This window comes from Cupressus sempervirens, chromosome 11 (assembly GCF_028749045.1).
Source record: "Cupressus sempervirens isolate cs-2001-9-10 chromosome 11, ASM2874904v1, whole genome shotgun sequence".
Classification (NCBI taxonomy): Eukaryota; Viridiplantae; Streptophyta; class Pinopsida; order Cupressales; family Cupressaceae; genus Cupressus; species Cupressus sempervirens.
The window spans coordinates 455,099,130-455,171,218 of record NC_143128.1 but is presented as its reverse complement, the minus strand read 5'-3'; the positions used below and the strand labels follow the sequence as shown (position 1 = coordinate 455,171,218).

The following is a 72,089-nucleotide window of genomic DNA, read 5'->3' as shown; positions in this document are numbered from 1 at the left end:
GTCATATGCTTCCCTAATCTCCATATCCCCAATGCTTCCTATCTTATAGTTATAGCATTTTCTTACATATTGCACCATTAAATTGTTCAAAGGTATCGTAGATAACGCTCCAAAAGGGTCTTGCTTGTAAGAAATGTCAGGAATAGCTTTGAAAATGGGTTGCTTGACCTCATTACTCACTAAGTGGACATTCAAAACTTCCTTCCCTTCTACATTCTTTGAACTCGATGCCATAATGTGAAACTAGGGTTTACAAAAATTTAAACTACGTAGCTCGACTCTTGATAAATACCTTATAAGATTTGATGAACTGGTGTGAAATTTCTGCTAGAATCTTCTGCAACTACTTCAAATGGATTTCTAGATCACCTTCTGCTCTGCTTGCTCTTTCTCAAATTTGAAATGATGTGAAATGAGCTAAAATCGATCAAATACCCTTTGAAAACCTTGCAATAAATTTTGAGTACTTACAAAGTTGTAAGCTCAACATCAACCAATTTTAGGCTCACTTGACATCAATTTCCATTCCACTTACTCGACAACCACTATGAGCTCAACATCAACTAGCTAGTCTATTAGCTCGAAAATATTTCATGCTTGGCAGTAAAATGAAAAACTTAAAGATTTTATCTTCGATTCCTAATAACATCTTGCATCTTTGTTCATGCTAATGTATTCTTTTTAGTACTAACTCCCTTTTGGAACTGATGTATGATATAACCTTTAATTATCAGTCCCACATAACTCTTGATTGCCTAGTTTGATGAGGTGTGATCACCTGGCCCATTAGGTGAAGTGATCCCTTCTCCATTTGATGTGTTGCAATCATCTTTCTTCTTCTATGTCTTGTTCATTTCATTTTTGACATTTTCAACATCTGCCTTGCCTTTGCCTTTATCAAATTCACAACTTGGTGCCTTTGACCTCGTTGGACAATATGTACTGATGTGACCACTCTTCAAACAACTAAAACATGTGGTTTGACTCAACCACAACTGAAGTGTGTCCTAATACAATTCTCAGGAACATGTCCATATTCTTGACAATAATGATAGCTATACCTTGTATTATAATCCCAGTTATAAGAGTTGCCATTGTTCCTTACCTTTTTTTTCTTGTTTGATGACCACATGGGTTTGGATCTGCACTCAAAAGCTCTATGTCTCTACTTATGATAGTTGTAGCAATATCCTTCAAATCTTTGTATGTGCATGGTCTTGGTTCTGTATTCATGTGCCTGATGACCTTGCTTGTTGCACTTATGGCTGTGAACCATGCTCTTATTATTGACATTCTAATTTGTAGCCTTGCTCCTACACACATTAGCAGTATGTCCTTTCTTACCACAATTATGACAAGTAGCTTTGGAATTCGTACCTTTGTTGTTCCTTTCTTTAGCACTATTGGATGACTCTCCTCCTTCAATACTTGTGTATCCCAGTCCTGATGTGTCATTATTTGATCTAGGGGATCTCAATAATTGCTCAAAGTATTTGATGGCTTCACTTGGTTTTTTGAAACTTTCAAAAAATTCCTTTTCACTCTTTAGGTCATTTTGCAATTGTTCATTCTGCAATGCCAATGTGTTTATCTCAGTGTCCTTGACATTCAATTCATAATTGGCATTCATCATTTGAGTTAGTGTATCCAATTGCATGTTGGAAATCTTTGTTAGTTTTGATGAATTCTCATCCAATCTATTGGCCAAAATTCTTTTGTCTTCTTCAATCATTGCTTTGTCTTCCATGGCTTTCTTCTTCTATTCAGTCACCTCACATAACAATATAGCTTGTGATTTTTGCTCTAACTTGAGTTTTCTGATTTCCTTAGCTTGGGCTCTATTATTTTCCATTAGATCTACAACTACTGCATTGAATTCATTAGAGGTTCCATATGCAAATACCTTAGTAGTGTCTATCTCTCTGTATTGTGTGTCATTCTCTGCAATAGCAATTTCCTTCCTTCTCTTCAAGAATTTCTTTAGTTATTCTCTTGCTTCATTCAGTTGATTTAGAATGAGATGTATTTCAATCTCCTGATTCTCAATAGTCTTTCCCAACTTGTAGACTTCCATTTCGAGATCTTTCCTCAAAGTTGCAAAGCTTCTCTTTTAGAGAACTAGGCTCTGATACCAATTGTTGGAATTAAAATAGGAAAGGTAAACTTCTGAGAGAGGGGGGGGGGGGGGTGTGAATCAATAGTTTAAACTTGGACCCATAAAAATTTCAGCACACATCCATCTCATGCATTCAATTTATAAATTGAAATAACATGTAAGTACATACATTTAAAGCATGTAAGCAAGTAAACATTCACACACACATAAAACCAAATATGATTACCCATAAACCCTCCAAGTGAGAAGGTAAAACTGGGGTGGGGATGACACCCACAAATCTTTGCTACTATAGTAATAAAGTGTATCCAATGAAGGTTACAATATTTTGATCATGAGACATGATCTACCCTATGAAAGATCTACCCTATTAAAGGCTTACAAAGACTGTTAGGTCTTACCTTGTTAGAGGATTTCAACACCCTGTTAGAAATGTGCCTTGCTAAAGGACTTTAACTTACAACTAAGTAAGCACCCTATTAAAGGATTTCAACACAACTTGTTAGGACTACTCTGTTAAGAGATTTTGACTGAAATCACCTGTTAAAATGTCTCAGCTTTGATCCTGTGGTTAACACTTGATTGCTTGATAATAGATCACCTCTAAACACTTTTCTACTTGATCCTTCTTGATCAAATGGCTCTTTGTTGTATCATTTTCCTTTCCTTTGTTTTGCTCTAACCGATTCTACAATGTTGTCTCACTTCATAACTTTTAAGCCACCATAACTGCTCTATTTGTGAACTTCTCTCTTCGCTCCTTCAAGACCTTACACACTCATATAGAGTTCAGAGTTTGTCCTCCTTAAGAAGATTTTGGTGACTTAGGGTTAGGTATGAATCTATGACAAAGATTCATCCATTTTGTCGCTTAGTCCTTCCCATTTTCTGATTGGTTGCATGTAATTGCATAGGGAATCCAACTAGAGATTCGTCCTTATCTCCAAAATATTGTAATTCATCCTTAAGTTGGCTCAAATATGGCTTACATAGTTGTTTGTGCCATTACAAACAAATATGTCAAAACTGTCTTACTCAGCATTTGAAGTCTCTGATGCTCAGCATACACTAATCTTTATATTGTGACTCGACATTTGTATCACTTGGTATCCACTATTCACTTGGCTCTTGAATCACTTGGCATACACTATCTACTTGGCACTTGAGTGACTCTGCACATGAGTGACTCGACACTCACTATGAACTCGACATGGTCTATGTTTTTCTTGGCATGTACTACTTGTTTGACCTGAACTAAGTAAATAGCTTAAGTGTGTTGACACTCACTTGTTGAGACCAATCTAAGATCAACATGTTGAACATAGTTGTCATGGAATAGATTACTATTCAATAATTCATTCAGAAGAGTAAAAGCACACCTGAGTTTTTTCTTTTCTAATATGTGATCAAAGCATTGGCTCAAAATTAGTTGATCGATGTGGATATGGTGAACCATGTTCTAGTGCTTGTAACGTAGACCACCCATAATTTTACTAGTTCTTTACAATGCAAGTGCCTTCTCATAATTTGATATTACCCTATTGTGTTAATTTCAATGACTTCACTATGGATTTGTATTTCAAGAATATGTTAGATACATATTACAAAGACAAATCTAGTATACAATACATTGAGTATCCAACCTCACATATTATGATTGCTTGAAAATAAAGTCATGTTTACATGCTTGATTTCTGTTTAGAATATATAGAGCTTTGTGGTTTATCTGAGCAATTGTGATACTTGTAGTCTTCATTAGCATGACCAAATATGCACTAAAAAGGGTGTAAAAATAATATGAAGTATCTTAAGGTAAGTAAATTTCATGTTATCTTAATGTGGGTTATTTGTAGCCCTTTGAGAAACTTGAAGGCCTCTAAGGTTGTGTTGGCATTGTAGGAAGGTGTTGTGGATTTATTTTTTATGTCTTATATATTTGTGGTTTTAATGAGAATTTAACATTGTTTAGTGTCAAGGTTAATGAAATCAAAGATATTATTTTAATAAAATTACTATGTGACAATAATTCATTTATTCATGTGCTAATCTATTAATTCACAAAATATTATTAGTTATACTATTTTTCGTTAGTATTCTTATGGATATCAAACTCTCACATTGTGAAGTTTGAAGCGTGATGAAAGTTGCTAGGTATTGAGTGCCAAGCTTTAGGGTGTTGAGTGCCTGAGGGTAGAGTGTGGAGTGTGAGGTGTATAATAGTGCTAACAAGACGTGTGGTATGTGGAGTGCATGTAGGTGGCCAACATATGACAATACTATCCAGTATAGTGATAATATGGACTAGAATGGTAGTAGTGTATTGTTAAGTACTATGGAAGTGTATGTATTGTTGAGGTGTTCCATTCAAAACATTAAATTACATTGGTGTATGAAGGCAATACAAGAGATTGGTAAATAAATCAATGATTGTATTGAGCTTCCACTAGATTTCATATTAGAAGCATGCCTGTCTAAGGTAGATCAACCACCTTCCCTCCAATTTTTATACAAAAAAACCTTGCTCTGATTATGACTAGTTTCAAAGAACCAAGGTTGTTGAGACACCATGACAAGGAAACCAAGTTAGTAGTTACAACATATATAAGTGAGATTTTGAGTCTTGGCTTCTCCTCAAGTACCATATGATGATTATACCATGATTAAGATATTGCACTTGATTATTGATTACTTTAAGAGCCTTTGATGACATCAATAATGATTATTGATAACTTTAAGAGCCTTTGGTGATATCAATATTGACCTTTTTTCTAGGAGATTTACAATATTGGAGATCTATGCTAAACTTGAAGTGAGTGACCTCTTAGATTTGGAATTGCAAGATTTCATGGTGGATTCTCACCATTGCAACTCTTTTTTACATATTGTGGAATCCAATTTGTAAGGATACATGGACCGAATTCTCATGGATTTGGTATTTAGAATGCAAAGTAATGCCTAAAGATAAATATCCAGACTAATCACCAACCAGGATGTCATTGGCGATTACTCTAGATATTTATCTTTAGGTGTTATTTTTAAAAAAAATTCTATATTCGTCAAACTTTCAACCAAACTTGGTCGAAACCCAACCAAGCCTTGTCAAACTTTCGACCAACTCACCAATAAGGGCACTGTCGTGGGTTTGGCATCTTCATAAGATGGGCCAAGCTTTTCAATCAACATTGGTCGAAGTTTTGACGACCACAATTCTTAAATGTAAATGCCAATTTCTAAACCTTAATCAAGGCTGGTCGAACTTTTGATCAAACTTTGTCAAAATTTTGACCAAATGACTGACCAAGATACCGTTGTGGGTTTAGCATCCTGGTCAGATGGGCCACACTTTTCGACCAACAATGGTCAAATTTTTGATGACCACAATGGCCAAATGTAGATGCTGATTTTGACCAATACTTGTGTGGAAAGTTTGACTTAAACAAGGATTCATCAAAATTTTGATGGGAAAATACCGAGAAGGCCATTTGTGGGCCATTCAACCAATTTGGGTAGAGAATTCGACCAACTTTTGTTAAAAAAAGAGGCCAATTCTACTAGTGCAAATTCACATACAAATGCACACATCAAGTGACATGGTGATTTTGTATGTGGAAACCTTCAACGAGAGGAAAAAAACCATGGTGGGAGTAATATAGCCACTAGCCTTTATATTGCATGCAAATGGTTTCTTGGTTAAGAGATACATTTGTTCCTTCTAGGAACACATCTGGTTAGGAGTGCTTATAATCTTTTAGGATTACAAAAGCTTGTGAAAGCTACCTAGTTAGAGGATTTGCAAAATCTCTTTCTACGAGACACCTTGTTAGAGGATTTACAAAAGATTATTACTGAAGTTTCTCTTGTTAAGTGCTAACAAATAGATTCAATGGTGAGAAAGAAATTTGAGTGAAATGATTTATTGACATCATTACATTGCCTTGTAGATCTCCATTGCATATTCTTGAAGACATGTTAATCTTCTTCCTCACTCTTCTTTCCCCATGATCCCTTCAGTCTCACATCAGTCTCGTTGTTCTGAACAACCTATTTTCCATTACACTATCTTCTGCAACTGTGTTCTTCACTAGCTTGTACTTTGAACAACAATGCCAATACTATTTTGGCAACAACAACAACAAAAAATTCAAAAATGATGTCTAAGTATCTTTATATACTTCTACAATGTATGGGCGTAGTTAACTAAACCAAAATTCTTCTTATTTTCAATTTTTAAATTCGAAATCAAGCTTGTTCAGAAAAAAACTTGTGACACCTACTAGTAGGGTCTAGACTGGCAGCCCTTCGAATCCATCTATGAGCCTATATGTAGCTTCTATCCTTGTTTCCTTTCACCTCTTTGACCTGTGTCCCAAACACATCAACTTTGACTGACCTTGTGTCTTGTTACATCCATGACGACTCTTCTTTGATGATCCACGATCAATTAATCTTTATGCATGTCTCCCAGTTATGGCTTAGTCTGTATCACCAGACATATGTATATCAATTTACTCTTCTATCAATTACATAAATTCCTTGTAACATATACATCTCTTTTGATCAATTTCCAATAAATGACAACACATTGGTGTTATAAGTGTTAGCTTCATCAATTTACATGCTTCGTGCCAATGAGACTTGTAAGTCCAACAAAAAAACCATATGAAAGAAGTATCCTGCAAGTTGAGCAAAAGGCATTCCTTGCATGGTGAAGTAATCTTCAAGATAACTTCAGGATCATCAAAGTAAGTTGCACCTTAGGTTGAATAAAAAAAAAATGCACTAAAATGTTTATATGGGCTTCCAAAACTAGTTCTCCTAGGTAATTATTTTCTATTATAGATGTGCATTGTAGGATTTTATGAACAAAAGTTTTTCAAGCCTTTAATATAGGTGGTTGTATTGTGACAAAATAATCAATGTCCATTATGCTCACCAAGGGAGGCACAATTGCAGTCAAAGCTCAAAAATTGATTCAATTTGTACAAGAAGCATACTAGCTACAATAAGTTTGAGCATTAGCAGAGGTACATCAAAAAATTTCTTGAATATTTTTATATTAATATTGAAATAAGTAAAATTGTCCAACCATTTCTATTTTAAATGTAATGGTGTTCAAGAGGTGCAAATCTTGAAGTTATGCTATTATTTTGAGTTGTATGCACAATATATTAAAGTTTCTTGAATCATTTAATTTGATGACAAAGTTTTGCACTTTTCCATTATCTAAATTGCTATAGCTATTGGTGTTGATTAATAATATATCTTTCATCACAATTGATCTTAGCTAATGATTTCAACATGTTCCATTTTCTATCTTTACATTACATGACAAACAAAGGGTACATTGATTGTTTCACTCGATCATTGGTCACTCAATGATTATACTAATTACTTCCTCAATTATAAATGCTTCTTCTAAACAACATCTTTTCAAATTTCTCATTAAGTACTACAAGTAGTTTTGTACTATTTAGCTCTTTTCAGTGTAGTAGCCAAATGAATTATGTCTCTTTTTAAGGGCATTGCTTCACCTAGATTTGTTGTTGTTGTTTTTGTTGTTGTTGTTGTAGGATTAAACCTCTCCAATCTTGTTCCTTTCTCCAAGTTCTTTCTATTCACATATCTCTTTCTTCTTATCCTCGAACTAAACTTTCCTTGATTATTTCCATATGCATTGGCAAACTCAAAATCAAGGATTTTCTAAGTTTCTTTTTCTTCAATTAAACTTGATCACAATTAATAATGGAACAAAATCAGTGTCATATAGATCCCATTCTATAATTACAGATGAGACGTGTAATTATTTCCTAGATTTTATATTAGCACCAGTAAACTCGGAATCAAGGTTTTGCTTCTTCTTCGACTAAACTCCAACGCAATTAATATTGGAGAAAATTCAATAGTTAGACAGATCCCTTGCCCTTATTCTGTCTATGGTACATAGTTATTTTTAATTCAAAAAATGAACACAAAGAATTGGTTCTCATTAGATAACGAAGAATGAACTCATGGATGTTATTGTACAAAATGCTATATGTAGAGTAGATAATGAATATACCTTTATTTATTATTTACCTAGAAATATGGTTGTGCTATTATAATCATGAAACACCTTTCTTGCATAGGAGTCCATGGAAAAAAGTATTCAAGCAAAAAAAAATCACCTCTTTAGGGTCTAAGAAGGAATACCAAACTAAATTGTTCACAAAAAATAGTTGTCGGTTTCATTGGAGTTGTCAATGGAAACCACAATCCAACTGAGCACATTTTTTGAGATATTCTAAAAATAGTTTACATGCTTTCACACTTTGAATTGGAGCCCCTAAATTGTAAGAATTTACCTTAGGGAAAAATCACTTAAGACCAAGAAGGACAATGACTAGCACAAAATAGACCAAGAAAGTATGATCGGAATAACAATATGATATTCAATTGATTGTAATTGATATACAAGTACACTAGAAGTGCCTGTATATAAAGGCCTCTAGAGTGCTTCTAGAATGTCTAGGAGTTAGCAGTATGACAAGCCTCACAACTAAGCACATGTCCACCAAGAGTGGATTATCCTCCATTGAGCACAGAAGTTAGTGTGATGATGAGAGGATAGGCCTACAAAGGTGTGTCACATAAAATTATGTTGTAGACACCATGTGCTTAATTAAGAGTGTGATGATGAGAGGATAGGCCTACAAAGGTGTGTCACATAAAATTATGTTGTAGACACCATGTGCTTAATTAAGAGTGTGAACAATTGTGTTGTCAACATGACAACTCAGTTGATTATGCAAACTCCAGTGTTGTAAACACCATGTGGTAAAATAGAGTTGCTAATTCTTGTGTTGTCAACAAGACAACTCATATGAGTACGCAAAATCCTAGGTGTCTAACCTAAGAAATAATAAAATAATGCATTTATCCTAAGTAAACTTAAGTAAAGTGTAAATAATAATTATTTACACTAACACCCCCCCATAAGTGCAACTTAGGGGAATGCACTTAAGCTCACAAAAGCTATGATGAAATGCATAATGGGTTCCGGCTACTAGGCTATGTTAGGTACCCAAGTACAAATGCAATGTTGAAATGCAATGGAATCTCTCTACAAATGGAGAAAAAGGGAAAAACTCATGGGAAAAAGCCTCCCCCAAAAAGAGAGATAAGTACACTAAAGAAGATGCATGTACGAATAGAGTAATCAAGACCCCCCCGTTATGACATACATCATGCATATACAATAGAGAATCCCTCCATGAAATCCCCCCCTTAGTGAAGGATCTCCTTTGATAAGTGTCTGAAGATAAAAGAAAATCCAATGTCGACAAACAACATTTCTCCCTCTAGGAAGAAGATACACCAAGTATAGGTGCAAGTATGCTTCCCACTAGTGGATAAGAAGATGGAAGAGGAATCCATATGTAGTATGCTATGGATGCTGCCTCTGAAGTCTACTCATATGTCAACAAGTACTTGAGGAATAAAGATGCCACAAACCAATCTAGTGGATTCCTAAAATAAGGTGGCAAACAAGGTAGCATGTCCATGGATGAAACTGAATCAAATTCCAAAGATGATGAAACATCCGGATAGGAAAATGTAGGAAGAGAAGCAATGTCACCTCCCTTCAATAATGAATGCACACCCATAAAAGAAGCTCCTTGATGATTGAAGAAGCTACACCAAGAAAGATGAATGATGGTCCTCCTTGTAGGAAGATATGGTGCCATAGGCGTAGTAGAGAACACTCCCCAACTGGTAGGGAGAATCCTCAGAAAAATATGATGTCTGGGGAAACTGGAATACAATCTCCACAGATTGATATGTATCCTCATAAGTGAAAGAATCCTTCTCCAATTGCTATAAAGAAGCCACCATCAAGTCAATCTTGAAAGAAAGCTCAAGTTGTTGAGGGTTAGAGTGTGCCCTCGCAATGAGTGAAGAAGTCTCCTCAAAAAAGAGAAGATTGATGTCATCGATGATGTCTCCCACATCTTCAACATGAGACTCCATCAACAACCTTGCAATGTTTGGAAGGAAGTCATCCCATGAAGTTGAAGTTAGAAGACATGGTAATTCTTGTTGTACTGAATTAGGAGCATCTGTGGCTAGAACTGGATCGATAGAAGCAAAAAGAGTATCAAAATGTGTGATCTCATCTGGAGTTGGAGGTACCATAACTGGAGTGACTAAAGATAGAATGTCTTCTAGAAAGGGAGGAATTGTTGGATCTCCATATGCTTTCCAAAGAGCCATCCAAATATCATAAGGATAAGTGATCTTGTCAATGACATCAAAGCAATAATGATTGACACTGAAATAAATGATATCTAAAATTGTTTTAACATGTGGTATATCAATGGTAGCGAGTAGTTTGTTGGAACATAGATAAGGAAATACTTCCTTATGCTCTCTTCTTAGATTATCAATGATTAAAGCACTCTATTTCTGATAGTTCCTCTTTGTCAATCTCGGTCTAACTCCACGCCGACATGTGAAACAAAACTCCATGAGATATATATATATATATATATATATATATATATATATATATATATATATATATATATATATATATATATATATATATATATATATATATATATATATATATATATATATATATATATATGCACCCCCCAAAATGCAAAAATAATTAATCAACCGCCCAATGTATGATTTGGCACTTTATAGGTAGTACGTTTACAATAGGCCGCTTGCCAATTTAGGCCTTAGAGGACTTTTTATTTTTTTGTTTACAACCTCCTTTTGGAGTTCAAATCTGAAACTTTACAATGTAGCTTAGAAATACAACAATTTTGAAGCAAGACAAAGCAAAGAAAGGACTTGTTTCTGAAAGTGGTATTTTTGTCCACACAAGCCTATAATCTAATTGCATATCTAGAAAGTAGATGAAAAATTATTCACTTTTAAAAAAATTGGATTGATATGTCTCCTCATAAGTGAAAGAGTCCTCCTCCAATTGCTGTAAAGAAGCCACAATCAAGTCAATCTCGAAAGAAAGCTCAAGTTGTTGAGGGTCAGAGTGTGCCCTCGCAACAAAGAGAAGATTGATGTCATCGATGATGTCTCCCACATCTTCAATGTGAGACTCCATCAACAACCCTGCAATGTCTAGAAGGAAGTCATCCCATGAAGTTGAAGTAGGAAGACATGGTAATTCCTGCTGTACTAAATTAGGAGCATCTGTGGTTGGAATTGGATCGATAGAAGCAAAAAGAGTATCAGAATGTGTGATCTCATCTAGAATTGGAGGTACCATAACTGGAGTGACTAAAGATAGAATGTCTTCTAGAAAGGGAGGAATTGTTGGATCTCCATATGCTTCCCAAAGAGCCATCCAAATATCATAAGGATAAGTGATCTTGCCAATGACATCAAAGAAATAATGATTGACACGGAAATAAATGATATCTAAAATTGTTTTAACATGTGGTATATCAATGTTAGAGAGTAGTTCGTTGGAACATAGATAAGAAAATACTTCCTTATGCTCTCTTCTTAGATTATCAATGATTAAAGCACTCTATTTTTGATAGTTCCTCTTTGTCAATCTCGGTCTAACTCCACACTGACATGTGAAACAAAACTCCATGAGATCAATATATATATAATTAATCAACCCCCAAAATGAAAAAATAATTAATCAACCCCCCAATGTATGATTTGGCACTTTATAGGTAGTGCATTTACAATAGGCCACTTGCCAATTTAGGCCTTAGTGGACTTTTGATTTTATTGTTTACAACCTCCTTTTGGAGTTCAAATCTGGAACTTTACAATGTAGCTTAGAAATACAACAATTTTGAAGCAAGATAAAGCAAAGAAAGGACCTGTTTATGAAATTGGCATTTTTGTCCACACAAGCCTATAATCTAATTGCATATTTAGAAAGTAGATGAAAAATTATTCACTTAAAAAAAAAATAGAACTTGATTTAGAGTCTAGATGAGCCCGTACGGAGCAATTGAAGTTGCAAAATGCAGGATTGGACAAGTACAATCACCAAAAACTACAATTTTTGACAAATTCATGCACTAAAACTAGAAAATAATAGCACCACTAAAAAGTTAGGAAATTCTAGCCAAAATTTAAAAAAATTGCACTTGATTTGGAGCCCGGCTGACTGAGATGTGGCCTTCCAAATTCAAATTGTCAAATCAAAATTGAAGTTGGAGAGGGGTCTAATTAGTAAACTGCAAGGTTAAATTTGACATACAAATGACTGTCGCAATAGTGTAAATTGACTTGTGGATGACAGTCAAATGACCATCAAATTTAATGACAAGGTTTGTTGATGTCAACAAAAATCGGGTTCCCTAATGACGTGGCAGTGATGTCACTACTGATGTTAGCTATACAGAATCGTACAGATGGGTATCATGTCATGTATGGACATGTTGACTTAGCTCTACATGGTTGTGTGCGGGTCTGACGTAGCATTTGACTATGCTGACGCGTGGTTATCATAGTACTGGAAAGTTTTCGGTGGCTTGCATTTTTGCAATCGTTGGCGATATAGAAGATCCATCACCAAGTTTGAATGCCAAGGAGTGTAGGACACTGTTGGCAGGGGAAAATAGATAGGTTGGCGAAAAGCCTTGTTGGCGGGGATGTTTTTAGTCCCACATTCATTGCACAACACCCTTGTGTGTTGCATAAAATAAGAAGCCTGTGAGAGTTTCAAATGGCTTAAAAGCCATAGTGCCTGGTTTGTTAAAGGAACTGCCAAAATATTGAAGGCCGATGCTAGTTGTGATAGATGCTAGAATGTGTTCTTCGATAGTTGAGGAATATTTGCTGATTGAGGATTGAATATTCTGCGCAGGGCCAAGATTTCACCACCGGGTGCCTACAAATTTTTTTTCTTTGCAGGCCTAATGGCCTAAAAAAAATTTCAAACAAAATGCTCAGAAAAATACAGAGAAAATAAAATTAATAGATCCGAAAATAAATTAAGCAGATCTGAAAATGATCATACCAGATTTGCAAATTGGGCCTTCGAGTCAGGTTTACAAAAAAAATTTGCCTCAAATTTGACTATGGCCCAATATAGGCAAATTTATAGTCAATTTTCACCGAATCAATGCTCCGAATGCAATGGTGAGGTCCGCTTTAGCTCTACATGCTCCCAATAGCTGCGGATACTCTGAATCTGAATAGAGGTGTCCTTAGAGAGGTGAAGCAAGAATGGTCTCCAATGGTTATAAAATGACACCTGTATGGCTTTGATACAATGTAAGAATTTGGTATAGCTCTGATACCATATAAGAATTTTCGTTAGGGAAAAATCACCCAAGACCAAGAAGCACAATAACTAGCACAAAATAGTCCAACAGAGTATGATCAGAATAACAATATGATATTTAATTGATTGTAATTGATATACAAGTACACTAGAAGTGCCTGTATATAAAGGCCTCTAGAATGCTTCTAGAATGTCTAGGAGTTAGCAATATGATAAGCCTCACAACTAAGCATGTCCACCAAGAGTGGTTTATCCTCCATTGAGCACATAAGTTAGTGCGATGATGAGAGGATAAGCCTACTAAGGTGTATCACATAAAATTATGTTGTAGACACCATGTGCTTAATTAAGAGCATGAACAACTATGTTGTCAACATGACAACACAGTTAATTATGCAAAGTCTAGTGTTGTAGACACCATGTGCTAAAATAGAGTTGCTAACTCTTGTGTTGTCAATAAGACAACTCATATGAGTATGCAAACTCCTAGGTGTCTGACCTAAGAAATAATAAAATAATGCATTTATCCTAAGTAAACTTAAGTAAAGTGTAAATAATAATTATTTACACTAACATAAATAATGATTTATAGAAAAAAATCATTATGTGTAATGACAGTCTAGAAACCATCATAAAAATAGGCCAAAAAATGCTTCAATTCCATTACAAAACAAATCAATTGTACACAAAATAATTTATAGTTTGAATGATGGTTCAAAGCATAATTGTGCAAATACACAGTTGTGCCTTCTATGACAAGTTCCAACTAAGCTAATGTTAAAACCTAGAAAATTTTAATCAAAAGACATGACTAAGTTGAAACCCATAATACCTTTTTGATGAAGAAATAAAAGGAGTGAACCTGAAAGCTACAATGATATCAATAATTTTTTTGAATTTTCTGATATGCATGGATATCATATGTTGCCTAAAGGTAACAAAGTGACATGAAAACTAAAATTGAATGGTGTAAATTCCCAAAATTGACATTTATGATGCTTACTAATAGTTTCATTAGGAATGCAAAGAAATACAAGGACGACCTACATGGTTCTTGTCTAGCATCACTAGATATTCCTTACCATCATACTTAAATATGGAAATAGAAGATTACAGACTCTAAGATCACACTTTAATCTAGGAAATTGAGATAGAGATTTATTTTTCTTATCAAGTGCAATTAGTTTTTTTTTAGTGTATAAATAGATCTGCAATTCACTTTTGTGAACTTAATTTGTATTTATAGCTTCTGGAGACAAAAGGAAGATAATATTAGAGGCCGTGGATAAGAAACCCTACATATTTCCTAAAAAAATCTTTCGTGCCCTCTAACAATTATATGTTTTATGCAATGAACGTAAGTTGAAGTGTATTTTGGGCAAATCATAACTGCAAAATGTAGGCATAATCCTTTTCCAAATTGTGGGGAGAATGTGTTGTAATAGCACAATAAAACATTTTTAAGGTTATTCTTTACAAATCACACAAGAGGAAATATGTTATATTGTTTGCTATGCATATTTGTAGGTAAAATCTATACATAGCATTTCTACATAGTCCCTTCAAAACTTATGTGAATTCAAGTAGCATATAGTCTTAATGAAAACATATTCCTAATAGCATGCAAGATATTGGTGCATTTGTGGTTCCCAACTAAAGTATTGTAGCATCTTGACCATTTCAGTAAACCTGAATCAGAGGAAAAAATAGGATTGGAGAAAAATAATGTTGTTAAAAAGAAATATTAAAAAAAAACCTATTCTGCATATTGATTAAATATAGAGTGTGAAAAGCAATTAGAGCCCAAATCCAAGACATGTGACTCAAGCTAATCAAACAATGGACTATCAAAAAAGTGTGATGAAACATATATAGCTTGTATTTGCAACTGCCTTATGAGCTCGTATTTGCAACCTCCTTAATGGTAAAACCATAGAAATTGAGTATTATGGTAGAAGCCCAACTAGAGATGTTGATAAAATATCAAGGGATTTGACATGTGCTACAGTGGGGATAAGTCAAATGTGAGAATGAATAAATCCATGTGAATTAATCTCTAATTCAATGTTATTGTTCTTGTTCTTGGAAAATGGCATTCCCAACATAGAAGGGTTCGACAATAATGATCCAAGAAAATTAGAGATGTCTTGGAAAGTAAATGGATAAATCATACATGTCGATGCCATTATCCTTCGGTATATGCAGATATGTTGATGTTGTTAAAAAATGGTCTTTCATCCTTGCTATACATCCACTTATTTTATTTTTTCTAATTTTCTTAGAGATAAATTGAAAATACTATCAAACAATACTAACACATCCAATCAAACATTAAAAATAAAAATTTAAAATTTCATTTTAATAGGAATATTCATACAAACTAGAGGATAAGTGGGCAACAATGTTGTCATTTGATGCATTTAGTTTGCTTCATGGTCTCTTGGGTGCATAATGACCCAAATAACTTGTCCTTGTTGATGCAATTAAAGATTTCTGCAACTATATCAAATAACCTACTTTTTTTGCATTGACATAATATTAGAGAAGTTGTGGATATCACTAGATAAAGGCCCAAGCATTCCATATCCCCTAATTGACAAATCCACATAAAGAGTTGGCATGTAACATTTTGGTATGGATATTGAAATTGAAGCTTCTCTTAACCAATCATTTCCTTTGCCCTTGTTGATCTTTAAATCTAGAGGTTTTTGCAAAAAGTACAAATGTGTATAAATCTACAATTTCTTGGACTCAAAACATCCACAAGGAGGCATGTTCAATGACATCTGTCATCTCAAACCTAAGCCATAATACACTCACATGCAAAAGACACACTATATATGCATCTATCCAATGAAAAATTTCTCAACAACCTTATTTTCTGATTTTTTTTGATGCAAGAAATAAAAAAGACTATGGAAAAATTTACTAGAGGCAATCAAAAAATATATATTAAAATTTAGAAATTCAAATTAATAGAGAATATTGTGCAAACGATAGTATAAATAAATAGTATAAATGAATTGTGTTGTGAGTTTCACGATCTTGTTAAAAGGAACTAAAAGAAAAAAATCAGCATTAGATGTTTAGTTCTTGCCTTTGACAGGAAACTAATGGAATCACCAAGTTCCATATTAGTTCTATAATCTAAAAATTTCATTGATATACCAATGTTTGCAAAAGGTTTATTAATTTGTATTTTTTTTGAAATTGAAAAATACAATTTTTAGAAAACTTTATTAGTTCATGATGAAAAAAGTAATGAAAAAATTCAATTTTCTTCATAAAAAATACAACTATTTTTTTCAACAGCTCTATTAATGCAAGCATTAATTTCAACCTTATCTTTTCTTGTGACAAGTGGATAAACTTTTTTTTTAAATAATCATTTTTCTAACACCTCTATTAATGAATGCATTAATTTCAATTTTATATTTTTCACATTTGTGACAAGTGGATAAACTTAAAAAAAAAAAGACAATTAGTTTTAATTGATGTTTATCTTTGTAATTTCTAAAATGTTATTCAAATATATATATTTTAATCAAATATAGACATTTTAACTCTTTTAAATTGTCAATTTTCAAAAATTATTTTTTATATAGTTTAATTTCATATTAATTTTAATTTTAATTTGTATATAAGTTTAAATTATAATTTAATTATTTTTATTTTTACATATCTAAACCAATGCTTTTAATACATTTTCTTTTATTTTTTATTTATATATATAATTTTATTAGATTATACATTTATTTAACATATATAATTTTTACTATATTGATATTTTTAATTTATACTTTAAAATACATAATATTAATTTTGTATCAATTTTAATAAAGTTCAAATTATTTAGCTTGGTATATTATCAACTTTATTTATTATAAGTGTGTTTGATTTTTTTAAAGCATAAATGTTATTTTTAAATTAATTTATATATTTTTTTAATGCATTATATTTAACCTTAAGAATATTGTCCAGCTTCTGCAATTGGATAAATTTATCACTAGAACAAGATATATCAAACAATTTAATAATTGAAATTAATCAATTTAACTCTTTTAAAAAAAAATTATACAATTTTATCTATATCTCATGTATAATTAGTTGATAAATATCTTTGATATGATAAATTTTTTTAAAGATATCATCTAATTTTAATTTAGCATGATACTATAATGTTTATTTATATATTCTTTTACTATTTTAATTAATATACATCATTGCAGTTATATAATTTAATAATATACTAATTATACTCGTAATTTAATTTAGTTTAACACTATAATGTTATATTTTTTATTACTATTTATTTGTTATAACCAAAATCTACTTCAATCAACTATAAAATCATGAAGGCAAGAACTTTGACCCATGCACCCTTGTTTCATATTGTCTACTAAAAGATCAGCATTACATGCTCCCGTATTATCCTAATAAGATGAAGGGCATAAACATATGGGACCCTTACTCTGTTCAAAACAAGGGTGCATGAGGCATATAAGACGAAGGGCATAAACATATGGGACCCTTACTCTGTTCAAAACAAGGGTGCATGAGGCATATGGTTCAATTTATCTAGAATTTCTTGACAATAAGAATCGAGAGATTCGGCAGAAAGGAAGATGCGGAACGGAATTCCATAATAATAATAATAATAATAATAATAACAACAAGAAATATCGCCAAGCAAATCCGACAGCGCCCACAATTTTCCAATTCGCATTTGGGTGGATATCGACGCAATTGACCTTCCGTCTTCTGCGGGGTTGTGAATCTCTGATTTGTTTGGGAGGAAGGGAGGAGTTTGTGGAGTGGGTATCTTAATTTTGGAGAAACGAGATTAAATCTGCTGGTTTGTGTCGCGAAGGGATCGAGAATGGAGAGCATTGGAGCCACAGTAACTTTGAGGGGCGGTTGTGGATTATCCGCTCTTTATGATTGCAATAGGAGCGTTCCTTCTCCCCCGTCTCTAAAGACCAGAAGGCTTTCAGTATCCGCTCTTCACAAAAAGTCAGGTATGCATGTATGTGAGCACTTCTTAGGGGAATTAATTACCTTTTATTTCCCCATGCCAATCTGCTCTGCAGTATGTTCTAATTGATGTAATGGTGTAAATTACATATTTCATTCCCATTTATCAGTGTTCTCAATTCTGCTGATTGAATTTTTTGTCTAATATTATCGTAGACGATGAAAAGAACATAGAGGCGTCCGAAGGGACAACTGGGTTTCCCCTGATAAAATTTCAGGGGAAGGATACCACTTCCTTGCAGCGTCTATCAAAGGTAATTTATTTTTATGTTTACTTTTCGCTGTTCTGTTTTTCATTTTCTCCTGGGTGAATTGCAACACTTACTAAGCTGATGGAAGCTCAAACTTGAATCACCATAGCCTTAGAACCCATGTTCTTGGTGTTTCTAAGCTTCTTCACTTGGGGTATATTGCATCTTGCTGTGGATGCTATTAGTTTACTCAACTCCAACACTTTCGGGTTTATCAGTTTACAAAAAACAAATTAATCAACTAAAAAACCCGAGTTTTATAATATATAAACATTTAAGTAGATCCTCAAAAGATATAAACATATATCCATGTAAAGTATAAGTCTTGAAAACTCCGTTTGCAATTGAAAGAAAGCAAACACACAGGTGTTTGAGCAAATGCCTCTCTGAAAGGAATGAACTTTTGAATACTACCAGTAAGATGAAATCACGAGTTTGCTTTCCATTTAACAGGTTTCCAATTTTATTAGTGGTTGCGTGTTTTTAATTATATTTTTTGCTTCTAACCATTGGTGACCTCCTGCCCGCATTTTTGCTTTTGTAAAGTAAAAACTGTAAAATAAATGCTAAAGAGTTGATTTCTAACATTTTATTTGTGAATGCATTTTGGCTAACTAGGTGTTGTTTACAAAAGATTACCAGAATTTGCTAACTTAGTGGACTTCTCATTGCCAGTGAAAATGTACTGGACTGGAATTACGAGACAAATTACAGCAGGGGAAAGCTTTCAATTTCGCTTTGCTCCATGTGAAAGTCTACCTAGATTCCTCATTCTCCTCTAGGAGAACGCTTTATCTTAGTCACATCAAGCTTGCGAGATGCTTTCTACTTTTTTTAATTGAATTCCCGTTTGTGGTATAAATTTGCATGTGTGGACACCTTGACATCCCAGGAATGCAAAGTTGTTCCTAATTTCAGCAGAAAAGAAAGAGTCATCACCTTTTTAAGGAACGTTCCAACTTCGTAAGAAAAGTGGAGTGGGTTTGGATATCCCTTCCCCACTCCTCTCCAGCCAGAACATTCTGGACGTCTAGAATGGGTGTCTAGTCCCTAGGGATACGTTCCTGAGGAAATCTGGTTATGTAATGTGTTTGCTCCCACAGTCGGACCTATGGAACAGCCCAAAAGTATGTGTGTAGATATATATTCCAAAATTCACTCATTTCGTACTGTCTCAAATAGGTGCTATGCTTTTTGAACATCTATTGCAGTGTACCTAGGCTCTTGAGAACTTTATCATTTATACTGGAATCCTCAGGAACCTACAAAAAACAATATGGAGTCCCTTAAAGTAGCTGGTAGATGAGATATCTACAACCTGCTCAAAAACTGAAACCTTGAAATGTTTGTTCAAAAAAGTTTGACAGGCCACTTTTGCAGCTATAAATCTTTTTAATTACTTTGCTGAAGCAATGCAATTATGGGCCGTTATGCTTCTAGATTGTCAGTTAAGAAGCCCATTTTTTGATTCTGAATTAAATATTTTAATGCCATGTGAATCACACTTCAGAGAGCTTAAAAGCTCACTTTTGAGCAAGCTGTGAACTGTAAACCATTCTCACAAAAAGCTGCAAACTTCTGCGAATATGAGTGGATAGTGGTCAAGGTTTCAATGGGTATAATTACTTTGCCTACTTGACATTCCTGCTGTTTTTTTCCCATTCAAAGTTTTCTAGAACTGATGATTAATTTTCCTTTTTTTCCAAGAACATTACAGATGGATGTGTGGTTTGAAGACATAACTTTCTTCTATGTATATATAACACTTCTACAAAAATTCAAGCTGCTACTTAGTATTTAATTTTAAAAAAAGTCATGTTTTTTTGTCAACTTTTACCATTCTTACCAGAATGATGAGTTGTATTTGAAAGAGAATGGGGCTAAGACAGCCAGTGGTTTGAGAGGACACCTGAAAGAATTAGAAAACTTTTATCAAGAAGTGGGAATGGAAGTGAACACCAGCAAAACCAAAGTGGGAATGCAAGTGAACACCAACAAAACCAAAGTGATGATCTTTTTTTTGAATAGAAATAGGAAGCCCTCAAGCATGTTTCTCTTTGAAGGTAATCCTTTAGAGATAGTGAATGACTACAAATTTTTGGGAATCGATTTTGAAAACAAGCCCAGCTGGGAAACACACAGAACAAAAAGAATTTGGGGGGCTGCAAAGCGCTGTATTATCTACAGAACAAGTGTAGGAATGCAGAATTATGGGATTGGAAGACCAAGAAAATGCTGTTTGGACTGTTGGTCACTCCGGTGGTCTTGTACGGGTGTAAAATTTGGGGCAGCTGTGTGTCAGATCAGAAGTGGAGAGAGTTTGAGAGAATACAGAAACACTTATCATCAGCAACCTCAGAATCAAGATAATAGTGCCTTATGAGATCTTATTGGCGGAAGTTGGCTCCTTCCCTGTAGAAGCCATTGCAATTGTTCGGCTTCTAAGTTACCTAAAGAAAACTCGTGGTATGGAATGCCACTGTTGGCCTAAGTTAGTCACACAGGAAAGGCTAGATAGGAGAAAAGGCATGTGGATGAAGCAAAACGACAAGTGAATGACAAAATGGGATGTTAACATTCAAGGGTGCCCGGTTAGTAATGAAGAAATAAAAAAGTTTGTTTGTGAAAAATTCGAAGTATCATATGAATAAGGCACAATGGGCAAAAAAAAAACTTATTATATCAAGGAATTTAATCCCAAAACAAATCATGAGGAAAAAGTGTATATAGGAGCAAATGTTAAATGGAGGCCAAAATTGTTTGTAGCCCAACTTAGAACTGACTCTCATCAGTTAAAATGTGAAACTAGTAGATGGAGGGTTCCCCAAGAGGAATGGGAAAACAAGACATGCCTATTATGTGACATGGGTGTTGTTGAGACGAAGCACCACTTTATCATGGAGTGCTCGGCATACAAAGACATTAGATCTGGGTATGTAGGGATTTTAGAGGAAGGCAGTTTGAACTACATATTTGATGAGAAACAGTTAGGCAACACCGCAAATCTGATTATCAAAATCCACCAGCGAAGAGACAAGTTAGTCAACAGGTCACAACTTGCTTAGGTTCTCTTCCTCCTTTATGGGTGTGTGTGCTGGCTTGTAGGTCTCATATGCTGCTTTGGCCTCATAGTTGCTATTAAAATCTTTCATTCGTTCATTCACTGAAGAAAGTTTCACCCAACTCAAGAATTATTGATTTTCTTGCTTTTCCTACACAATTGGTCTATTGTGCAACACAGATGAGGGTGTTTTCTCTACTTCTAACTACCCAAGGGTTCACTACTATAGAGTTCGAAACACAACTTTTGTGAGATAAGTAGGCTTCTAATGTCCCTATCATTTCACTCATTCCTTCATGGTTGAGTTTCGTTTGTAATAAATGTTTTTGCAGATTAAATCTAAGGCCTCCTAAATTTGTATATATCCTGGCGATGTATATATTAAACTCTTAAATATATCCCATGGTACTTTAATTGGTCAAAATGAGCACACATATCTCATATAGCAGAAATAAAGAAACATCATCATTTCAGAATTTTGATTTGTTAATCCCATGGATATTTTATTGGATGTATACCATATGAATCATTTCATCGTAGCTACCCAAAGATACACAATTACTCTGTTTTGATTAAGTAAAAACAAGTTTTGAAAGGACTCGAAACCTTTTACAAAGAATGAAGCAAAGTCCAAGAGAAACTGTGCATCAGCACCAAAAAGATAAACAAGCCAGAACAGAATGCTTTACAACAGAACGTAGATAATAAAGACAACAAAAAAACAGCAGAAAGACAGCAATAGGACAACTATAAAGTCTTCAGCAGGTCAGCAGCCTGATCAACTAAATGGTCATGTTCACTGCAAAAGCCCTCAGCTTATTGATCTCTTTATCATCCATGACCTCTGTCTTCTTCGAGTTTGCCGTTGTGTGCTTGCTGGGGCCATGATCATCCTTCATCTCCTTTGTACCTTGGTTCTTTCTCCCCTGCTCTAGCTTATCCAACAGAACCTTGAAATTTTCAGCAATAGCTTTCAGAATGGAACAACTCTAATCAACAATCTTTTACAAAACATTCTCAGTGCCCTCAACTCTGCTGTCCAAAATATTAGCTCTGGTTTTAACTTCAAGAGGTGGGACTCTCTTCATCATGTTAGTGACATCTTCAGCATTCCCAATCACATCCAAGAACCTATCCAGATGATGGTCTAAAGTCTTCTCACCCCTATTGGTTTTGCTTAGATGATCAAACTCCCTTCTGAGATCCTGCATTTGCTCCTTCATAGTGTTAATGCCCCTCTTCATCGCACTAGGGTTGCCAAAGACACCCTTCATATACCCATGTTCATTCGAGACAAATCTCTGATTCAAATTATCCTTATCCAGGTCCAGTTTATCTTTCTCTGCATTAACATTGTTATTATCGTTGTCCTCAACATCCCCTTGAGGCATAATCTTCTTATCTCTCATATCCTTTTCTTTCTTTTGAGTCAGGGGATCATCATTCGAGGGAATGCTCATGCATCTCTCAGTTTTCTGCATTTTATTTCTGGTTTTAATTCTGCTACCAATTGTTCCCGTGATAGTTCTTTTGCCCTTACTCTTGTTCCCTTTTCCTCTGCAGTCTCCTCATCGGTTCCAGTCTCCTTCTCATAGTTTCCCTCATTTCTTTTCCTGCTCTTAGAGGACGAGCCCCAAGGGGTTAGATTCTTTCTCTTTTTCTCTACCGGCTCAACTTCTTCCTCCTCAATTTCCTCTTCATAGGCCTCTTCCGATTCGCTCTCCATAGTGTCACATTCCAAGGTCCTTTTACCTAAACAGGGTCTATCCACTTTCTTTGATTTTAACAAACTCATAATTAGAACCATGAGTCCTTCATGACAAGCATGATCCCCTTTTGGGTCATTCGGAAGGGTTAAAATGGTACTATCTAGAGATTGCCGAAGATAGGGGGAAGTTTATCCCAACCCCGTGCCTAAAGTGATTAACCAACATGAAATGGTGGCAATAAATCTTGGTAAAGCGGCCATCCAGGGTAATATACTCAATCAAAACAAATAGAATGAACTTGCAAGGTCTAGAAATAGAAGTAGGGCAAAAGTAGGAATTGCTAATTTTAACCAACCTATTTCTCTCATTGGCTGACTCTGCAAATTCATCCACAGCTCTATCAAACATCTTCCTGTCCCTGTAGAAGTTAATTCCTTCCATGTCTAGCCTGTGGCTTCGACAATGATTTCCTCCGTGACCTCCATTCTTTGCTTTCCAACTAGAACACTACCGTTCTTCCAAGTTTTGAGAAACTGCCTGGTGATGGACGAGTTACTTCCCTTTAGTTTCTCCAGATAGCCTGTAAACTTGCCTTGATCCAAGATGTCCCATATCTCTGGTTTTTGCTTCCATTCTTGACGATTCCTAGGGTCACACGTCTTTCTCCTGCCTCTCTTGTTCCTGGTTCTGCAAAAATTTCTGATCTTCCCATAGATCTCGAGTAGGTTCAAATTCTCGACTTCGAAGTCACAACAGGCTTTTCTTTAAACACCCACAATCCATGTGGCAATAAGTGAGTAGTCGTGTCATACTTAATCATCATCCATAAACCCCCTCTCCACTGCATCTCATAATTACTCATTGGTGTTACCTTATTATTAAAACAAATTTGTCTACTTCCAATCCTATTGTACTCAATCAAAGATAACCCGTCAATTGGGATGTTATTGCCATTATTCCATGTCATCTTCGTGTGACTTTTACAAGCCACGTTTGTTGCCCAGTCAACCGCTTTATTAATTCTCTATAATTATGAGTAACAACACATTCAGTGAAGGCATTGGTCAAATTTATAGCTTTTCATATAATATTATGTATAGTCCATGAGGGGGTAGTGACCTTGTTAAGACGATGATATTTAAATATTCCCCTTCTAGCCATATTTTCTCCATATTCATTCTCTTAGCATGTAAAAGTCCATAAAGGGCAGCACTAGCTTCCGCTATGTGATTAGTTTACTTTCAAATAGCGATTGCCATTGCACCGATACTAACCCTATTTTCATTTCTGATAGTAATACCACAACCCACAATCCCTGGGATGCCCTTTGAGGCCCCATCAAAATTTACCTTATACTCGGCCTTGGGTGGGTAGTCCCATCTAGCATAGCTTCAGAGACTTCTCTCAATTTTAGGATAACTAGCCTCAATTTGAGGATAACTAGCCCCTTCCACATTCCAATTCTTAATGACTTTGGTTTCCCACTCATTTTTAGGCTCTTGGAATTTACCACTTAGCCTGACATTCTTAGTCACCATCCTCTTGATCTTATGAAAGATCTAATTGGAATTTGACTCCTTACCCCTGAAGACCGTATCATCCCTTTCCTTCTAGACACCCCAACATAAATAAGGTAAAATATAATTTCACAAGTTGTTAATAAAGGCATTATGGGATGACTACTTCCATATTAAGAACAAATCTTGAATATTGTAAGGGAGACCCCACTCCATTTCTAGTGGTTTAAAGATCCTTTCCCATATGTTTCTAGTGTAGGAACAATGTATTTTCAAATGATTGACCAACGACTCCTCGTCCTTGCAGAGATAACATCTGCTAACAAGACAAAGTCCTTTTTTTATTAAATTGTCAGTAGTGAAAATTTTATTGTGCAATGAGATCCAAAAAAAGATGTTAACTTTAGGGGTCATGCCCTTGAACCAGGCTTTAGCCCAGCAAGCTTCATGGCAATCATCAAAGATATTACCATACAAAGAGGAGACAAAAAACAATCCATTAGGATTAAACGTCCAAATGAGAGAGTCCTCCTCAGTGACTAAAAAGGCAACATTCAACATTTTGTTGAGGTCATTTAGAGAGTCATCCACTCTAGTAAGATCCACCCATTTTTCTCCTTCCTAGTAGTCAGCAATAAATGACCCAAAGGTTGTCATGACCCAAAGGTAGTCTTGCATTGCATCATATAGCCATTCCACTGCTGATCATAACTAAGGGCATGATCAAGAATCCAGATATCATCCTAGAATTGAATAGTCCTACCATTACCCACCTTCCATCTCACCCCTTTATTCATTATGTGCTTATTTTTTTGGGCCTGTTTCCAAATAGCTGAACCACCTTGAACATCATCATTGCTAAGGAAATAGTGGAAGCTTTTGTTATGCATATTATATTTGTTATTCCAGAGGTCTTTCCATTCTCCAACATCATTATAGAGTCTCTAAATGAGCTTAGCAATTAATTATTCATTCATATTATTCATCTTTCTTAACCCTAGACTACCTTTTTTAATGGGCTTGCAGATCTTGTCCCAGGCAATACGGGCCATTTTTTTTATACCAGTCCATAAGAAGTTTCTTTGGATTCTTTCTATAGCAGGGTATCTTAAAAACACTCAAAGCATACAGTGGAATGTTTTGAATAGTAGATTTTAGCACAATTTTCTTACTAACCTTCCTAAGGGGGGAGCCTTTCCATCCAACCAACTTGGTATGGATTTTATCAATCAAAGAACTCCAAAAAGGCTCAGGAGGGTCAAGGCAGAGAGGTAAGCCAAGATAAGGCCCTAGAAGGCTACCCACCTCACACCCCATAATTCTTTGGATTTTAGCTTGTCTTTTCACACATTAATGAAATTTATAGAGCTTTTATTCCAATTTATAATCTGTCCCGTGGCCTACCCATAATCTTCAAGTGACTTTTTGAGATTCCTAGCATTTTTAACTGAGGCTTCTCCCATCACAATCGAGTCATCCATAAATTTTTGGTGTGAGCAAGTTTGTTCCTTTGATGAAGGTCTCAACCCCACAAAATCCCCCTTTTGAACCATTTCTCCACATATCTTCCCAAACATTCAGCCATTAAAACAAATAAGATAGGGGATAAAGGGTCCCCTTGTCTTAAGCCTCGGGAAGCACGAAAAAAAGGAGTCGGTGACCCATTAACCAAAATAGAAAAAGTGGTAGAGGAGACCAGCATGTGTACCGTATCCAAGAATCTGTTATTGAAACCAAAGGCTTCCAGTCCACACCTCAAAAATTCCCAATCCACCCTGTCATAGGCTTTAGACAAATCAAGCTTCAATAAAAACCCTTCTTTGTTTGATTTGGTAAGGGAGTGAATATTTTCATGGACTAAGATAATAGAGTCTAGAATTTGCCTTCCTAGAACGAAACCATTCTGCTGTCTCGAAATCAAAGAAGGTAAAAGAGTCAAAATCCTAAGAGTGAGAACCTTGGAAATGATCTTATAAAAAGAGTTACATAAACTAATGGGTCTAAACTAATCCATACTATCTGCCTTTGGCTTTTTGGGAATCAACACAATAAAAGTACCATTTAGTTCTTTTAGAAGTTCTCTATAACCAAAGAACTCTTTAACCCCTTTGATAATGTCCTCCTAAATGATGTGCCAATAAGATTGGAAAAAAAGAAAGGGGAAACCATCTAGGCTAGGTGCCTTGTCTCCATCAAAGGAAAAGACAACCTTTGTAATTTCCTTTTTAGAAGGAATAGCAGTGAGGCCTTTGTTCTGATCTTTAGTAATGCTCTTGGGAATACAGTGTAGGAACTCCTTCTATTTCTCCTTATCAAGTTGAGGTTCTCTACCCAGAAGTCCACTAAAAAACCTAATAGCTTCTCTTTTGATATCCTCATCATCCTTAGTAATAACAACATTTACTTTTAATCTAGAAATTTTGTTAACCATTCTATGTTTCATAGTGGTCATATAAAAATACTTTGTGTTCTTGTCCTTTTCTTTGAGAAAATCTTTCCTAGATCGCTACCTCTAGTAAATCTCCTCCTTGGTGATAATATCGTGTAAATCAATCAACTTGGAATCCTTCTCCTCTCTAGAAACTTTCTCATATCCCTCAACTTGAATGTTGTCCTGTATCACTTGCAATTCCTTAAGAACCTTTCTTTTGATTTCAAAGATATTCCTGAAAGTTTCTCTATTCCATCTTTTAATGTTATCCTTGACATTTCTTAGCTTCTTTGCAACTTTAAAGATTGTAGTTCTCTCAACCTTAACCCTCCACCAATCTTTTATAAGATTTTCCAGCCTAGGGTGTAAAATCCACATTTCTAATCCACATTTCTTCAAAACGGAAAGGACAGTTCTTTTTAATGGAGACAGGGTCAGCCAAAAGAAAAATGGGATAATGATCATATCGTGCTCTGACATGAGCCGTTAAGGAGCAATTATAACTTTGAAACCAATTATTACTAATAAATGCTCTATCAAGTCTAACTTGTATAAGATCCTTACCCATTCTTTAGTTCGTCCAAGTATAGTCTATACCTTGCAGGTCGATGTCATGAAGCATATGATTGTCAATGAACTTCATCAAGTCCATTTTGCTATCCAAATTAGGCCGACTTCCCCCATCTTCTCATTTTCCTCCAAAGATGTGTTGAAATCCCCCATATTTACCAGTCCTCATTCGCAAAGCCCCTCCTATGGTTAGCAATTTCCATCCAACAAGCTTTTCTTCCCCATTGGTATTGTGTGTGCATAGACATTAGTTTGCACCCAAGAGGTGCTGTCCTTAGTATTCAACAATCTGACATTGATCATATTCCTGTTCTGAGATATAAGTTCCCTATGTATATTTTTACCATTCCATATAATTGCCATACCACTAGAGACCCCATCTGCATCACCACCTAAGATCTTACCACTCCTAAAGAAAAACAGTCTCTCTACTTTATCCTTTGGCATCTTAGTTTCTTGAAGAAGCATAATATTTGGTTTATTATCTCTTATCATATCCCCTACCATGTCTTGCTTATGAGGATTATTTAATCCTCTGATATTCTATGAGATGATCTTCATTGCTTATGGAATGCTTCTAAGTCCAAGATAGTCCTTTGACTACCATCTACTATGCTTCTGCTTGCCTTCATAATTCTTTTTTTTTTCCTGGTTTGAAGGCCTTCCTATTGGTGTATGAGCATAACCAACATCCCCTATTTTGTTGCTCCTTGTGCTTCTAATAACCATTTGATTTTTTTTGTTATTTTTTTGGTTATTCTCCTTTTTCTTATTCTTCACTTTTTTCTCGCTCTCCACATCTATCCATTTTTCTCCATTTCCTTCTTCACCACCCTGCAGGGCCCTATCAATATCTTCTGCATCCCCCCATTTGGGTGTTCTATCTTCCTTTGGGGTTAAGATTCTAGCCTTGGGTGGTGCGCTCCTATTATCCTTGATGTTCAATTGAGAGCATTCAGATAAACCCGGTCCTAGAATAATACAATCTTGGGCATCTTGATAATTCGTTTCCTTTCTATTAATAGCACTCTTGCTACTAACTCCTGACATTTCTCTTTCGAGAATATTCACATTATATATCTCCTTTGCCTTTCCTATTTCTATCCTTCTACTCTGGCCTTCCCCATCATAGGTATCCATTATCACTATCTGCATAGGTAAATTAGTTGGGTCCTTTTCTAGAATCGGGATTTGATTCATTAAGCTTCCGTTCTCAATCTCCTCACTATTTGGCTCAACAGGCTTAGCCTAGGGGCTAATATTATCCTCTTTCACCTCGTCTATTTGAGTTTGCTCCAGAGCCTCATATTCCTTGGTACCTTTTTGAACCCATTCTTTTTTATATTTCTTCGGGATACTGACTTTATTAGGGCATTTCTTTGCCCAGTGCCCCGACTTTTTACAATGGAAACAAGCAAATGAGATGGATTCATATTCGATCTTTTGCTGCCAGGCTCCCAATTTAGATTGAAGTGTAATGGAATTCGGCATATCAACCCCCTGAATGACTCCCACACAAATTATGGCATAAGTCAATCTCCTTCTTGACACTGTCACTGGATCCATTAATAGAAGCTCTCTAAAGGTATTGGCTATTCCTTGGAAAACATCTTCTGCCCAGAAGTCAAGTGGCATTCCTAGTAGTTTAACCCAAACAGGGGCTTGAACATTTGATTCATTCTGAATACTTAGGTCAGGACTCCACTTTTGTAAGATCATAGTATGCTTACCCACTAACCATGGTCCACTAGACAAGATATTTTTATGATCTTCATTGCAATAAAAGTAGAAGCAAAGGCTACCTTTTGACATAGCAGCAACATCAACATGTCCCTTCAAAACCCATTTCCTTTTAACAAAGGCTCTGACTATCTCAATATTCGGTTTGGCTCCCAAGATTCTCCGCACAAGGGTATGATCGATTCTAGATATATTAATCTCAATGATTTGATCCGGAATTTCTAGAATAAACAAGCCTTGCTCGGTAATAGAGATATTCTTAATTGGAGGGAATGAAGACTTACTGGCCGACTTGATGCCGAACAAACCTGACTATTTTTGGCAGGAATCGGGATAAAAACAACAAACTTGGGTCCCCCTCGGGTCCCCAGGTACCCAACCACCATCAGGTTCCTTCCCTTGCTGACCTGCCTCCATAGTCGCCTCATGTTGACCTCTCTCTCGTGACGGGCCTGCATCAATCCCGTTTGAAATTCGAATTCCACTTTTCCTGCTCACCGCTCCAACTCTGCCCGCTCCAGCTCCAGCCATCCTGTGTATTTGTAAATCTTTCCTCCAATTGTAGTTTGTTGATAATCTGCTAAATTCTATTTTCCTAGGATCCCAAATGATGCCAATACACAATTACCCTGTTACTCATCTCCCATATCGTAAATGTGTCCCCATTTTGGAGATTGATTTGGGGATGTTTATAGATATTTAAAGACTTCATGTGAAGCTTTTTTGTCTTTATGTCTCCTAGAAGCATCTCTTGAAAATTGGGTACAATAGTATTCCATCATGCTATGCACTTTTGTGTGAAAAAAACACTTCTTATTGTTTGTGATTACATTTCTTTTAGTGACTTCTAATTTTCGGAAGCTTTTATAGGCGTAATGTCCTCTTTTGCACTGCCTTGGTTTTGGCCCTAAAATTACAACTCCAACATAGTCCATAAAATGTATCTTTCCCATTGGGATTAGGAACATTAACTCAATCATATGATATAACGATTCTCATTAATGGATATCTATTGTAATGCCCAAATTGGAGTTTACCATCTCATAACAAACATAGCTTAGTCTTGTAGGAACCTCAAAAGCGTGCTAGTAATCTACTTAGTCAAACTAAGCCCAAGAGCAGGTCATATTCATATTATGCTACACTTGCCCATATCCCACAAGTGGTAGGAATATCCAACTATGGATAGATTTCCCCTCTTGGGTCGGACATCCCACAAGCAGAAAGAATATCTAACAGTGGACCAATCACCCCTTGGAATATATACTGTCCCCAATTAATTAAAGTGACAATTAGTTAAATTGATTTTTATTAAGCTGTCAAAAATAAATGAAATATTTAAATGATAACTTAATATTATCTAATTTAATTGAATTAAAGTATTATTAGATGCCAGTTTATAACTATTAGTCTATTTCCCTTAGAGTTCAATTTAAAAATTAAAAGAGGGAATTGTGAAGACAAGCAGAGGGAACATGTAAAGGCAAAGACATGGAATGCCAAGAGACAGGCTGATGGAAGGCCAAGAGTTTTCTGGAGAATGCTATTAAAATACAATGGGAATATTTTTCAGATTATGTTCAGATTATTATTGAAATAGAATAATCTGTTTGGTGCATTTGCATTAGTTGAATTTATGGAGACAAAAACCTTCAGGAGTTGATGAAATAGCTGAACAAAAACCTAGTTCTTTTTAGGAGTAGATTCATGACAGTTCACACTTGTGCGGAATTTGCACAGACATCATTTGTAGACAAAATTTGTAAGAACCCGTGCTTGGTTCAGAAATATCTACTAAGGGGTTTAATATTGTTTATTGTCTGAGACATATTAAATTCTGAGAATTGTACTCAAAATGTTAAAGGGGAAATATAAATATTGAATTTTGTGACAAAGACATTCATGGGACCACATACTTGCATTCCATGGGAAAAATAATATTTCCTTAGTACCACTGAGAGGAAATTAATAATTCAGAGGAAATTAATAATCCAGTGAGCTTTGGTTATTATTTGTGAATAGCATTTGAGTGGGGATGGTTTATATTTGAGATTTTTAAATGATTAAAGTCTGCCAGTATAATTATTTGAGGTAGCTGCTTCAAATAAAGTGTAATATCATGTCACTGGAGACTACTAAGGGCCACAGACGATGAATTTTAAAAAAAATGTAAATGCAGTGAATACAAGACTGAGTGATTAAAGTTGGCATTTAATATTTCATACATAATATTGGGCTTTGGCCTTAATGTCACCTGGAAGCTGTAAACATTCACCTTCTTGAGCATCCAGTCAAGAACAACATCTTATATCCATAGCTTGAAACGAAACCATCATTACTACAGTAGACTGTAAGGGGTGCTTGAAGCCTCTGTTGAAGTCTATATACTTTTGGGCAACTACACTTGTGCAGACTTCATCGGCAGACAAAATTTGTAAGGGCATGTGCTTGGTTTAGAAATATTTACTAAGGGGTTAAATATTGTTTATTTTCTGAAATATTATTTTAAATTCAGAAAATTACTTGAAATATTAAAGGGGAAATATAAATATTGAATTTTGTGACAAAACCTTTCGTGAGACCCCATACTTGCATTCTGTGGTAAATTTCAATATTTCCTGAGTATTGCCATGAGGAAATTAATAATCCAGTGAGCTTTGGTTATTTTTTGTGAATAGTATTTGAGGGGGTCAGTTTATATTTGGGATTTCCAAATGATTGAAGTTTGCCAGTTTAATTATCTGAGGTAGCCGCTTTAAATTAAAATGTAATATTTTGTCTCTGGAGGCTATTAAGAGCCAGAAATGATGAGTTTATTTCAAAATGTAAATGCTGTGAATACAAGAATGGATGGTTAAAGTTGGAGTTAAATATTTCATACGTAATATTGGAGTTTGCTGTTAATGTCATCTGGAAGCCATAAACATTTGGCTTCTTGGGTGCCCAGTCAAGAAGAACATCTTACATCCATATCTTGAAACAGAACCATCATTAGTACAGTAGATTGTTAGGGGTGCTTAAGCCTCCGCTGAAGTCTATAAACATTTTTTGCTGACTATATGTGCAGCTCATTATAGAGCCGTGAGAGTTCACAGGGCTGGGACTCTTCTTGACACCGTACATGGCTAGCACAACACATGGCAGCCATTGAGTATGGCCCAATCTTCATTGGTGAAGTATTGGTTTGAACACCGCCAGCTATCTTCTGAAAGTGACAGGAATACACAGCTGCGGGTGTGGGAATATATTTGGGAGAATATATTTCATTCATAATGCTCTTCTGAGTTTGAAGCTTCCATAAGTTATATTCCACAGGAGAGGAAGACCATGCTTAGTATCGTGGAACTCTTATGCATGCTGTAACTGTTTTGCATTCAGAGTTGACTGCTGCGTTGTATAGAACTTCAGACAGACAAGGAGAAGAGTTCAGAATAAATTGTTTGTGCTCTGTATTATCTGCCACTATATATTATCTGGTTATTTCTGTGCCATTCAATGAATATGCTGTCATTGGATAAGTGAATGTTTCGACATGACTATTAGATTCTAGTGCCATCCTTGTATAAACAATCGTCTACTGTTTACAGTTCATGAATAGATTGACTCATTTCAGGTTGTATACATTTAGTCTACAGTCTGAAAGCCATGTTTTTATGAAATTGTAACATATATAGATTTTCCCATAGACTCTCAGCTTAAACTATAACAGCAAGCTTCTCAATACAAGTTTATAACAGTGAATTTATTAGTGTTTGAGAGGGCTTCCCAAATGTTTGATGAAATGCCTCTGCAAATAAGTGCATATGCTAGAACATCGTGATCATACAAAAGTTTGCTAGAATGCTTATGCTATATGTGAATGATATTTGTGGTGTAATTTTGGGTTAGAACTAGCCAGGGTCCTTACAGAGTATCCCGCAAGTGAGAGGAATATCCAATGATGGACCATTTCTCCCTTTGGGCCAACAAAATTGCCTCTTGGTCCATAAGAGGCAGGAATGTCCAACTATGGATCAATTTCATCTCTTGGGGTGGCATACTTAGTTTGGAAGAGCTGGTAAACTACATCTCCTTATCTTACTCCAACTCATGGAATAATTACATGCATATATGTAAACACATGATCTAAGTATTAATGCACTTGTACTCAGTAATTAGTCATGCATATAACACAATTGATTGTATATAGGCTGGTCAAATGCATTATTATCCATAATGGCATGTAGGTAGATGAATGCATTTTTATCTATAATTGCACATAGGCAGATTGAATACATAAGTTCCATACTTATTTAAGGATGCAACGTCAACAGCTGTATATATATTTGAAGTCTGGTTTGTTATACCAGATTAATCTCTAAGATTGTCTCCTCCCTCAAATGAAATTCTTCTATTTTATTTCCTTAATGCCTGCACTTATTCATCTTCATAATCTGCTCTTAGAATTTGAATATTATTCTTTTATTGCTACCCCTTCCTTTTTTTACTTCCCTCACTTATCTCCAATTTTCTTTACATTAATACCTCATCACACCTTTTCATAAAGAGACATGATTCTCCCAAGATAGTTGGCCTTTTCATGTCATGGTCACACACACACACACACACACACAGAGACAAACATGGGCACACAGACACATCCACACACAGATGGCCTTTTCATGTCATGGTCATACACACATGCACACACACAGACACACAGACGCAGACACACACAGACACACACATAGACATAGACGCAAACATAGACACACACACACACAGTTGGCCTTTTCATGTCATGGTCACACACACAGAAACACAGTTGGCCTTTTCATGTCATAGTCATACACACACACACACAGAGACACAGTTGGCCTTTTCATGTCATAGTCATACACACACACACACACAGAGACACAGTTGGCCTTTTCATGTCATAGTCACACAGACACACACACACACACATAGTTGGCCTTTTCATGTCATGGTCACACACAGACACAAACACACAGACACAAACACACACATTTGGCCTTTTCATGTCATGGTCACACACAGACACAGACACAGAGACACAGACACAGACACAGACACAGTTGGCCTTTTCATGTCATGGTCACACACACACACACACACACAATCAGTGAAAGGGTCTCAACATTTCTTAAAAATTTAGTCACCACTTTTCATTATTGCCTTTGAGAATAATATATTATATCTTATGTTGACCTCCCTTGGATGTCTTCCTCAAATTAACCCTTCTCCCATTTATATTTTCTAATGTGAGGAAGAGTCACAACTCTTCATCATGTCCACCCCTTTGCAATCATCACAACCTTTCATGATTACACCCTTCAAAAGAGTCACAACCTTTCATCATTTCTGCCCTTTGAAAGAGTCTTAGTTGTCCCCATAAACTTTGTGAGCATTCTCTGAGTTGCCAAATATTTTTGCTGGACGAGTTTTCACAAAGTTAACTCTCCCATTTTCAAACACAAAATGTGGGTCAAAATGTCAGTGCAATTAAAACATTTGTTTAAATGCATTTTCACATGTTTTTGCTATGAAATTATGTGTTCTCTTTTGAGATGTCAATTTTTAATTTAGTACATTTTACAATTGAACTTCTAAAAAATAAAAAATTCTTATAGAAATTTTAACTTTTAGTATGTGTTATTGAGTGAAAGTTTTGGGTTTGCCAAATATTATCTAAGTTTGAGTTTGCAAACTATGGTTGCCAAAGAGTTTCAACTCTTCATAACTTCCACCATTTGAAGACTCACAATCTCCCTTCATAGTTACAATCCTTTTGCGAGAGTTACATCCTTCGTCATTGCTGCACTTGAAAGAGTCCCTTCCTAATGAGCAAATATAAATCAAATTATTATTGTAGAGGAAACTGATATATAATTCATTTTCTATTGGGTGATCATACATTGATTTTTGAATGGCTTTATAAAGCCTTATTTTCTCGTGCAAAACTTCTTTTGGGAATGGAACTACCACATTAATTCAACTAATTTACTATTAATTAATTTAAACTATAACACTATTCTATGATACATTCTTTCTCATCTTGACAATGGATCATGGAGTGTGATCCAAAACGTTGATGCAAAATTTTATACACAATCTGATTCTAGAAGCATGCCATTTAAACTGACCTATATTAATGTGAAACTCCAACATTCTCCCTTATTACATTAATCCGAACAAGAGCAGAAATTTCAAGGGTTTTGAACCAAATCCTCCTAGAGAATTGATGAAGCGTTGTCAAAATCCTCCTTGCTGACCCAAGAAATACCAAATTGACTGCGTCAATGAACCTCCTTATTGTAGAACCTACAACTATTTGCTGAACTTGAGAGAACATAAGTGTTCCTACCATTGATGCACAATGGGGTTGATGCAAAATTTTATACACAATCTGATTCTAGAAGCATGCAATTTAAACTGACCTATATTAATGTGAAACTCCAACATTCTCCCTTATTACATTAATCCGAACAAGAGCAGAAATTTCAAGGGTTTTGAACCAAATCCTCCTAGAGAATTGATGAAGCGTCGTCAAAATCCTCCTTGCTGACCCAAGAAATACCAAATTGACTGCGTCAATGAACCTCCTTATTGTAGAACCTACAACTATTTGCTGAACCTGAGAGAACATAAGTGTTCCTACCATTGATGCACAATGGGGCAGAGTTCGACATGTCCTCTAAGTGTGTCTGATGCCTCCTTTAGTGCCGCACACGAGATGCCTTTCCCTTAGAAGTCCAGATCTATTTTGAGCATGTCTAACACCTCCTTAAGTGTTGTGGAAACAATCCCGCCTTTGCAATCAAACGTCTACCTATGAGATACCTTTCTTCTACAAATCTACACCTCCTCTAAGTATGTCTATCTTCTCAAGTGCTCAACAAATCTTCAACCAAACATGAATACAACAAAGTGCACCCATAAAATTTGAGAGAAATTATCAAGTGTTTTCTTTACCCCCTTTCTTTACACTTAATAATTAATATCAATATACATTTATATGAGTTCCAAGCAAATGTTGAAATTATAAAAGTATATATAAAGTAAAGTTGAGGGAATGAGAGACCAATGAGTTTTGGAATAATGGGACCCTTAATAGTGGAAGCATCAGCAATACTTGCTAGATGCTTCAAACCATTCTTTCCCTTTAATCATTTCTAGCAGCGAATCAGTGAGCGAACCTACCCAATCAGCAATGTGGCTGGAAGTAGCCAAGAAGTTAGAAAGTTACAATTGTGGGGGGGGGCATATTTGTTTGAGCAAGAGTAGATGTTAGCAGAGGAAAGGAGAAGATTGAATTGTTGCAGAATCTTGCAGGAAATGCTATGGTAGTATTCAACAAGTGCTATTTTCGGGACTGAGAGATGTCCCCATAATAGATTTGATAGATGCAGACTATCTTCATTGGTCGGTCTTTTGTGTAGTCAGGGGCTCACCAAACTATTCACTATCTTCAGTGACGAAAATATGCACCCAGGATGGTCATCCAAGTTTGGTAGAAAGGTAAAGAAAGTAGGTTGAGCGAATAGTGGGAAAGCTGAGCTTCATAGTGGATGTTTTTGTGATATCGCATCTGGAATGAACAACACCAAGCGACGTAATTCCATATCGGGTCATGGACGGAAGACACAATGAAGAGTATTGGCATCCATTCTTATAAGTCCAGGGGACACTGCATCCTACAAAGGAAGTAAATTGAATTGCTGTGAGTAGTAGGCAGAGTGATTGAATAGCAACTTCTAGAGCGAGTGCTTGGACAATCAGAGGGAGGTATGTATGAAGTGGTATCGTAGCTAAGAAATCTTCTGTAGAGGAAATCTTAGGGAGTTAGCATTGGATGAATTTGCAAACCATGGAAATGAAGTTTGAAGTTGAAGGGAAGAAGTTCCTTCTTAAAGGAATGACAACTGGTAGTCCAAAGATTGTTTCCTTGAAACGAATGGAAAGGTTAATGAGGCATGATCAAGTCGAGTGGGCAGCAGAGTGCATCTTCTCACCATACAATTTGGGACAGCAAGACGAGTTTTCAGCCTGGGATTAAGGTGCTATTGGATAAGTACAACAAGGTCTTTAGTGACATCCCACATGGTATCCCCCTGGATAGAGGCATTGAGCACATAATAGAATTGGAGGAGGGTGTGAAACCCGATCATAACCACACCCTATAGGCACTCAAAAAGACACAAAGATGAGATAGAAAAGGCAATTAAAGAGGTGCTGGAAATGGGTCACATAAGACCAAGAAAGAGCCCCTTTGCCTCTTTAGTAGTCTTAGTGAAGAAGAAAGATGGAACCATACGCATGTGCCTTGATTACAAAGCTTTGAACATGATAACAATCAAGAACTGTTCCTCCATTCCATGCATTGATGAGCTGCATGGAGCTTGCTCCTTTTCCAAGATAGATTTGAGATCCGGGTACCACCAAATTAGTGTAAGGGAAGAAGATGTGGAGAAGACAGCTTTTAGGTGTCATTATGGGCACTATGAGTTCCTAGTCGTGCCCTTTGGGCTGACTAATGCACCAGCCATCTTCCAATCTTGTAGGAACCGGATTTTTTAGAAGCAGCTCCGCAAGTTTGTTTTGATATTTTTTGATGACATTTTAATATATAGCAAAACACAGGAGGAGTACTTGAAACATTAAGAGGAGGTGCTCAGTATTCTGGAGAAGGAATCGTTGTTTGCTAAGGAGTCTAAATGTGAATTTGGTTTAATGGAATTGTTGTACCTTGGTCACATTATCATCTCTAAAGGAGTTAGTGTGGACCCGAAAAAAATCAAGGCAATCATAGATTGGCCTCCTCCTACTAATTTATCATAGCTGAAAGGCTTCTTTGGTTTGTGTGGTTTTTATAGAAGATCTGTCTAAGGTTTCTCACAGGTGGCTGCTCCATTGACTGATTTGACAAAAAGGGGGGCCTTAGCATGGTCAAATGAAGCACAAAAATGTTTTGACCAATTTAAGGAACTTGTTAGTTCATGTTCGGTTTTAACAATTCCAGATTTTACTAAACCATTTGAGCTGGAATGTGATGCATCAGGTGAAGGGATGGGTGCTGTCCTAACACAAAATAAACATCCCATTGCCTTTGAGAGTGTAAAGTTGAGAGTTGTTGAAAAGAGCTATTCAATCTATGAATGAGATGTTGGCAATAATGCACACCCTTGCCAAGTTTAGACAATATTAGTAGGAAGTAAGTTTATTGTTAAATCAGATCACAATAGTCTCAAATACTTCCTAAATCAGCAAGACTTGAGCGAAAGACAACAAAAATGGGTGAGTAAATTGCAGGCCTATGACTTTGATATTGTCTATGTGAAAGGAAAAAGAAACATTGTGGCTGATGCCTTATCTAGGAGACCACATTTATGTTCCATTGTGGAGCTAACAACTGATTGGAAGACAGATATTACTGCTGAATATGCTAAAGATGATTGGGCCTCAAACTTGCTTGAAGGATAATCTCATTATGAAAGGTATAAGGTGCAAAGGGAGTTGATATTATATAAGGATATGATCTTTTTATTGTCAAATTCCAAGTTCAAAATGGAGATTTTGATGTCTTTTCATAATGCCCCTATGGCTGGTCATCCAGGTTTCTTTAAAACTTACAAGCAAATTAGAGAAAGATTCAGCTTGAAGGGATTAAAACTTTAAGTTCAAAGATTTGTACAAGAGTGCCCAACATGCCAACAAAACAAGCATAAAAACACATGCCCAGCTGGTTTATTACAGTCTTTGCCCATTCCAAACCAAAAGTGGGAGAGTATTTCAATGGATTTCATAACCTGTCCACCAACAACTCAAGGTAGAAATTGCGTTTATGTTGTGGTTGACAGATTAACTAAATTTGCACATTTCTTTGCCATATCAGCTACATATACAGCAGTACAAGTAGCAGATCTCTTTTTCAAAGAAATTTTCAGACTTCATGGGCTGCCCAGGAACATAGTAAGTGTTACATACTAAAATTTCAGAAATTAACTAATTCCTAAATAAAGATAAAAGATCAAATTCTAAACTGAATAAAAAGAGATTAGTTAAATCAGTTATTCAACTACTTTCACATGAAAATGGAAAATACAACTAACTACCTTAATGATTTGCATATAAATAGGAGATAACAAATGTTTAACTGCTAGTTCACATGACATTCAGTTAACAACTACTTTTCCATCATAAAATATTATAAGGTAATTAGCTTAATATAACAACGAAGTGCAAATGAACTTAAAAGGATTACCCAAGTAAAAGCAGTAGATGAACAGAGTTGTGCAAGTCTTGGTATCTAGGAGAGAGGAGAAGCATTGCCATGGGCTTAACCTCCCGACTACGGACCCTTAGTATCCCCTCACAATCTCCAATGAGAAAGACCCTCCCTACCCTGGGAGTTGGCTTGGGACACCCTTATCCAACCACTAAGCATCATGTTGTGTGTCGACTAGTCAATTGTCAAGACTATGGACACATTCCAATTAGCCTATCTCACAATTGCTAGCACCCTGACCTTTGGTGATCATGGTGGAAAACACCATTAACTACCTTGGCCAAGGATTTCAGATGGGCATCTTATGTGCCTAATCACCCACTGCTCGACTTGACAACAAGAAAATACAAGAAGATTATCACGAGCTATTTCTATATTTATTTTTCCAAGTGTTTATATTGATTTTATTTCCTTATATTGTAGGCTTTTCCCACTTCTTCCTCCCTTAGCTCGACCATGATGGTCCTTGAAACTTGGAGGAAATTTATTATTGATCATAGGATTTCATGATCTCATTTTCCTTTGCCATACATCATGCCTATATCGGCGTATGACATCTTAAGACAGGAAGTTTTAAGTTCTGTTCTTATCACATATGAGAGAGTCTTCCATCTCAAGGACATACGACTATGCCCTTGTATGATGCCCTTTGATTCAGAACGAAATATGTAAAAGGAATGCAATTCAATATCACACAAGCAAGTAAACTGATACAATGAAATGGGATCATCATGGACCCAAATGTGTTCGGCTATGTACTTTTAGACAGGAAATAAACTTAATAGAAGAGCTATGTATCAGCTCTTCTATTAAGTTTATTTCCTGTCTAAAAGTACATAGCCGAACACATTTGGGTCCATGATGATCCCATTTCATTGTATCATAGAAAGATAAGACACTATAATTGCAAGGGATGCGCAAAGCATGACCTGATTTCCAAAAATGATCGTAGAATATGGAAATCGCAACAAAATCCTAACACTTAAAGCTTAGAATAAGCTGATGAATAACCTTTGCTCAACCCACGAGCTTCGGCTCCAGCAGTAAATATTGGGTAATCCCTCTTAAGTGAGCTCACGCTCAACCCCTACACTGTGGAGTAATAGAGTTATCAAATGCTTGGAAGGTAATTGCAGAGAGGTAGGAGAGAGAGTTTGAGCGTGACATACACGACATGATTTAAAGTGTAAAACAAACAAGTATTTGCCAAGATGGAATATGACCTCCCACGGCATGCTTCGGTTAACCAAGATTGAGGTGGCATGAATGTTGCAAGGATATTTAAAATTTCAAAAAGAAATACGAACGTTCAAATATGAAAGCTCGGTGCCACAAGGTGGCGGATGAAATAAGGTTGATCAGGCTGAATAATAGATGACCTTGCCCCGCCAAGGAAAAAAATATAAAAACAAGGGGGAAAATGAAATATAATTATCACTTATCTTCTGTGTCACAAGGTTCGCTGAATTTTCGGCATAATGTTCAGAATTCAGCGAATCTATAAAAAAAAATGAAGTTTGGAAAAGTTCGTATCAAATTCGTACGGTGAAAAATAACTCGGCTGCCTTCTGAAACTGTATTATAACAATGTATTTTTTTAGAGTATATTGCATTGGTGGTTTGACGGCTAGGGCAAATATTTTAGTGTTTCATGTTGCTTGCGAATTTTGACTGCTGGGAAATCTGCGTTGTGTGCATTTTTGGCTATGGCTTGTAACTCGGCTGAGTTTTGGAAATGCTTGTGTACCCGATGTTGCATAAAATCTTTGTCACCCGTGGCTGCTAGTGTTTTGTTTCCTTGGTTGCATTTGGTAATTGCTCGAAATCTCTATTGCCATCATTATTTGAAGGTCACACAAGTAGTCTAACATTAATGTTTTAAAGTTTTCACACAATGTATAGTTTAATTTTTAATTTTAGGTTTTTTAATAATTTAGTTTTTGTGCCTTTGAACTTTTATATGTAAATTTAGGTTAGTTTTAATTTGTTCATGTATTAATGATAAATTGTTTCATTTTTATTTATTATTTTAAAAGTAAAAGATTAATAAAAATATTTTTTAAATTTGAATATTTAGTATTTAGTACATTTTATTTATTATTAATATAATTTATTGATTAATCTATAAATAAGTAGTTTTATAAAGATAGAATAAAAAATAAATATATTTTTATTTTATGTTTTAAAAGATATAGTTTAATTATTATATTTTATTAGTTTGCATTTATAATTCGATATTTTAAAATAGAAACTAGTTTTATTTTAATTTAGTTTTAAAGTTTGTGATAGAATTGTAATATATTCTATTTTACTTTTATGTTAATTAAAATAGTACAAGTGGCAATTGAATGATTCTTAAAAGATCAAATTCTTAACTCCGAAATATGTATATAAAAACATCTCTGTAATCATCCTTTCACATGTTTCTTAGGGTTAACATCTGTTAAATGTAATATCTTTTTGTTATAATTTCAAATCTAGTCTCTAATGTTAAGCTATTTGGATAATTTATCATATACTTATTTTTCTTTCAAAATTATATAAAGCGAATTTAATGCCGAATTTTTTGACCTTGGCGAACTTCGTTTGAACTTCATAGTTGTCGAACTCGAACTTGAACTCAAACCTTGTGACTTAGCTTATCTTGGTATAAGAATATCACTTCCCATATATTCATGCTTGCCGGAGTCATACAATATGTACATATATATATGCAATGGCTAGATATATGGTGAGATCAAATTTCTAAAGACAGAAAAAACTACTTTGCAGCCAAACATGACAAGACACCACGGCTTCTATGCTTTTAATGTCCTCCATGATTTTTTACATAACACTCTTTTGCTAATCTCTAACGAAAAAAATTCCCACAGTTGTGTCCTTCCCAAAAATTAAAAAAAACACTATTATCTCCGTCTGTTGCAGATATCCATGCCCTTTCAAACTTCAGATTTTATCATGCCTCATTAAATTTCTTTCAATCCTGCAAATCAATATGAAATTCACTTCCTTTGAACTTCAATCTCTCTTAACCTTGAGACTATTTCTATATTTCTTTGGTTGTGAAATATTTAATCTCACCTTTCTATTTAGCGTAGCCTGCATGGAGATATGCTGCCTCTTGTCATCTTATTACGGGACACATAACAAAGTAATTGCCAGAAAAGTTTAAGGCCATTTCATGTCTTTACACAGCCTACATTGCCCTACTGTTTGAGACCTAATGAAGAGAAAATAGAAATTATATCATTGTTGCAGAGGAAAAACAAACTGATATGAATTTTATACTCAATTAGATGATCATATATTGATTTTTGAGTGCCATTTAAAACCCTTATTTAACAATTTCAAATGACTTATTTGAATGAAAGTACCATTTAACTAACATTCAACTAATTTATTGTTTATTAATCTAAACTTTAATACTAACCTATAATATTAGTAATATAAAGCTTCAGCACTTTCTTACTTTCTTGCCATTCCTTTCTTCTTTAACTATTCTTTTTTAAATTTCTATGCTCTCCCCTTTCAAATTAACTCTCCTCTTGCTATCTCTTATGTTGAGGGGGTCACAACTCTTCATTATATATTTTATAACCTTTCACTAAACTTAATTAACTTGTAATTATATTACATTATATTATTTATTCATTCTTTTATTAATTTTTAATATTTATTTTGTATTTATATTTATTATAAATCTTATTTCAGAAAGGGATATTATGGTCTGTCCCATGGAATACTTCTCTAATATTAACCAATGCATTTAGAATATGCAAGGTTTGCAATTTTAAGGCAAGACCTATCTCATAACTCTGAGAAAAGGAAGGTTATCTTGTAATAGCATCGAATTGATTTGGATTAACCCAACATTTGCATAATAGCGTGATTCACATCTATGACCTCAAATGTAATAAATTCATATGTTTTTAGTTCACTCTAGTTATACTCATTCTAGATTAACTAAAAATAAAGAGCCAAACATGGAGCATGCACTTGAAAACACACAAAGTATACACATGATGTATGAAGACATGGAGCACACATGTAGTATACACGAGTATATCTAGACACATGTACACGAATTGTCTCAGATATTGTCTAGAATATATCTTGACACATCATACACATAAGTACACATCATGAAAATTATCCTTCTTATTGCCTAGAATGCATTTATTGCTTATCTTTACCTCCCTAGAGCCCTTATAAACTCTTTGGCTAAGTTGCATCAACTATTGTTTGTCCCTCAAGTTGATAGGAACAATGCTCTAAGGATGGGGTCCCATGGGCATCTGCTTCCTTAAAAATAGAGCGGGTGCTGATGAGATTTGTTATGAATATTTAAAAAGGGAAGTGGTCCCATAGATTTATATGCGAATCCCCTTCAAAAAAATTAGTTCCTAATTCAAGGAAGCTGGTTGTCTCATGAATTTTAAAAATAAAAATTATATTTTTTCATAAATTTGTTTGGTGGGATTATTTCATTTTGGTTGGAAAATGAAGAGTAGGTTGTTGACAAATTGCAAAATTCTAACCTAAGCTGGTTGGGCTATTTCCAACTCCACCCCATTTAAATCCGATTAAATTGAAAGGGCTAAAAATTCGGAGCTCCTATTTTATAGGAAAAGATTCCAAATAAACCTTTAGCCCCCCTTAAAAAATTATCATGGGGCAACCCGCTCCACAAAAATAAAGCCCAAGCCCCCTCCCATGGGACCCCTGCCTAATACTATTTGTAATGCCCCCTTTTCCAATGCCCTGCTTTTTGTACAAAATTACATTTCCAACTTGATCAATAAAACATATCTTTCCCACTAGGGTTAGGAACATTAACTCAATAATATAAGTGGCCTCATCAATGGAGTTCCTTTGCATGTCCCAAATTAGAGTTTGCCATGTCATAACCAATCATAACTTAATAACTTAAATCTGGTAGGAACCTTGAGAGGGCACTATTAAATTGCCCAGTCTAACTAAGCCCAAAAGCACATCATATTTATATGATGGCAAACTTGTCCGCATCCAACGAGCGGCAAAACTATCCAAATATGGATCAATTCCCCCTCTTGGTCAAACATGAAACAAGTGGCTGGAATATCCAACTATAGGCTAATTCTCCCTCTTGGGTCAAGCATCCTACAAGTGGTAGGAATATCCAACTATGGACCAATCTTGATGAGGAGATAACAAGGACAAAGCCTATAATAGGCTCAATATTGGATGGAAAGAAGAAACTGAAAAAAAACTACAGGGAAAATACCAAATATGAACAGCACCTTATAGGTTACATGTGTTCATTCATGGCAAGCACATAGGGATGCTGCCTTACCAAGCACATGTTTCTTCAAACTGTAGCCCATTCTTGCAAATGGCCATGAAGAGAGTAATGTACATTCCTCCTACCTGCTTTCCACCACACTCGGGCCACTTCGCATGGTGTTCATGCGAGCAAGAGGCATTTTTGCCCAAATAAACTTCCAGAGGTTCTTGTGTGAGTCTGGCTTCCTACAACAATAACTTTTAAATTAAAAAAACAATGCTACTTCTTTATTCAGAACAAAATAAAACCAAAACCAAGTAGCAAGAAAGCACTACAAATATTATTTATTTCATCTGTTCAAGGCCGGATGATAATCTTCTCAATATCTCAGTCCTTCTTCACACAAAAAAGAAAATCTCAAATCATACTCTCCCAAAAGATTTCGGAGAGAATTTATAAACAAAGCCAAATAGTTAAGAACTGGTTTTGGCAACCACTAGACCTGTAAAGGTTTTGTTTAAACCTTTACTAAAGTTATAACAAAATATTAAATTAAGCCCTAAAATTAAACACCACCCCAAATGCAATGCAAACCCTAAAATTTAATAATAACAAAAACTATTTAAACACCATCACAATTGCAAACCAAAAATGCCTGTGCCTAGCACTTGCTCTTGCAGCATACTCCCGGGGGTGAATTTTGCCTCAAGTCCTCTTAGAGACCAACTGTTGTATATCCCCACCTTGCCTTAGAATTTCTGTTTCTGGCAATCAAGTAGCTTCAGAATCTGGAAGGCCCTTCCACTTAACCAAATATTCCATGTGTACTTTGTGTCTTGTCCTCATTGCTTCCCTGCTGTTGATGATACTTTCCATCTAGGTTGATGATACTTTCAATCTAATGCGGAGCAACCACAATAATGACAATAAAATAATGGTAATATGAAACTGACTGTTCTTAACTTGGAACCCAAACCAAACTGTTATAACATTCTTCCTATCAATGAACCAATGAACTGTAACCGAATGCTTCAGAGTACAAAAGATCGATATAGAGAAGACTGAAACATTATTAAAACTAAAACACACTTCCATTATATACTAATGACAGATTACAAACGTATGGCTCTCTGGTGGTTGCCGCCAGAGAGCCATAAGAGTTTCTTCTCAATTTACTCTCTTCTTCAAACCTATTGTCTTTTCCCCTCTTATTGATTCTCTTCTCTATCTCCTTCCATTACATTATGAGATGTCTTTTAAAGACTATCTGAGCGGTTTACAAACCGTTTACAACTACCCTAAAATCATTCATTCGATTCTCATTCGGTTACAAAATAGTGTAAAATCCTTTTGTTTGAGGATTCTTTGTAAGATACATTACCCATTGAATTAAACTTGTGCATCAACTTAAATAATAATGATAAGATATTAATTCTCCCGGGATCCTTCACCCATGTCACATTTCTTGCTTACATTTGTGCATAATATTAAACCATAATAATGGTAAATTAATTCTTTCATGGGTGCCACTGCACCAAATCCCCCCCTTGGAGTACCCCACAAGCAACATGAATATCCAAGGATGGCCCAATTCCCACCTTTTCATGAAGAGATATAATTCTACCAAGGGAGTCAGCATTTTCATGTCATGGTTGCACACACACACACACACATGTTTGAAAGTCTGATCAGATTCTTTTCTTAGATCAATGTTCATAATTTTTGGAATGAGATCTTCTTTATACTTTGTTGGTGAAAGGGCGACAATCTTTCCTAAGAAGTAAATCACCACTTTTCATTGTTGCCTTTGAGAACAATATATTATTCCCCAAGTTGACCTCCCTTTGATGGCTTCCTCAAATGAACCCTTCTCCCCCTTATATTTTGCATTGTGAGGAGAGCCACGCCTGATCATCATGTTTTCTGCCTATTTTCCATGGTCACAACCTTCACAATTACATCCCATAAAAGAGTCACAACCCTTTGTCATTTCTGCTGTTTGAAAGATTCATAATCCGTCATACTTACTGTTAGTAAACAAATTTGTCTTCTTCTGAAATTCTTTAAATGCCCAAATTGAAAGACAAACTTTGAAACCAACAATTTAGTCATTTGCATTTAATGCTTAGTGCTCTCTAAATTTTGAAATAAACGTACAATTCCCTTCTTTTGATTTATCGTGAATGATTTTCTGATTATGCCTTTAACCGAAATTCACATTAGGAACATCGACATCCATTCATCAACATGAAATGAATGTGAACATTGATTTGAATAACTTAAAAAGAAAATCAAATATATGACGCACATGCCATCTAATCAATCTTCCCACTTATGGAGAAACAAAAGGGAGATTTGATACTCATTGCATATATGGTGCATAAAACCACAAGATTTCATGACACACAAGACTCTTGATAAATGAGAGCAAGATAATATTTTGAATGTGATTAGAATAACCACAAGATCGTTTCCAACTAGAGAAATGTAAATTCAAACCATTGGATCTAAAAGTAAATTTCCCTTCATTCCAAATATGTAAACAAAGCAACCATATGATCATTTTTTCTTTGTAACATAAACAAGTTTGCAAGTTAAATACAATCCCTTTCCTTCCTTTCTCTGTTACAAATTTGAAAACTAAAAACGTCTTCCCTTTCCTTTAGAAATGCACAGGCATGTGAAAAAGGTGAACCCTTTTCCAATAGATTTTCCCTCACTAAATAATTTCCCCCAAGAAGCTGGTAACTACCACAACTTCATACCAAATCAATTTACATTTTATCTCCGAACCATTTCCCTCAACTTCAAATTTTCCTCCTTATGCTTTAATTTTTCAATGAGATTTTTATTTTGCACTTTACAATAATGTTAATTCTTAAAGAATTAACTTATATCTTATCAACTTGCCCATTTTTACTTCTTTTACTTTCACCCTCACATTAATAATAATTAATTCTTTTTAGAATTAATTATGTGAGAAATTAATGGTAGTTTAAATTAATTTGATTTTTAATAATTTTGCATTTGAATGTGGCAATATTTAATTCTTTTAAAGAATTAAATATTATATAATGCAAAATAATCCATATACGATTTTTTGAATTTTCACTTTTAATTTCTCACATTGTTGAGTGAGGAGAATACTTAGGGTTTCAAAACCTTAGGTAACACGTATGACCCTTCATCATAGCTATCTTTGAAAGAGTCCCTTATGGTCTTCCCATTCCTTTTAAGTTTCCTCTTCCATTAATCCTCTATTTCCTATGCTCCCCTTTTTCTTCTTCCATATCCCCTTTCAAATGAACTCTTCTTCCTTTTACATCTTATGTGGAGGGAGTCACAACTGTTCATTACGTATCCCTTATCCTTTCTTTAAACTTAATTAGCTTTAAACTATATTATATTATATTATTAGTGTGATTCATTTATTTTTATATTTTGATTTTATTATTATGTATGTATTATAAAATCTTATTTCAGAAAGAGGGTATTACAATAGGTGCGTTCATTCAAATCAAAAGGCTTTTGGTTAACCTAGAAGATGAAAATAGGAGTTGACAAGAGAGTGGAGTGTCGTCCATGTGGAATGATCGAGGTGAACTGTATATAAGATGAATTTTTCTGTGGCTGAACCTGCTGCTACATCTTATTTACATCACAACAAGTTTGCACAGTGGAAGAGTTTTGACAGTCGTTGGAACTGTTGTCTATTTGATCACTCCATCTGACTCAGGACTTTGGCAAGGCATCCGATCATAGTACATATTTTTGCATACAAGATAGAAGTCAGAGAAAATAATTTAAATCTTTTAATTAAGGGGAAACAGGGCTGTGAATTCCTATTGCAAAGTCCCATCACAGCATTTACAGATGTAAAAGAAGCAATCACGTCTATTTTCCCAATTTGTCACAAGGCATGCAATAGTAGGAGCATGGCTGTAGACTACAATCAAGTGATTTATTATTTGAGTGAAGTAGGAGATTAACTACATGTCCACTTTTATTGCTTGTCCCGTCTGTAAAAGATAATAGATAACATTACAGCTCTATTTTCATATTTCCACCACTTTTTATGTCTGTCAACTTTAAAAACTGTTGCACTAAGCCAAAATCTCTCTTATACAGCGGATAAAGCAAACGAAGTGATTTCTCCAACACCTTGCCATTCAATTTGAGAATGAATGCACTGCATTACTGGTTGGGAGGAATAATATATTATAAGGCTGAGAAGTTTCAAACAACTAAAACTAACACAGTTAGAAGTGAAGCTTGTACATCAAAACTGGCATTTGAAGTGTGAATCTATATCTTTCATTAATACCAGTGCTACATTATTGTGTGTTGCCCACCTCCTGTTCACCTTCACAGCAGGTTCAGTGGGTCTATAAAGGTGTAAAGAGGAATGTATTTATAATTTTATTGTGCCTGTGCTGTCACACACCTCTATATATCTCCTTACTGCCTCAACTGCGACAATGACTCTTCCTTGACACACATAACTCTGATTTCACTTGTACTCACAGTGAGTTGTTCTAAAGATAAAACATGGTAGTTTGGTACAACAACAAATTAATACAGAGAAATCAACATCATGATGTGCAGAAGACAGTAAAAATAAAAAATCAACCATTTGCCATGAACAAAAGGAATCAATGTATAAGATAGAAAGTAGTCTATTTGATCAACCAAGTAGATTGGATAAAAAATTACCCTATGGATCCATAAGGAATATTATTTATGAATTTGCACAATTTAATCCTCATTGTAGAGATTGGTAAGCTAAGCGTGCATTACTTCTCAGCCCACATGTATCCAATGGAAAAAAAAAAGCTGCTGTTCAGACTTGTCTCCCCATTCCAAATGCAGCAGATATTTGGAAGAACAAAGGGACTAGAGAAGGGCTGGTAGCCTTGCCTTAAAGCCCCTCTTAGATTCCTGACATCTGGAAGCTTGGGCTTGGCTATTTTCATCTATACTGAATGAGGCCTCTAACTGCAGTGACATAATTTTCATATTTTAATTGCGAGGATGCAAAGTTTGCATTCTAGATAAAAAAATTAGTTTTTTTTTCACACATCTCATTTCACAAATGCAACTTGCAAGTATGGCCACAGTAAAGAGACAAAGGAAGATCGACAATTAACAGTTTCTGCATAAGAGTAATCAGCCAATCAGACCTTCTGCAAAATAGAAATTTACTCCTTACAAGAAAGAGATCAATTTTGAATGTTTCCTAAGACATAGGACTGGAGACGATTGTCAACTTCTGATTGTAAAATGCATAACCAAAGACAGCAACTTCGTTCTCCCAAATGCTTTAAATTCTCTTACCACAGCTCAAGTCACAATGTCTTTCCAGGCAACATTTTTCCGTAAGTCCCTCTTTTGTCTGCTGGGACTCGAATTAAATGTCAGTTTTGAAGGGAAGGGATGTATGCTGTTTTTCCTGTTTGATTATTTTTACCTCTGTGACCTTCAACATATTCATTCCTTGTTGAATTCAAGTATGGATTTCCAGTTTATCTTTTGTTTGCACACATTCTCTGTCTTGAGCAATGATAAACATGTTTGACGAGTTTCACAGGTTCCCATTCAAAGGGTGCGGATCTTATTTTCTGTTATAAGGTTCCTGTAGTATCATCACCGCCTGTGTTGCACATCGTTTGATTCAATCCATCAGGACTTTGCCTATTAACAGACCATGAAATCTTAAAATAAAGACTCTTGTCCGTTTAATATTGTTGCCCCAGTATAGGGATAAACCATTCAATTAGAATTATTTGTAGCGTCTCCTTTTAATTAGTTGATCTCATATGGTATCTTTCCTTAATTTTTCGACAGGATGTAGAAATAAATTTATCAATTGGCACTGGTTTGGGAAATAGGCTCACTACTAAATTAAGTAATAATTAATAATTTAATATATATAAAATATTTAATATTTGACAACTCTTGGTGAGGGGCTTCTACATATAACTACACAAAACCATTGTTTTGGTTTCTCTAATTGTTGTATGGAGATAAAAATCGAATGGAGTATCTGTATGAGGCCAAAAATAATCCCAAGGTGATTTGATATTGTATGGGTTGAATAGAAACAATATGAACTCTTTTGACACATTATTGATCAGAGGTGGATATTTATTTTTAGTGTATATATGTTAAAAATGTAGGGAGAGGAAGCTTTCAGTCTTCCTATACATATATATTTATATTAGTGGTGCCCCTTTACCAAGGGTCATTCACATGTGGACCTATTAATTATAATAATTACATATATTATTATATAATATAATTATAATAGTTATTTCTTATATTTAATTACATAATTAATAATTATATTATCACAATAAATATAATTTTTATTTTATGACTATAATAATAATTATTTATCAGCAAAATAATAATATTCACACAACCTTTATGCTATTAGTATTTATATTGGCCTTAAGAAGTCTGACCATAGCCACTAACATTAACACTCCCTCTTAGCTAGGGAGGAACGCTTTTTGAGAACTCCTGGTTTGTCCTCCTGACACTAACATCAACACTCTCTCTTAGCTAGGGAGGATCTTCTAAAAATTGGAGTTAGTAATGTCCACCATGGCTACTCTCAAAGGGTGGCTTCATCATGGTTGCTCCCAAGAGAAAAAATGCAAACAAACACAAGTATTCATTAAGAACCACTTCCACAATGTTGTCCTCTCATGATCACAGTTGTCATAGCTGCTACAAAAGGGTGATTCAACATGAGTGTTCAGTCATGGGAGCACTCATGTTCAGTCATGGGAGCACTCACATAACCTCCACCATAGTTACTCCCAGAGGGTGGTGTTGGTTCCCAAAACCGCAGATCATAACCTCCACCATAGTTACTCCCAGAGGGTGGTGTTGGTCCCCAAAACTGCAGATCGGAAATCCAAGAGCTTGTCAATTCTCCAACAGGATTCCACAATCAGTTCTGGTCAACAAACGGGAATAATCCAAATTCCCTTGTGCTTCAGGCTTCGCTACACCTAGCGAGTATTCCAAAAGCTTTCTCAGATACTCCATGTCTGGCTTCCTGACTCTAATATCCGAGATAAGAGATCTATGTCAATGCTGTCAAGGATTTATTGTTTCCAGTCCGCAGGAACTAATCCAACAAGTTCAGTCCTGGCTTCTTTCACCAGTTGAAGAACCCTAGTATAATCAGGGGTGTTGTTTGTAAGAAACTCTTTAACAGAATCTAAAAATGTTGTCTCCATTGTGGATTTAATCTCCACCATGAACTCATCTGATGACTTACTTATTCTACACACTGTATCAACAAATGTTATTCTCCGTCATGAAGAATATCATTAACCATAATCTCATTATCATTCAACAGTTCCTTCTTATCGGAATCACACGAACTATTTCTGGACTCGAAGGAAGCATCTGTAGGGTTTTTTGTTTCAGGTCTGCTCCTAAATAGCGCTCGAGCAAGCTTCTTTTGTTTATTTGTGATGACTTGGTCAAGTTCTTTCAGTCCGTCTTAATTCACTCTTTGATGCCTGTGCTGCAGACTTAAGAGAATCAAGCTTCTCGATGTCATCATGCTGACCATTGAGTCCATCTATCTCCATGTGTGTCTTGGGCCAATTCCAACTCCAAATGTGACATGGCCTTCTCTGCTCCTTGATACTGCTTCACAGCAGCCTTTACTTTTTGAGGATGTTCCCTTCTTTCATCAGTATCTTGATGCAATCATGAGCATGAAAGGATCACAATCTCTGGTTACTCCAAGGATGTACTACTAGTCCTTATCTAAATGGAGTGAAATTTAAAGCTCCATCAAGTGGGTCCTGTTGGTTCCCAAAACCGCAGATTGGAAATCAAGGAGTTTTGCCACTTCTCGCAGTGATTTCTTAATCAGCTTTGGCCAACGAATGAGAATGATCTTTTGATCTAGCTCCCCTGCATTTCAGGCTTCGCTAAACCTAGGTGGGTAGACCTTCACCTTAAACCCGATCTTCTTGTTGGAGGCTTTTGTATAGTGAATTTAACTCTTTAGTGATCTCTCAAGATGGCAATGTTTCTTGAGTTGGATCTATTGTGATTCTCACAACATTTAGATAGCGTTGTGTGTCAATTACTTATATGAAAGGATGCTTTGTATATAATTGTTTCCAATAAAAGATAACTTTGTTGTGTAGGTAGATAAGTTGTAGCTTGTAAATATGACTTTTTAATTGAGACTGCTCTTGGAAATGCCTGATTAAATAATCTTAAATCAATGCTAGACCAGTGCTTTCATTCCTTACTGATTTTATCAATTTAATTTGATTGATCCTACATATAACTCTGTGAGACAGTTTTAATAAATTGCTCTTAAAACAAGACCATCACCTCAAAGCCATCTATATGTCTTGCTAATTAGAATTTGTTGTTACACTTGGTCTTACTGAATTTGACTTTGCTTTTTATAGACCAATAAGGCAGGATGAAGTTGCCAACCAATCCTTAAACTGAAACTTAGCCCCAATTAAAATAACATAAGATAACACATTGAAGCAATCTGAATTAAACAGATTTATCACAGAGAACTAATCAAACAACTGGAAAGATGAATAACATCTAGGACGAACTAACACTTGATCTTTGTATTGAAATAAGCATAAAATAATCCACTGGTTACAAAATGTGTTGCCAGCATTGTATTCCCAAGAGACAATACTGAAAATTTATTACAAAAGATCTGACAGTGATTGCTTGTATTTCTCTGTACAAAATGATCCCCTATAAATAGATGAGGATTCAGTTTTGAATGAAAGCGCATACCCTTTCATGATAAATAGACAACTTTTCTTAACTAATGACTACTGGCTTAATCACAGAAAATTGACTCATAACAGTAAACAATTCTGATACATCTTTACATCAACTCCGAAAATCCTTATGCTGACTGGTTCACATCTTGGCTTTCTTTGGCAAGGCTCCTCGTACATGTAGCATAGCCTTCACAATTCATTCCCTTGGAGACATCTAGTCGAAATTCTCAAAAGGAAAACAACCTTGGCAGAAAATTTCAAATTTTCCACACTAATCCATCACTTCAGTCTACCAACTCATCTATTCTGTCTTCTGCTCAATCAGGTCAGTCATCTGGCTAATCTGATCAGTAAACTGTCAAGTCTATTTCACTTCACTATTCATCAATTCACTTATCTGTCCCATCTATTCACTCATCTGTCAAGTCAATTTTGCTATCTGATAATCAAGTAAGTTAACTCAGCAATCCAATCAATTTGAGTTTGCTTCCCAATCAAATTCAGTCATATCTCATCAATCGGCCATTCTGATTGAAGCCAGAAATTCTATAAATGAAGTGTATTCTTATCATTTTTTAACCACAATCTTCGAATTCTTATGCAATCAAACCTAGTGAGCAAGACTGAGGGCCCACAAATCTGCAAAAGGATGGAGAGAATTAAGGGAGAAATCATGATGGTTTGCTTGTTTGTTGGTTTCATTATTTTGTGCATGCATTAAACACATAAAAGCACCTTTGAAAGACCAAGAGACACTAGTTAGAAATGATTTATTATTTAGAAAACACTTCAAAATTAGAAGTCAACATTGGAAGACCAAGAGTCACAGTTTGAGTTTTTTTTATATGACCCTATACGAAATTAAATTTGGGTCTCCACAGTGAAAACCTAATTCTTTATTCAACTCAAACCCTTGAATATTTAGTATTGGATTTAGTTTTATTCTAGCATTTTTTGCATTTGTAAATGGTCCCTTGTGTTCAGTGGGACCCTTGCTTTGAAATTTTGATGCCACAACTGAGGTATCTATCCTTAAATTATTCACTGGTTTTCCATGAATATGATTGTCATGGATGTAGATTCAATGTATTTTGGTGATTTCAATGAGAATTTTGTGCAGTACCATCCTCTTTATTTTATTATGAAAGTATGACCAGATTGACTTCTTGCTCTTGAACCATTTAGTCATCAGAATTTACAGTTTCTTATGTTGAAATTGTATATCATGCTAGGTATTGTTTTTGTCATTTAGATTTTCCACTTTTCACAATACACTTGTGCCTTGCCAAGTTAACTGGGCAGAACTGTACACATACAGAACAGTGTAGGTTCATTCCACTAGGCATAGAGTAACTTGCAGTGTTCCATATGGTGCTTCTGTGCACTAGGTTAATATGCTTCACATGCATCCAGGACAAATAATTAAGACAGGTTTCCATTCGTTTGGATTAATGAGAGAAAAATGCCTTTTGGCCTAATTGCACGGTCCTAAATGGTGTCACTAGTTCTGTAACTAGACCTGATTCTATGAGTTGGTGTAACAAACTAGAAGGTTTGTAAACTGAATGCTTAAAGTTTCAACTGTTTACCATTTTCCTGTTTTTGCAGGATACAGCCATGGGATTGGTACTAAAGGCAGCTGGGGGAAAAGGATGGACCACAGGCTCTGGAATGGAAGGGCCAGCTGTATCAGAAGGCCCAAGTGAAAGTAGTGAGATTGCTGAGAATTCCATATATCCATGGTCTCTCTTTACCAAGTCCCCCCGACGACGGATGAGAGTTGCATTTACTTGTGGTGTTTGTGGCCAACGCACAACTCGTGCTATCAACCCACATGCCTATACAGATGGAACTGTTTTTGTTCAGGTTTGTGACATCTGTTAGTTTCAAATCCTGGCCAAATTGTCTTGGAATGTATACGTTTGTGCTGAAGAATGTCATGGGGGCTCTAATTTGACGAGTAGAAGAATAATTTTATTCAAGCAAAAGGGACACAATATCTTCAGTTTTTACTTGTGGTGTACAAAGGTTTATTATTATTAATTAATAGTATTATATAAGTTGTGTGAATTTTATAGGCAGAACATTAATAGTATAGAGAAATTTCAAAATATTGCATTGGCCTTGACAGCTTCTGATGCCTCTCTTAAATCTATCTGTGTGCAGTGTGCAGGATGTGATGTTTTCCACAAACTGGTGGATAATCTCAATCTTTTTCATGAGTTGAATGGCAGTATATTCCCAAGATATGCCGGGACAAGCTCAAAAAAGCCACCACACTTGAAGTTTCTGGATATGGACGATTTTCCACTATTCTAAGGGAAAAATCAAATGGAGCTGACACTTCTATGTCTATATAACAAATGTCCTACGCATAAGCTGAAAAAATAAGCCATTCACATTTCAAAATTTACTAGCCTAGCTATTTAGAGGTCAAGAATGGTCTAATGATTTGTCTACTATTTCTTTCATCTGGTAAGCAGCATATGTATATTTCTGTTGGTCTTTTTGGCAGCACTTTGGCTAATTAACCAACAGATTCCGTCAAATATTAATGTAAATATGGACTAATGTAATCTCTTTATCACGGCCAATGATATGGTCACCTGTTGTTGCAACTGTGAAATCCATTGTACTTGTGCTTATACCCTTGGTCTTTCGAGTTATTCATACTTATTCTTTGGCACTGGTTCCAAATGTATTTCACCATAAAATTAGTCAAAGTAGACTTGATTGTTTGACTTAAGTCATTTTCACTGGATATATTTTAGTTTCCGTGCTATTGTGGCTATCATACATTGAAAAAATAATAAATTCATAATGTTTGGAGTAATTGGTGTTCCATATAGTATTTCAAAGCATGAATGCTACATTGGATATTTCATGAATATGCATATGAATTATAAACATTATTTAAGTCATCGCATTCTTCTCCCACATTTCTGTCTCACTAGCTGCAGTAGTGGTCTTTCCATCTCTCGTCATTTCAATTCTCAACTTAAAATAGTTATACTTGATTCAAATAATTGGTACAGCTTGTATACTTTGCCTATCTATGATTTAACTTGCTCGAGGGTATTCTTTGATGGTTATGTTCTAGTACATACTTTATCGAAATACTTGTTTGTAGCGACTTAGATTTTATAGGAACTGTATTTTACTCAATTTAACGATCACCATACAGTATGAATAATGAAATCTGGGCAGCGTTAAAAAGCTACTCTTCAAATATATGTAACTTGTACTACGGAGACATTTATCACCATGATACTGATGAAGCTGACCCTAGAAGTTTGCAACTAATCCTCGACACGTAAAATATGCATGGATGCTGTTTCCACTTGTTTTTTGTAATGATTTAAAGAGGGTTATATCTCCGGAGGCCCATCTTTGTATTTCAAGTCAGATTTTATGCAGTTCATTTTCTTTCCAATGTAGTTTCAGTGATTCAGCTTTGGATTTCATGGCTGGTGGTTTAGGTGATTTTGCTCTTTGATAATCTTTTATGTGATTAAGCCTCGGACAAACTTTCAGCTTCTCATTTGTTACAATCACCTTTGCAGTTAAATACACCAATATTCTTTGCCTCATTTTTCTCATACTCATGGTTTATCAGCCCCCTTTCATTTCCCACAATGTCAATTTTAAACAGTATTTTTGCCAATTCACTTCCAGTTGTTTATCCAATAATTTGTTGGCCGACAACTTTGTTGCGCTAGAAATTAAGAAAAATGTAATACATGACCGATTGGAGTTCAACGACGAACGTGGAGCAATCCTTCTCTGAATTAATATGCAATGGAGTTTTTGTGATTACACAACGACTATATTGTTATCTTCATTGCCCTATTAGCTTGCGCTCCTCTGTTGCTTGAGTATAATGATGGCTTATCAAATTGGAGGAATTCTTTCAGTCGTGTGGGAACATATTTAAGCCCAAATGTTGTGACCAAAAGTTCACATTCGTCATGTATAGAAGGAAGTCTGGAATGTACTCTTCTACAATTTAGATCTGGTGATAGCAGTGCAAATAATACTGTCTTGTTTAGTTCATCGGGCATATAAACAATGAAATGGATGGTAAAACTATATTATGGTGTGCTTATTGATTTCATAGTTGTTAACCATCCTATCGAATCATTACCATTATATACACTTCGATTAGCCCAAATACTCCGTGCCTTGAGCCTCCCGCACAAGAATTTACTCTCACTATCTTTTATTCACGAGTAGTAGAAGTGCTTAAACGGAATTGTATAGGATAGATGGTACGACGACGAATTCTGTTTGGAGAAAGAGTTTCATGATTTCCATTCGGAGTGAGAGTTTTGATAAATCTTGTAAGAATCAAGGAGTTTTATTTAGATTAAGTAATTATTTGTTACAGCGGGGTGGTTGACTACGATGAACACGAGTACCCCTAACTAGAGAATATCATTTTTCAACAGTTTAGCTAATATTATGACATCCATCTAGTAGTTCTTGTAGGATTCATTAGGTTTTAAAAGTGCAATTAATCTAGCTTTTTTGGCTAAAACGTTTCCATATTTATTAAATTATAAAAGGTCATTTATCTAAGATCTTATTGGCTCTTCTAAAAATTAGCAAGGAAGAAATTAAAGCAAAATTCTAAAAATTATTAATAAGAGTTGTACCAATTGATTGTGCATTTTAATTAATGTTATTAGAACTTAGAACTTTTTAATTTTTGTTTATATAAAAATTAAAGTCACATGACAAAAGGATGATGTGACTTGTACCAATTGTATTGATTGTGCATTTTAATTAATGTTATTAGAACTTAGAACTTTTTAATTTTTGTTTATATAAAAATTAAAGTCAGACGACAGAAGGATGATGTGCAATTCTAGTAAAGTCAATAATCATAATTAAGACAATAAATGTCATTTTATTTTAATAAAGATGACATCCAATAAATGTGTGGGCCTTTGGTCTATTGGTGAAGTTGAATGACTCACAAAGAGTCCACTAGGGATCAAGTTTTTCCGAGTGTAAGGCTTCGACATCATAAGGGATGAGGTTGAGATCATATGCTCCAGGTAATTTTGACGGCATGGATGCCCCTCAGCCCTTAGCTCTAAGCCGAAAATGTTTCAAGCACGAGTGGGGTCTCTATCGGGTCCCTAAAATGTCTATGTGGTGGCCTTCGTTGGTTGGTGGCTCGCAAGCTTCGTGCCTCTCTAGGTTGCCTCGCAAGTCTGAACCCTCCAACAAAAAAAAAAAAAAATAAATGTGTAAAATTAATTAAAAAAACTCTGACATAGATCTTTATCGTAATGGCTCAAGGCTAGTAACTCTACTATTCTACAATTCTAATGATTAAAAAATAAATGAAACTTCAAATTGTACATCTTTTGTAGCAATGACATTCAATTTCAAAGTTATAAACTAATATAGAAATATGTTTCATGAGAATTTTATTTCAAAAATACAAAATAAATTGGTCTATTCAGAATGATTTTTTTTTTTATGATGATTTTTATAACATTTATTTTAACAACATTTTATCATTTTCAATTGTTAATAGATTTTAATGATAAAATTGAATAATTTAGTTAATTAATTTTTATGCTTTCTTTTTATTTAAATATTTCTTAGATGACATTAATATTAATAATTTTTTAATTGTCTGTAATAACATATCACTCTATCTCTCTTTTTGTTTTTTACTTTCTTATATTGCTTATTTTTATTTTTATATATTATGAAAAATAACTTTTAATTTAAAATAATTACATATTTATTATATATAAAAAAGTGTTTATAAATTTATCGTATTTATGTATACAATACAATATAAAGTAAAAGATTTCTTATTATAAAAATATTTTTACATTTTATTCTATATTAATATAAGAATTAAGAGAAGGCGGTATGCCATTATTCATAAATTAACAATGGTTCAATTGATAAATTGGCTTTGTAAAGAAAACAAACAAAGTTTGAGATAACACAACACTTATTTACAACTTTTTTTAGCAAGAGTCTTATCTGTGCTTAAATTTTAATTTGATGAATCTCGATACTATGTCGTAAAGCTCCCATTTCACACATTTCAAACATTCATATTTCAATTGAAGCTATCACATCTCCATTAGAACCTTCGTTACACAAATAACACCATTTTCTCAAAGTTAAAGGGTGTAAAAATAAGCACAAAGGCTAATGAAATAGAAGAAATATTCATGACATCTTTGGTTAACATGCAATGTGAAAAGTGACTTTGTTGTTGGTTCAAGTACACTTGTGCCAACCATAATAGATTAAAAAATTATATAGATATAAAAGCCTTTAAGAAGAATGGAGAAAGTTAAAAACTTAAAAAAGTAGATTGAATGCAAATGGTCTTCACAAGCACCCAACTAAATGTACAACTTGACTTAACTCTTACCCTGAAACTCACAAACATTAAAGGCATGAACTATGGCACTTGGCCCTTTGTTAAAAAAATATTTTTGGGTTGATATAAGTTAGAGCAATAATGTGTTATAATGAAATAAAAGGTAGTTGTATTAATTTTTATATTGTGTGATTATCTTTTCACTTATGGTATCTAATCACGAAGAAGATATTCTTCCTTCATATATGTGGGTGGTGTCCTATTGCCCAAAAAACACTACTATTCATAATAAATATAATAATATAATAATAATTAATTTATGGTATGTAATAAGATTTTATTTATATATTAAAAAATATTAAATACATAATAAAAGAGGGCTCATTCCTTGGCCCCAAGGAACTCATATTTGATAAATCCTAACCACATCAGCTAAGCATCGAAAGTTCCCCACCCAAAGACAATTATTTGCCTTTCTAAAGGCTATACATACAATAAACATCCATAAACACTTTTCCAAGTAATATTTAAAAGACAATTATTTGCCTTTCTCAAGGCTATACATACAATAAACATCCATAAACACTTTTTCAAGTAATATTTAAATACTTAATAGATCAACTTTTTCCATACACACTTCCGGGACAACCATCATTCCAGCAACACAGTGCTGCGTTCAAACCACTCTCATCTCTATAACTTGATCAAACCATAAAGTCTAGACACTTCAAAAACTAGACATCAAAAAGACTAAACCACCAGCCTCGACAAGGTAAACATTTGTGATAGTCATTGTGTCTGTACCAAAAAACATTTCTTCCAAAACATGAAAAAATGGCTTAACCCACAAACATCCACTCATTACCTCCAACTACAAGCCTATATAACCAAGTCCCTTGGACAAAATTTTGAGATCCTAGTTATCACCTTAAGCTTTTAGAAAAACTACCTGTACTGCCCTCCTTTTGGGTCATAGAGGTGCAGAGTGATGTCTTCGAGGATGAGCCACTGGAACTCTACGAGCATTTGTCACCTGAAATGACCTAATCTCTTCCTCCATCTTCCCTCATTCCACTGTAATTAAAGATTTGTAAGCTCACTGATCCACCTTCTTCATCCTCCACAGAAAGGAATAGCAACCTGCCTCCATTCCTTCATCCTTATTCTCAAAACACTCACAATAGTTGAAACCATAGCTTGGGAAGGCCCATTCTAGCAATGAGTCCAGAATTACAATCAAATCCTTTCGAAACAATTAAACCATGAACCACTTCACCACTTCAATGCCCTCATTCAATTCCAAACCCCCATGCCATTATCATGGTCAGAATGTCTGCATTAATCTTCTAATGATGTTTGGCATTTTGAAACAAACTTCTGGACATTCGTTGCACTACCCAAATTACACCTTGAGAGAGGCAATTAGAAAGCAATTTCAAGCGATGATTTGCTACAGGCCCAAACAGAGCCTTCTGAAGCTTCAAGATTCTAAACATGAAGGTAGGCTCCATAACATCAATGCTAAAATGCCAAACACAAAAAAAAAAAAACAATATCAGAGGCCTTCTTCACCAAGCCTTAAAAAGATTCTCACACACAATGCCTACCAATCCATAAGCTGCCACATGCTTGAAGCATCACAATGAATGATATGTGTCATTGACTTCACATACCATAAAAAAGACATTTTCAATTAATAATGACATCCTCTTAAAGCCTCTTCATAACAATATAAACAACATTTCAGTTTATCAACATATTAGAAATAATAAATTCCCCCATACATAAATAAAAAAACCTATATCAAACACTTGAAAAAGTCATCCTCCAAAAACCCTTCCCAATGGTCATATTTTTTGAAATGAAGCCTACCAACTTATTGGAAACCAATAATCCATTTTGATAAAACATTTGTCTCCCCACTCCTCTCTCTCTTAATATGACTCACCATAAACTCTTTGAAGTTTTCTAAAAGCTCTTTGATAAATCTAACATAATTATCCAAATGCCAAGCATTTAACATATTCTATCTAATAGCTTCTACCAACACCAAGGAGTTGCCCTCTAAATGCAACTTAGAAACACCCAACAACTTTTCACACTAAATTGCCACAAAATTTGCTCAACCATATTATTATTTCTATCCATCAGACATTTCACTCCAAAGGATAAAGTCACCTCATCATGATTTTTGACTATAACCCCTGCAACATAAGGGCTAGGATTCCCTTTGGTAGCACCATCAAAATTTTCCTTAACCCAACCTGAGCATGAAGCCGACCGCCAAACTACTCTTTAGATCTAGAAGCCAAACCCCGCTTCCAATAATGTACATTCTTTATCTTTATGACTGGCCATTTCTTTTGAATACTATACCATCTTTTGTGAAAATAAGCTTGGAGGATCCACTCCTTAAGGTAGATGCACTCATCACTTCTTCAATAAAGATCAATTCACCAAAACAACCTATCCAATGGATCCTCCTCCTGAATGATGTGCCTATTCCTCTCCTTCTATATTTCCCAAATCAAAATTTGGGGGATAACCTTACAAACACTAGACAACACATATTTCACTTTAGCTCTCGACCAACTAACAAAAAAATCTTTTAAATTTGACATCCATGAGTCCTACCATCCTAATTTACTTCCCACCATGTTCCAACATGTTGTAGCCTCCAAGCAATTTAGAACAAGGTCATGTACAATTTCCTCATGATTTCTACCCATAACACATCTAGTTAGCCCACATATTCCCAATCTTTTTCACTTTTCACTTGTAAGAATCCTACCTTGTACAACCAGACATCCAAAGGAGACCTCTTTGGGAAGATAATCCTTACTCTAGCATAAATCACCTATCCCAAATTTAACCCCTCCTTTTCTAGACACCAATCCATACCCCAACTTCACTGAAATCACTCGATGAGGAGACACACCAAAAAATACTGTCCTCCCCATCCACCTTACAAACCTCCCTACTTTTAAAAATATTGTTTAAAACCTCTTGTTCTTGTCATGACATCCACTCCACTTTACTATTCTTCCATTGCCAACCCCAGCCCAAAAGTCCATTAACCCAATCCATATAATCTGCAACCTTATCCCCCCACCTATCACAAATGATCTCTTTGAGTTCTAAATTCATTTGGACTTCGTCAAGAAACAGATAACCATTCTAGGAATCTTCCCAAATTTTGGCTTTCAAACCATCATCAATTTCCCAAGAGATATGGTCTGTAATAACATGTCTGCAAGACAAAATGAAGTTCTGAATGGTCAAACCAATTGGGAACTCTTGATAGTTAAAATTCTTCCTGCCTCCCCTAAGTCCAGGTACTTTGCTCTTAGAATTTTAACCCATGGTTGATCCAGGCATTTATACAAGTTCCATACTAGTTTTGCTCCCAGAGCAATATTCATCAAATTCCATTCCCTAAGTCCAGCACCACCATGCTCTTTAGGCATGCGAATTTTCTCCCATGCCAATATAGGGAGTTTACCCTCCTCACTAGTGCCATTCCAAAATAACTTCCTTATATTTTACCCAATTGATTTGATCACTTTTATTGGAATATTCACACACATCATTGAAAAGATATGAACAACTAAAACACTAGATTTTAACATAAGAATGCGTCCAATCGAGGTGAGCCCGTTATAACAAAGTAATAACTTAATTATTAAGTCATCTTGACTTGATTATTAAGTTACCTTTAGTTATCTTGAGATATCACTTTATGCATTAGTGGCACTTAATAATTATATTAATTATTAAATGATTATTTTTTAGGGTTTCCTATTTTAGGTTAGCATATATCCTATATTAGGATTGATCATTGTATGTTTTATTCATTCATTTGATATGATAATATAATCTTTTATGCTTTCAAGGCCCAAACTCTTTCTTTGTTATTCCATTATTCTTGGTGACAAGTTATATTTTCATGATGGTGATCTTGGCTTCATGAAGTTGGTTTGACAACTTCTACATGGTAGCTTGTTCTGATTTTGAAGATTTTTTTTTGAATAATGGGGGTTTGCTTGTATGGATTAGAGTTTTGATTGGATTTTTTTTGAAATAGGGGGGTCACTTTGATCTAGTGCAATTTGAGCTATGACAAACCTCACCATTGGATTCGTAGCATCCAAAATTTCCATATAAAATATTTTAAATCTGGATGCAATTGATTTGTGAGGCAACTTTTTTGCCCCTAGGTCGTACGACCTCAACACACAAATTTTGAAGAGGTGATTTATTTTTTCCCAAGTAAAGTAAAAATGGTTTTTGTTTTTGAAAAATAAATAAAATCCTTTATAAAAGCACTTGAAAAAAATGCTTGATGCATTTGATAGCTTCTAAAAAGGCGTTGGCTATTTTTCTCAAAGCACATGCATAGTACATTGTACTTTGTGTAGGATCACACATGCTAACATCAACACTGTAGACCTCGTAGGTATAGAAGGCACAATCAGTTGCCTTGGACCCACGCCCATGCCTACCACATTAGCTTCGGGTCCCATACCTGCGATGTTAATGCCACCTCAGTGATAGATGCCATGTCATTATGCATTGTCAGTGTCTGGTCATTACATCATGTCAACACCATGTCACAGGAGTTTTTGCCTATAATGACCATATGACCGTCAAATTTAGGACAAGATTTTGATGACATCAATATTGCATCATGTCTTAAAGCCCTTCTGGCTCTTTAGAGTAGACTTCAGTTGTTTGTTCATAACTTTCTCATATAAAATCCATTTTTTTGTAGAAGAGATATCGTCAGAATGCTGGTTTTGAGCCCATCACATTAATGCATGTTTGATTTTCTGTTTTTTCTTTTTTGATGGCACCTTCTGCAAAGTTAGGGGTTTTATTTTGCACTCTGGGAGACATCTCTTGAACATCTAGGATCTATTTTTCAAAAAATTTATATCATTAGAAAAATTATTCTATGCTCTTTCCATAAATATTGGTTTTTCTTCTAGATTCTACTCCAGGTACTTTCTATTTAGTTTTTTGCTTTTTTGCACTCTGGTGAATATCTTGGTTGATTTAGGTTTGGGGATCATTTTTGTTACATAAGACGACTCATATTTGGTTGTACTTTCTATTGTATTAGCTTTATGTCTCTTTTGATATTTGTTGACATCTTTTCTAAGCATTTATGCAAACACATTGAGATAAAGTGCCATACTTCTATCTATATTTTGACTTCAGTTGTTTTCCTTGTCTTGTCTTCTAATTCAAGTAGTGTCATTTGAGGGCACTCATACAAATTATTGTATTCTTAGGATCTACCATATATTTTGCCTTATTATACACACACTAATTTGATTTAGTGCCATGGAGGTTGATGTTTTCCTTTGTTTTCCATCTATCTTTGTCATGTGAGTATTCCTTCCATGATATTAGCCTCATTACATGTCCAAGATTGATCATCTCATAACACTACTATGTATTTTTGTGTGCATCTTGATAGTGGTTCCTTGACATGTAGTCCTTATTGGCCCACTTTTTCAATTGCCTATCACCTCATGCTTGTCTACATTTGGGGGGGGGGGGGGGGGGGTGGGGGTAGGGGTATGGGGGTTTCTTCTATTGGTTCTTATTTCCTTGTTTCGATGGAGTGAGATATGTATACAATATTTTATTCCTATGTATTAAGTAGATGCAGTGGATGGATACCTATGCATTTTGATGAGATGAATCATTTACCATATGGACACTTTTGCATTCATTCCTATTTTGGAGGAAACCTTCCATGTTTAATTAATAAACTCTCAAGCCTTTGATATTTTATGCCATTTGTATCTTTGATTTTAGTTGTTATCCTATTTTGCCTCCTAATTCAAGTAGTGTCATTTGAGGGCACTCATGTAGATTATAATCTTCCCTACTTGGTTCAAAGATCAACAATTAATTTTTGAAAGAGTTTGCAGTTTCTGTATGCTTAGTGGTGTTCTTGTGCAGCTTCCTTTGATGATGTGGCATCTTGTGTAGTTGGGAGCTGATTCCTAATGTGTGTATGAACCTATCCTTAAGAGCGCATGAACAATTAATGCCTGATGAGACTAGGACATAGTATGAGTTTAATGGGTTATATAGTTATTTGCAGGGTCTTTTCCTTTTAAAAGTTCAAAGACTTTGTGCTATATACTATGTATAAACCTATAATAACTCTACTTTTCAATGGTTGAAGACATCATATGGTTTTATGGATATAATGGTATAATCATAACTTATATGTGATAAATGAAATCCTATGTGCATATTGGTAGATACAATACTTTCTTTCTTCAAACTTTTAATGGGTAGGTTCCTGCAACCAAGTAACATGAGCAAGAAATAGTCTATGTGTGCATTTAACATTTTCTATGAGTTATTGAGATGAATATATATTTTGATATATTGCATGTTTACTAATTTTTCACAGGAATAAGTCAAAGAAAATCATAAGGAAGAGCATGAGAAAGTGAAGCAATGATAAGATCATACAACTTCCTTATACCAATGGTCAACTGCAGATTAGGTCAACAGAATTAATAACTGTTAACTGCTTGCACAAATCCATATGTTATGGCACACTTCATTTGCTGGAGACCTGTTCAAATGAGAAGAATGTGTTTCACGTTCATGTAACTTATTTATGATGCTACTAAATCCTCAATTGTTGAGGCTAGATTTAGGAAGTTAGTTTCTTTTAGATCTTATAAATAAAGATGTGAACTCACACCTCATATAGTAGAGGAGAGATTGTAACATGTAACAACATTCGATATACTTATAGTTTCTAATTTCTATTGTTCATAATTTTATATCAATAAAGATGACACTATTATTTTTCAGTACTTCATTCTGAGTTCATAGTTTTTCACTCATCCAAAGGGACCCACTTAGGGGAGTGAACTTAGTACAATTAGTTCTCATTGTTCCTAAGGTTGGATAGAACTATGTTGTTCACACAACCATTGGTTGTTCCTATAGAAAAGGAAAACATTGTAGAATCTTGTTTGTAACTCAATTTTTGTATTCTAGATGAATTCGTTTAAATATGCACTTACAAGTAGAATCTCTATTCAAGCATTCTCATCTCCATAGATTAGAAATGACAATTAAAGTTTTTAGAAAATATACTTTGTAGGTATCATTTAAAGTCTATGTCCTTGGTCGATAACTAAATGAGTTCAATGAAACATTTGGATGCTACTTTGGATGCCCAATACATGAGCATGAAGCTCTAGCTTCTAGACCAATCATCTAACCAAGCATTTTTGGTGCCATTATCAGAGATGTTGTCAATCTAAACCTTTTTCAAGGGTCATTTTTCCTATTTCATAAGTTACTAGTTCCATTCCTATTTCATTTGTATGCATAGAATAAGAGTCCGTCTTGGCGGACTTCTTCCTTAGAATGACCCACTGGAAATAGAAGAAATTATGTATCCTAAGAAAGAAGCCCCCCAAACCAAGAACAAGAAGAACAACACCTTGAAGCAAACCAACCTATTGCAGAAGAACCACCATTTGAAAATCCTTTTGTAGCCTACCATTTAAATCTCCCTTCATCATTATTTGACAAATCATTAGGTTTGAATAACCTATTTTCTGCCCTTGAATACCATGATAATCATTTAGCTCTTGTTGTCTATCAACTAGGACAAGGAGTACCACCACCACTGCCTAGGACGATACAACCTACATTTCCATTTCCTAAGCCTGATCTTCAAGACAACAATAATTTGAAGAATATTCCTACCTTTACACTCCCAAAGTTCTATTTCTTAAACCTTGAAGACCTTGAGATATTTCTTTTTGAATTTGATATCCTTTGTAGGAGTTATGACTATACAACATATGCCTACAAGTTGAAGTTGTTTCCATATACTCTTAAGGAGGTGGCCTTGAGATGGTTTATGGGGTTAGGGGAAAATGTTGCATGATTGGGATGCAATGAAAGGTTTGTTTCTTGCAAAGTACAAGGAGTATTACAGAGGATATGATATGAAAGGTGATTACATTTTCAAAATGTCACAGAAAGATGATAAAATTCTAGAAGACCATGTCTCTAGGTTTATGTTCAATCTTCAAAGGAACACCCCACATCAGTTGAATAAAGAATCACAAATTTTTTTTTTTTTGAAAGGTGTTACTAATGGGAATATGGAAGCATTAGACCTCATGGCGGGAGGTGATATTGCTCAAAGAACTTGGGAAGATATTAAGACAATTTGCCTTAATTATTTAAGGGAAACTGTCAAGAAAGGAAGAGGTATTAGGTCTATGCCAAGTAAGCTAAATGATATTGGAGTATCTAAAGTAAAGCTTTCAAATATAATATCTAATTTCAAGAAGGATACTATCAATAATGTTTCTACACAACTGGTTATAATGTGATGTAAATAAGATTTAGAACAAACCCAAATCTATAGATCACTGAAATTAAACATTCAACATAGAGGAAGATTGGATGTTTGATGTAGAGAATCCTTACAAAGCAATAAATAAGTGGGATATATACTATCCCTTCAACATCCATTAAATAAATTCCATCCTTAGAGGCATCTTGTGAGGCAAAACATAACACTTATAATATTCCTATGTCTCTCTGTATTCAAAAATGTTGAAATTTCATGGAAGATCACCTGAATATGGATGTTAGGTGCATAGGAGGGCAGAAGACTGGCCGTACGGTTGATTACAGATGGTGTATGGTATGCCTTGAGCCGTACAGAGCAATCCTTAGCAAGTTTGTATGATGGGGATTAATGTATGGTTGTGTTGAAGAAGGCGTACAGTGAATGACTTAGTAGCCATAAGATGAAGGAAGGTAGGTCCATACGGTGGCAACACAACTGTTGTATGATGATGGTGGCAATCTGTACGGTGTCCTAGCAGACTGTACGGTCTTGGTATGAGCTGGGCGTACAGTGAGCAGTCCGTACGGGGTGTGTTTTAGAAGCAAGGTAAGCCGTACGGTGGCTTAGATCAGCCGTACGGTTAGAGTAGGAAGCTATACGGTGACTTAATTGAGATTTCAGAGACGTACGGATGGATGGAAGATGAGGGAAGTCAGGATGGATGGAGAGTGGAGTAGAACACACAACAATGATAGGAACACAATGTTGCATGTACATACATAGAATATTGATTAAGCTACACAACAAGAAAGAGAGTTGAATGCGAATATTGATTTCCACCAGAAGATAATACTTCGATTTTCTAGATATAGAGAGATGAACACCAACGGAATAGGGTGAGGGCTGAGTCCCACTGAAACCGAGCAAGCCAAATAGGGAAGGTCTTTCACTTCCAAAATGGCAAACAAATTCTGAACTCCAATAGGAATCCATAGTACAGAGAAAATATGATCCCAAAAACATACCTATTGACTACTATGAGCCGTGCTTAAATACCCATCGGGAAAAGCTTTCCGAGGGTGTACAAAGATTAGCCGACGGCGACACAAACTACTATGAAAAAATTAAATTTGGGTCCAAGTTAAATTAAACAATCAACCCGTTACACAAAAATAATTAAATACATTTATTTCTGTTCGGGAACATTATAGTCCTCCCATCCCGAAATTTTCTTGTCCTCAAGCAAATGTAGTGCCAGATGCTGAAGGATGTGTTTGCCTTCCCACATTGCATCGTCCAGTGATAGATGTCGCCAACGTACCAGGTATTCTCTCACCATTTAGTTACGCAAGACTTTTTTTCGTACTTTGAGAATCTCAACAGGTTCCAAGATGAGTTTCCCCTCCTCATTAAGTGGTGGAAGATCTGTAGTGATGGAGATGTTTTTACCAATAGCCTTCTTCAAACAAGAAACGTGGAAGACATTATGAATGCGACTACCTTCGGGAAGCTCCAGTTCATACGCTACCTCACCAATGCGACGGATCAAATGGTAGGGACTATAAAACCGGGGCTTTAGTTTCTCCTTCCCTGTTCCCTTTAGTGAGGACTGTCGATAAGGCTGTAGTCAGAGATAGACCAAATCTCCCACTTCAAAACTCCTCTCTAATCGATGTTTATCAACATATACCTTTTGTCGATTTTGTGCCTGCTGCAGGTTTTCTTTCAAACTCTTCAGAATGTCCTATCCTTCCTAAAGCGAATCCTTCACCTTTGGAGTGCGATTGTCGCTCAACACTGTATCGAGGAAGGAGAGTGGTTCATGCCCATATAGAGCCTTGAACGGCATCATTCCAATCGACATGTGATAAGTGGTATTGTAGTAGTATTCTCTGAGGTGGATCCATTTCACCCACATGCATTGTTGTGTTGAGACGTAGTTCCGTAGATAACCTTCGAGCCATTTGTTCACAATTTCAGTTTGGCCATTTGTCTATGGGTGGTAACTTGTGCTCGGTGATAGTTCAGTTCTTGCCATCTGAAACAGTTCTGTCCAAAAGATACTGATGAAGCGTCTATCCCGGTCACTGATGATGTTTTAGGGTAACCCGTGTAGGCGGAAGACTTCTCTAAAAAATAGATCAATGATCTGTGCAGCCTGAAGGTCCGAAGGGATGGTGAAGAAGTGAGCGTACTTTGTCAATCAGTCAACTACCATGAAGATGCAATCCCGTCCATTCACCTTGGGAAGACCTGTTATGAAATCCATTGATATACTTTCCCACTTATGTTCGAGAATTGACAGAGGCTGTAGCAGTCCGGTAGGAAGATTGTGTTCGGATTTGTTTTGTTGGCAAACAATATATGCTCTGACACGCTGCAATACATCCCCTTTCAATCCCTTCCATGAGAATCTCTCTCGCATACTTCTGTAAGTTTTTAGGAAGTTGGGATGACCAGCTAGAGGGGACTCGTGCATGTGCTTCAGGATCTTTTTCTTCAACTTTGATTCAGGCACTAGGTAGATCCGATCCTTATAATAAATGATATCATTCACCACCTTATAAAAATCATTGTGGATGTGACCATCCATTATCTCACAGGCGAAAGTATTCTTGGAATATTCCACCAGCAATTGTGCCTTCCAATCGGCTGAGATCTGCTCTAGCGAGCAGATGGTGGGTCATTGGGACAAGACATCTGCAACAACATTATTTTTCCCTTTCACACATTCAATATCAAAATCAAAAGATTGAACCTTGCTTACCCATTTTTGTTGCCGTTCGTTCAGATCCCGCTGCTCCAAGAAATATTTTAGACTGTTGTGATTCGTATAGACAACAAACTTGGCACCAACCAGGTATTGCCGAAACTTGGTCAGTGTGTGAACAATGGCCAACATTTCCTTATCATAGATGGAATACAGACGCTCGGCTAGTGTAAGCTTCTTGCTCTCATAGGTGATGGGGTGTCTGTCCTGCATCAAAATTGCTCCAATGCCTTCCCCTGATGCGTTGCATTCCAAAATGAATGGTCGGGTGAAGTTGGGCAATACCAACACCGAAAAAGTGCTCATGACATCTTTTAAACTATCAAATGTGAGTTGCGCTTCTTCATTCCACTGGAAAGCCCCTTTCTTCGTTAGATCTATTAAAGGTGCACTGAGCTGAGAAAAACCCTTGACAAAAACTCTTGTAGTAGCTGCACAATCCGAAGAACCCCCACAGATCCGTGAGTGATTTCAGGGGAGGCCAATCGAAGATAGCCTGGATCTTCTCTTGATGCACTTGAACCCCATATTGACTGACAACATTCCCCAAGTACAATATCT

At 35.3% G+C, this 72,089-nt stretch overlaps 1 protein-coding gene across 1 annotated transcript; it reads left to right on the top strand.

Annotated features, from left to right (window-relative positions):
* Positions 1-18,135: 18,135 nt before the first annotated feature.
* Positions 18,136-56,664, top strand: LOC149530360 (Zim17-type zinc finger protein). Its single transcript, XM_089808625.1, has 4 exons — positions 18,136-18,397; positions 18,570-18,667; positions 55,647-55,904; positions 56,205-56,664. The coding sequence occupies exons 1-4, from the start codon at positions 18,259-18,261 to the stop codon at positions 56,355-56,357; spliced, it is 648 nt and encodes a 215-aa protein (XP_089664751.1). The 5' UTR covers positions 18,136-18,258; the 3' UTR covers positions 56,358-56,664.
* The last annotated feature ends 15,425 nt before the right edge of the window (positions 56,665-72,089 follow it).

What these genes read in the sequence shown, in the direction of transcription:
- LOC149530360 (XM_089808625.1), top strand. Translation starts at nt 18,259, where the DNA reads ATGGAGAGCATTGGAGCCACAGTAACTTTGAGGGGCGGTTGTGGATTA. An exon ending in CGCTCTTCACAAAAAGTCAG is followed by an intron (nt 18,398 to 18,569) that starts GTATGCATGTAT and finishes ATATTATCGTAG; the next exon opens with ACGATGAAAAGAACATAGAG. An exon ending in ATGGAACTGTTTTTGTTCAG is followed by an intron (nt 55,905 to 56,204) that starts GTTTGTGACATC and finishes ATCTGTGTGCAG; the next exon opens with TGTGCAGGATGTGATGTTTT.